General features: G+C 43.1%; 1 protein-coding gene across 7 annotated transcripts; it reads left to right on the forward strand.

The window, feature by feature from the left end:
* Nucleotides 1–30,735: 30,735 nt before the first annotated feature.
* Nucleotides 30,736–56,179, forward strand: LOC117553203. Of its 7 annotated transcripts, none has more exons than XM_034227026.1 (21): nt 30,736–31,765; nt 46,499–46,651; nt 47,271–48,752; nt 48,887–49,026; nt 49,463–49,667; nt 49,843–49,915; nt 51,636–51,826; nt 51,912–52,058; nt 52,165–52,812; nt 52,951–53,054; nt 53,130–53,249; nt 53,337–53,555; nt 53,644–53,709; nt 54,307–54,371; nt 54,476–54,536; nt 54,643–54,684; nt 54,767–54,811; nt 54,890–54,951; nt 55,114–55,177; nt 55,412–55,474; nt 55,722–56,179. In XM_034227026.1, exons 8-21 carry the CDS (start codon nt 51,932–51,934, stop codon nt 56,013–56,015), a joined length of 1,980 nt encoding a protein of 659 aa, XP_034082917.1. In that variant the 5' UTR covers nt 30,736–31,765; nt 46,499–46,651; nt 47,271–48,752; nt 48,887–49,026; nt 49,463–49,667; nt 49,843–49,915; nt 51,636–51,826; nt 51,912–51,931; the 3' UTR covers nt 56,016–56,179. The 7 variants fall into 7 exon arrangements, with proteins under 7 accessions (XP_034082917.1, XP_034082916.1, XP_034082919.1 ...); XM_034227025.1 differs by lacking the exon at nt 30,736–31,765 and adding an exon at nt 45,259–45,369; XM_034227028.1 differs by lacking the exons at nt 30,736–31,765; nt 51,912–52,058 and adding an exon at nt 45,259–45,369.
* The last annotated feature ends 15,910 nt before the right edge of the window (nt 56,180–72,089 follow it).

Genomic DNA, 72,089 nt, shown 5'->3' on the forward strand with positions numbered 1-72,089 from the left:
GCCTGAATGCGCGCGCAGGCCCACAGTATATAAAGGCGGCTACACCTGCCGCCCACTATCCTATACACTCTTCAGCGAGCGGACTAGGAAAAACAGGGCCCCCAGGTAGAGGGCTCTGCCTGTGCTTATATAACTAGGGTTACAATACGTAACCCCCTGTTATATTTCACACAGGCTCCGCCCACTGTACCCATAGAGTCCAGTAGAGGGCGGAGCCCCGATGTACACGCCCTGTCATCCAACAACATCGACCCACCACACCGTCCCTGACCGGCTTTTGGCTAACATCCATTGCATCCCCACTTCCTCCCATCCGGTTGTAACCGTAGAGAAGTTGGGGCCGCAATTTGGATAAGGCACACTCACACACGCTTACCTCGTGTAGAGTGTGCATGGAAAATATCTGTGCGGAGACTCCGTCTGGAGCCTACCACGCACCATGTTCCCCAGGTCCCTCAGGAGCATGGGAAAACATAAGTGCACCACGTCCCCCACACTCACACACGCTCCGTGTAGAGTGGGCATGGACAATAGTGAGGAAGGCTCTCCCAGCCTGCCTCCAGCCCTGTATGGGGCTGATTGCGCACCATGTCTCCCGAGTCCCTCAGGAGCATGGGAAAAACACAAGTGCTTTATGTCCAGGGGGGGGGGGGGGGTCAGACACCTGCTGACCCACAGCCACCCCCCCTCTCACCAGTCATGCGTTGCCTCGGCAAGCACAGACGACGAGATGGAGCCAGACATGTCCAGGAGATAACATTTTATGAAGGAGCCTGGCGTAGACCAAGACGCCGACGTGCATATATCTTCTAGAATGCGCACGGACCCCAGTGGGGAGGGCTCTCCCCGCCCGTCCATAGGCATGTGTAATGCACCCGCATAGCCATCCTGTTAGGCGCTTCTTGGAGAGAGCTTTTCTAGCCACACCATCCCCAAAGCACACAAACAGCTGTTCAGTGCGTCTAATGGTAGCCGTGCGCTTTACATAACATGCTAGCGCACGCACTGGGCAGAGGAGGTGCCATTTAGCCTCCCTGGCCTCAATATGGGGTGGAAGATTAAAGCCACATAACTGAATAGCCCTTGACCTGAACAAACTCCTTAGGCTCTTAGGAGTAAAGGAGGGGTTCGGTCTGAGTGTCGCCCCGCTACGGTCACCCCGGATCAAAAGGTGTGCACCGACAGAGCGGTCAGCTCGGACACTCTTTTGGCCGAAGTCAAGGCAAGTAGCAATGCTGTCTTCCATGACAGTGCTTTCAGGGAGGAGAGCTCCAGGGGCTCAAAGGGTTCTGTGACCGGAGCCTCGAGCACCAACGGCAGGTCCCACTGTGGGGCGGAGGCGTGCACTACTGGGCGCTGCCTCCTGACCCCCTGCAAAAACCGCGACATAAGCGGCTGACTGAAGGCTGACCTGCCTCCAAATCCCTCATGGCAGGACGAAATGGCTGCTGCATACACCTTAATTGTGGAATGAGCCAGCCCCCTGTCCACCAGTATCTGTAAGTAGGTAAGAATAGAGCCCAGCGTGCATGACAGAGGCTCTAGACTCCTTCCTTCACACCATCGCCGGAATCCCACCCACTTTGGCCTGTAACAGGCTGTGGTGGATTCTGCTCCTGCTGCTTGGATAGTCTGAATAACGTTGTCAGACAGCCCCACCTGTCTCAGCCTGTCCCTCTCAGGAGCCAAGCCTGGAGAGGTTGGCCCAGAGTGGGTAACGCCCCTATTGCCCCTGCTTCCTGAGACAGCGCTCCCCAGACCGGAGAAATAGCCCATCATCTGTGTTACCCCGCGTACCACGGCGCCAGGCGGCGATCTGGGGCCACTAGGATGACTGACAGCTGCTCCCGCCTCACCCTATCCAGAAGGGGGGGGGATAAGGTGCAGCGGTGGAAAGGCGTAAGGCAGATTCCTTGGCCATGGCTCGTGTGCAAATGCGTCCACCCCCAAGGGCGGATTGTCCCACCGGGCCAGGGAGAACCACAGGGCACAGTGGCTGTTGCGCCGATTGGCGAACAGGTCCACCTCTGCTCTCCCGAACTGAGTCCAGAACTGCTTCACCACCTCCGGGTGAAGCCTCCACTCGTCTGGCAGGGGTCCGCCTCTTGACATGCCTCGTTCTCCCGTCCCGGGATGTGCAGGGCCCTTAGAGACAACACAATCTGTGAAACCCACAACCACAGGTTCTCTGCCGTGGTCAACAAGGCTATTGAGCGGACTCCGCCTTGCCTGTTGATGTACGCCACTGTGGTGCGGTTGTCGCTCCTCACTAGCACATGTTTGCCCTGTATTAAGGGGTTGAAGTGCTGTAGGACCAGCATCACTGCTTGCAGCTCCAGGAGGTTGCTGTGCCGAGCCTCTGTCAGAGGCCAGCAACCACCTAAAGCTCTCTAGGCACGTCCCCCCCCATCCTGTCACTGAAGCGTCTGTAAAGACTGTGATATAGGAGGTCACTTGCCCCAGTGGAGCTCCCCTCCGCAGATTCTCTGGGGACCCCCAGAATCGGAGGTTGCTCTCTACTAAGGGGGGGATGATCACCAGACGTCGTTTGTGTCTTGAGATCTAAACGAAGGCCGGTAAGCCACCTCTGTATGCGACACGCATGCAGAAGTCCGAGTGGCACTACGGAGTGAGCAGCCGTCATGAGACCCAAAGTCTGCATGATGATCAAAGCTGTCACCGTCGCCCCCTGACACAGCCTGCAGACTGGCCACAGCAGGGATGCCTGTCTGCTTTCTGTCAGGGTGGCACATAGTCTGCCTGCATCGAGCATCACCCCCAGATATTCTACCTGCTGGTGAGGTATGGGGGAGCTCTTCTTCCAATTGACCGCAACTCTTTTTCAACCCAACTTGGTTAGGTGTAGGATCAATTGGGCTGTGAGAAACATTGCCCATTCCCTGGACCTGGCCATGACTATGAGGTCGCCCAGATAAAAGAACACCCTCATGTCATGGTCCCACAGCGGTTGCAGCACCGTAGCATGCGTGGGGATAGGGAGTAGCCGAACGTCAGTCTGTTGTACTCGTAGGCTACCCCCTGGAAGGCAAAACGCAAATACTTTCTGTGTTTTGGAGCAATTTCGCCATGAAAGTAAGCGTTCTTCAGGTCGATGGTTGTGAACCAATCGCCTGGCTGCACCAGTCCCAGTAACTGTTTCATAGTTAACATATGGAACTTCTTGCATGCAATGTGCTGGTGCAGGCATTTGAAGATCCAGAATGGGCCTGAATTCTCCTGTCTTCTTGGGAACCAGGAAGTACAGGGAATAGTGCCCCTTCTCTCTGACTTGAGAGTGCACATGCCAAGAGGAAACCTATCTCCTCCTGGGATAACAGAGTTGCCTCTCTCATGACTCTGAACGGAGGAGGGATGCTGCAAAACTGGAGTGAATAACCCAGTCTCAGTGTCCTGTCCGTCCGCCCTGTTAATACACCACTGATTTTCCATTCCCCATAACATTGTGTTAGGGGATGTGCAATCAACTGCGGAGCCGCAGCTATGAGGCTGTGGTACTCTCTGGTGGCCCACTCCGCCGTTAAACCCTCCATAAAAGGAAGTTTGACCCATGGGGGGCTGACACAGAAAGGGCCGTTTTTCTATAATGCCGTTTCCACTCAGAGAACAAAACGGCCGATTTTTCACTGAGGTCCCTGAACACACCACGGCACGCACAGTGAGAGCGCGCGCTCCGCCATAATGCTGTTTTCTCCCAGAGAGAAAGAGGCATTAATCTGAGCTTCTTTAATAATAATCCTTATATTTATTATAGCGCTTTATCAATGCTACTTTCAAAGTGCTTTTACAAATACACATTAAAGATCATACATTCATGTAATGGTCATCTACTGTGGACAATACCCACAGGAGCAAATTCGGGTGAAGTGTCTTGCCCAAGGACACAACGGCCTGACGCAGTGGGGCAGGAGTGGGTTTCGAACTGGAGTTCCCCAACGCCCCCTTGATCTGATGATCAACGCACAGACCACTGCGCCACCCTGATATTGTCCATGAACGCACCGCGGCCCGCCTCTCGGGTGGGGGGGGGGGGGGGGGGGTCGTCATAATGCCGTCTCTTTGAAACGGACATTATGGGGAATGTGGAGAGAGATGACTCTTACTCTGGGATAAATGCACTCATTTTTACTGAATGCATTTTACACACACATATCACTCTAGAACAGGGGTACTCAAATACAAATCTTAAAGGTCCAAAATAAATGTTTCAATAAGACAAAGGTCCGTTTATTACGGTCATTCAAACTTTTAAACAATTGCAACAAGATTCTTAACACGAGGTTGCAAAAACTAAAATAATCTGTATATGCAGCAGTTTTCATTGTTATTGTTTCTGTGCTTGACCCCTCAGAGTCGCAGTGTAAGAGCTGCACAGTTAGGAATAAAGGCAGCTGCACCCTCTTTCATTCAGCATTCACATTATTGCTTTATAAATGTCTTGCCCCCTTGTGTGTCCACTGAGGTTCGTCAGGCCCAACACATCTTCAACAAACTCCCCCTTTGCCTCATCATAAAAACTCACAAACACCAGCAACTGAGCATTGTCAGTGGTGTCAGTGGACTCACCCACAGCTAAGGAAATGCACTGTGCATTTTTTATTCCATCACAAAGCTGATGAATCAAATCACCAGCCAGTATTTATGTTCTTCTGGTTGCTGTGGAATCTGAGAGGGGATTTGCTTGATTTGACCTGTTATTTCCTCTTTTTGTTTGCCTTCAACATGGTCGCCATCACTTCAGTCATGCATTCTTTTATACTGCAGTTATTATCCAGTGGAAAGCCCTTACCTACTGGCCTAGTTAAATCAAAGTGGTTACTTTTTTTTGGCTGGGCAGTGTAGTTTTAAACACCGTCTTATTTGACTTTCTCAGGACTTAAAACAGTTTTTTGGGGGCAGACCCCCTCAAAGAAAACAATATATTTACACACGTAAGGTCATCATCTTAATAGTTTTGTATGCTCATCCGTGAGCAGAGCATCAAGTTGGCATGTCTATTACAGCTGAATGCGGCGATTACCATTTTGTTCAGCAAAACGCCTCACAAACGTATTAAGATCAACAGCTTTAGTGCGTTTTGATTCAATGCTGAGTACAGCCAAACTGACAGTCTCTTCTCTGTCATTGTAGACCGCAAATACCTCATTCCTTCAGTGCTTGGGTCCGAATGCTTCTCGTTTTGCGCCGTCCAGTTAAAAATGAAATCGCCGCCAAATCGTATGTCCACGCTCGCGCCAGGACCGGGGGAGGGGTTACATGACGTGCATCTTGTGCTGCATTCACTTGCACTCGGACATTAGAGACTTTCTCTCATAAATGTCCGATGAGCCACAACTTTTCTTTCAAAACAAAGCTGCCAACTGGGGTGGCAGCTGGGGTGGCAAGGCCTATTTTTAGGGTGTCAGTTGCCACCCCGGTAGGTGAAACTAGGCTACTAGCTACAGTACAGATGGAACTAGATGAGCTGTTAACTCTCGCTCTGAATTTTTTTTGTTTTTGTTTTAATTCTCGCTCTGACTTAGACAGGTTGAAAGAGACACACACATTTTTCCCACCCGCATTCCGCGAAGACCCGCCCTACTGTGCCTCTGATTCGCAGATTGTTTGGGGGGAAAAAACGCTGACTGGATGCTGAATGTGATTGGACCAAAGCGTTGACACACACAGGTGGAACACAGTGGAACAGTCAGACATGCAGAGCGCTGTTTGCAGTGGACATAGCGGAGAATTTTGACTCGTTGCAAATGCGTTGTGGCGATGTCTCACATATAATACAGAGAGATCATACATATGAAAAGTATAATTTGCTCAGAGTCCGGAGACAGTGGTGGTTCGGTCCGGATACGGACCGGAGTCCGTAGTTTGAGGATGCCTGCTCTAGAACTAGAGTTACATTACGTAACCCACATTTCTTCTGCGGAGGTCCCTGAACGCACCGCGGCCACTCTCACGGGGGCCGCGCCTCATAATGGGTGTCCAATTAACATCGTATGAAAACGGCCTTGCCGATCTCAACGAGACATTATTGGAAAATGTGGAATTGTGGAGAGAGATGACTCTTACTCTTGGATAAATGCCATAGTTTTTACTAAATGCATTTTTCACACACACACATCACTCTAGAACTAGGGTTACAATACGTAACCCACCGTTCATGCAACAGGGCCTCTTTTCGACTTCCTGTTGAAAGGAAACCTATCTCCTTCCAGGATGATAGATTTGACTCTCTATTGCCCCTGAATGGAGGAGGTACGCTGCAAAGCTTGAGTGAGTAACCCAGTCTCAGTGTCCTGCCCCTCTACTCTGTCAGTACACAGCTTTTGTGGGGCTTCCATTCCCCACCAAACTGTGTTCAGGGGACATGCCAGCAGCTGTGGAGCCAAAGCTAAGAAGCTGTAGTATTCTCTGGTGGCCTACTCCGCTGCCAAACCTTTCCATAAGAAGGGAGTTTTGGCATGGGGGCTGACACAGAAAAGGGCCGATTTTTCCTGAGGCTCTGTCCTAATGCCGTCGCTTTGAAACGGACATTATGGTGAAAAGTGGAAATGTGGAGAGAGATGACTCTTACTCTGGGATAAATGCAATCGTTTTCACTGAATGCGTTTCTCACACACACATCACTCTCTCTTGAACCCGCACAGTGTTTTGACAGCACTTCGGTTTATTCCACTCACGTGCACGCGCCCACCTGCTGGCTCCTATACTGGAGTTTACAGAGGGGGCGGGGAGTGTGGGACAGTGTTATTTCCTCTGGGGATGAGCCAGAAGCAGCCACGCTGCGACTACTCCTCACCCACGTAATCAAGGAGATCGATCCAAACAGCCCTTCCGTAAACACGGGGGCTCCCGGCCTGGGAGATCAACAACACGGTCCTTTTGGAAAGTGCCATGCGGCGTGATCCCTCACCGGGATATCACACGGCAGACAACGGCGGCGGCCACGACCAAGCTACAAATAATCGCTCCGATCTGGTGAGGTGGGGGCATCTCCAGCAATGAGCGAGATGCCCAACACACCTGTGTTTATTTGCAGTCGCCTTGTCACGCGGTAGCGTGGCAGAGCTGTTTTCAACTCCCTGCCCAGCCTGCTGCCCGCTGGGAGCAGCTGCGCTCCGCCGCCATGGTCATCACCTAGGGCGGTGGACCTCCATGGACCGGACCCGGAAGTGCCCGACAACGGCAAACGGAGCCATCCGCCCCGCTGAAATGGCGACGTGAATGGCACCGCCTCGGCCATATCCTGGTCCTCCAAACACTCTAAGCAGAGGTGGTGGAGACCGGCACCCGCGATCAAACCAGGGCAGGTGCATGGCCGAGCTTCCAGTAATGGTGAGTCCATTTTTTCTTCTAATCTTCTAATCTTCGTTTGTTTAACTCTTCGGTTGTCAGCTCGTCTGAAGAGAAAAAGGATAGTGGGCGGCGGGTGTAGCCGCCTTTATATACTGTGGGCCTGCGCGCGCATTCAGGTAGGCTCGACCCGATTGGCCGGCTACGTTTACGAAAACTCAGTAGGTGAAAGCACGCACAGCATGATAGAGAGTAGCACCCAAGCGGCAAACTGTGGGGTAGAGCCGGGAAGCCAATACGTTAGTGCCACACACTGCAGTTCATATATTGGCCGATAGGCGATGGCTGCAGAAAGGAGCAATTTCCATAGACCCCCATGTTAAAATGCCCAACTTTACAGCAGAAAAAAACATGTTTCTACCCCTGGCTCCATACATTTTTATTATGGATATAGTTAGATTCCACCTTCATGATTATGGATCTGTGAGTGAATTGTTTTCTAACGCGACCCTTTTATTTATAGTCTTAAAGTTTGTGCATAATTTAGGGCGTGGTCACATTGAGTGACGGCTCTGTCAAGTGCCTGCCTATGGAAGCAAACAAGAGACAGAAGTATTCGAATTGTATTAGACACCGAATTTATAGCATTGAAAATAATTACTTTGAAAATCATGTATCTGAATGTTTTTGCTCCGAATTTACCTATGTGAAATAAAAATGTAAAAATTCAAGTGAAAAAAATTCGAATGTTCAAATTCAGATCCCAAAAATTCGACGTCAAAAAATTCGATGTCAAAAAATTCGGTGTATAAAATTCGATGTCAAAAATTGCGATGCAGCATCATCCGGGCTACTCAGACAGGATAAGCAATCGAGCCCTAATGCAATCAAACTGACTTGGCCTATCAGAGCCCGGCTTTGTCAGTCATGTGATCACAACAACCCGGGAGAAAAATGACGGAGAACAGCGGGGCTCGCCGCTCGGGTAAGTAGTCAGTTTGTGCTCTTTATCTTACAAGCAGTGAGGGCTCGACAGCATTTGTATCTTACATTAGCTAGCTAAATCATTGAAGTAGCCTTGTGCCTTGCTGTTAGCAAGCTCCGTAGTTATCATTAATTGAAGTGAATCACAACGTTACCGTGTCCTTTTGTGTGTGTGTGTGTGGGGGGGGGGGGACGGTTTGCAAAGTAACGTAACGATCACTTCGGTTAGATAAGTCAAGTAGACCATGCTACACTATACGAAATACTCTCTTACAAAAGCCCTGCATTTAAACATGTTAATGTTACTTTAGTAAAAGTATGCTAGTATAATTAGCAACAAGTGTTGTTAGAGTATTTAAAGTAGACACAAGTTATTCTATTATATTATATCATTTGATTTATTGTTATTACCGATGCACGAGTTGACTTAACTGTTGTAGTTGGAGCTCATTTGAACAATGAGCTAACTAATTATTACTTTCATAATGGTGTAATGTGCCGACTATTTTCTACATTAATAGATGAAGGTCTGGTTTGTTCAAAGTCTCAAACTAGTAGGACCAGAGCCCGAGAGACTCTAGGGCTCTGAGTAGGACATGCTGTCATAATTACCCAGAGTCCGAAGTGACACCTTTACAATGTTAAAGCTGTTGGATAAATGTAGTGACGTAAAAACTAAAGTATTCAAGATAGTGTAGTGGAAAAGAGATAATGTTTTGTTTTTTTAAATGTTACCAAAACAAAATCTCTTGTTTTGGACTGACAGTAATGATTCAAGAAATAGTAGATAAATAAATACACACACATCAATGTGTTGTGGATGGAACACAACAAATGGTGCTCTTACCTGTGATGCCTCCTCCACACATTATAACCAGACTGTATCATTCAAACTATAAGTAACAGTTCTAGCTACTTGACTTCAGACAAACAATTCAAAAGACAAAATCAACACAATGTATTGAAAGACCAATCTTTATTTCTCTCCTTTTGTTTGTGTTATTAAACCCTGTCAATCTAAAAAACTGAGCAACTCAACAGTTAACTTTATATTTCTTATTGTCCAAAGCATCTATTACACTATTTGTTCCCCTCTCATATTCACAGGATGGATGATTAGAGACTTTGGGGGAGACCTCAGCTTTATGAACGTCCTGTCTGTTGCTTTGGCCAGAGAGGGCTGAGGGTCTTTCCCTGCGAGGAGTCCTCCTCGCAGGGAAAGACCCTGCAGACCTGATGGAGGAGGACTTACACCAGCTGCACCTACAGAACTTAGCCCATGCTGGGCATAGCTGTTACCACCTGCACAGGCCTAGCCTGTCAATTAACAGATTAACATTTAGTGTAACTTATGTATATTATTTCGTTTTTATTTATTTTAAAAATGGTGATGGTTCATGCTTGATAACTTTTAGTTCACATTTCAATCAATTGTATTTGCACTCCTTTTGTCCGTTATCCTTACTGAAAATGTTAAATTACACATTCACATCTGACTGAAGATTGGTACCATTTATTTATGACGTTCCAAACTCGGCGGCACAAGGCACAAGTGATGTGAAGCTCAAAGTGCAAATGCATTTGATCAGCTGACTTTTTTTTTGCCAAACTTTATAGGCCTGACAATCACACTGTCTCTGTGCAACGTAAAACACAAAACAACACAAATGAAGTTCCTGTTAGACTACAAAACTATTCAGTGTGCAGGTCTTTGTGTTACAATACAAGTGTCTTTTAGTGAATGTCCTGTACTGCTCTTAAATCTCATCACATCAGCTTTTCCTTTCCCTCTTGGATGTTCTTCTGGACCCTCAGAGAAAGAGAACATGGTGAAGCAGTCCTGTCTCTCAGGCATGTCCTTTCCTAACAGAAATATCAAAAAACATATTATTGCTGAGCAAGTGTGTTATTTAAGAAAGAGGTGTGTTTGTTTGTTCATAAATATAATGATTTTTTATTTGAATGTGTTTTTTAAATCCAACAGTGTACTACAAAGATAATCAGATTATGAATAAACCATTCTAAATTCATCAACATTGAAATAAATGTATTATTAAAATAATATGTAACTGTTATCAAAACTTAGTGCAACTGTGGAAGCTTGCTCTGTTCGGTTGTCTCACTGAAAGACAAAGGGTCGCAGCTCTCACTATGTGATGTTGCTTGGTAAAATGTAAATGTAACCTTTTGCTAAGAAAGTACACTCAACATCACTGATGTGTAGGTGATCTAGTATTCAGTCATGTTTAATGGCATGTCTATCAGTGTATTGGAGTCATTACTTTATGCATTCTTTGTAAAGCATGAAAAAGGTGTACCTTGGAATCCGTGCTGAAGTTCTCTGCTGCTAGGACTCCAGATCTGTCTCTCCTCCTCTGGTCCAGGTCTGTCTCTCCTCCTCTGGTCCAGGTCTGTCTCTCCTCCTCTGGTCCAGGTCTGTCTCTCCTCCTTTGGTCCAGGTCTGTCTCTCCTCCTCTGGTCCAGGTCTGTCTCTCCTCCTTTGGTCCAGATCTGTCTCTCCTCCTCTGGTCCAGGTCTGTCTCTCCTCCTCTGGTCCAGGTCTGTCTCTCCTCCTCTGGTCCAGGTCTGTCTCTCCTCCTCTGGTCCAGGTCTGTCTCTCCTCCTCTGGTCCAGGTCTGTCTCTCCTCCTCTGGTCCAGATCTGTCTCTCCTCCTCTGGTCCAGGTCTGTCTCTCCTCCTCTGGTCCAGATCTGTCTCTCCTCCTCTGGTCCAGCCTGTCTGGATCACCTTAAGGAGACTTTGAACAAACAGATGTAAAGTTACATGCGTGGCTTACAGACTTCTTTCCATGCAAACAACTTTTTATCTTCTTTTAAAAACAGGTCATAATCTTATTGTTATACTTAAGAAATGGCTGGATATCACAGTCCTTATACTGTATCAGTTTGATTGAGTATTATTGTGTAGGTCCTTTTTATTTTACTGTTACTTTGGATGAGGTTTTCATGAGTCAGTCAAATTAATTTGTTTTCATATGCCATATTCATATGCATCACACACGTAAGGGTAAGACACAAACCTATTGAACAAATGCAATGCAATGGATAAGCTTCATTTCCACTGAAGTCACAGATAACGTCATATATAATATTTAAACAAATCATTTCCTTGTCACTAAAGCATTGACTACGCTATTCATCGTCCTTAAATGCAGGAATTAAGTTACATGTTCTGTTCTACAGCCACGATGAGGCTGTTTCTCAAGTGTGAGGATAATACAATTAAAAGAGGCATTGGTAATAATATTAAAAACAACAATGTTTGGGTCGTTCGTCGGATAGGCGGTTAGCTGCAATACATAACTCCAGTTCAACAAACCATATTACAATATCTAAGGGAGCGTTATTATCTTGAAATGTGACGTTCATATTTTAAAGATACACATATTTCATTGTGAGGTTGATTTAATATACACTAAGCCTCTCTTCAACAATACGTTGACGTTAGCTAGTCTATTTTATGCTATAGTAGAGCATAGCGAATTTAAATGAACCTTAACAATGCATACAGTAACCTAAATAGCAAACTAACTATCTAACGTACAAAGATGACCTTATTTTAGCAACCTCGCACAGAAGCCTTTTGGTATACAGTAGCATCCCACTTAATATTTTACACTCTTGGATGCTACGCATAGCATCGTTAGCACAGATGGAGCTACGATTGCTCAAATGCTACCCCAACTCTAAACATTCATTAACGTTAGCTTAATAAAAACACCAGTAACATAACATAAAGTACGCAGGGTTGACTTACCGAAGAAACTGCATTCATGGACGGTCTGTTTCAACGGCAGATAAATCCTATATTTGCAGGACGAATAGTCCACCAGGAACCAACACAACAAACATGGCCGAGTTCAAGTAGTGTTCTCCTCATGAGCTGAGCCGCTGTAGCATCACGGAGCTAACGGAGAGGAGCTAGGAGAGAGGAGCTAGGAGCAGCAGCCCCGTTGTCATGAAGGGGGAATCTAACTATATACAGAATATGTTTTTGTAGATCCAGGCTAGAAACATGTTCATTTTCTGATGTTAAGTTGGACATTTTAACAAAGGGTCTACGGGAATTGCTCCCATCTGCATCCATCGCCTACAGTTTGCAGCATTGGGCTTCACCGCACTGTCCCGGGGTTTGCCGCTTGGCTCTGATAGGCCAGAAGTCGGTTTGATTGCATTAGGGCTCGATTGCTTATCCTGTCTGAGTAGCCCGGATGAGGCTGCATCGCAATTTTTGACGTCGAATTTTACACACCGAATTTTTTTACATCGAATTTTAAACACCGAAATATTTGACGTCGAATTTTTTTCACTTGAATTTTTGGGATCTGAATTTGAACATTCGAATTTTTTTAACTTGAATTTTTACATTTTTATTTCACATAGATAAATTCGGAGCAAAAAAAATTCAGATTCATGATTTTCAAAGTAATTATTTTCAATGCTATAAATTCGGTGTCTAATAAAATTCAAATACTTCTGTCTCTTGTTTGCTTCCATACCTGCCGCTGTTAGCTTCTTGTCTCTCTGCTAGCTGCTCCGTGAAGCTAGCTACAGGGACTCTGCCTGCTCAGCTCATCCAGGAAACACAACGTGTAGCCTGCCGTGGTTGTTTGTTCTTCATGCTTATATATCGGACTATTGTGACTCGCTCTGCGGTTGAAACAGACGGTGCATGAATGCGGTAAGTGAAATTCGAGTGCTTTATTTATGTGTTAATGATTTTAATCAGCTACGTAATGAATGGTAAGGCTTGGGTTAGCATGTAAGCTAGTGGTAGCTACATCGGTGCTAACGATTGTAATCGTAGCCTCCAAGTTAAAATCATAGACTGTATATATAAAGGTTAAAACGAAATAGACGTTAAGTGGGATAATACTGTTGAACAAACGGCTTCTGTTTGAGGTTGATAAAATAAGGTCATCCTTGTAACTTAGAGATATTTTATTATGTAGGTAGAACTGTATGCATCTAAGGTTAATTTAAATTGGCTATGCTCAAGTATATAGACAAGCTAATGTCGAAGTAGTGTATGTGAAATCAACCTCACAATAAGATGTGTGTATATTACAATTATTAATGTCATATTTCAAGATGATTACTTAGATATTACAATATGGTTGGTTGAGCTGGAGTTCATTATCGAGTTTACACGTTAACGTCACAGTCATCTGAAGAACGAACCCAAACCTTGTTGTTTTTATTAATTTCATTACCAAATGGGTATCAAATAAACAGTAAGCATTGGTAACACAATTTCCAAAGTTACAGTAAAATAAAAAGGACCCTGACTCAGATTTTCCTATTCTTATTCTCTGAAAACTTCGAGCAGCGGCTCCTGGACATTAACTTATCACTGGGACAGTTCATCTTCGTAAATAGACGGAGGGTTTCAGCCATATTTCAACATTTTTACGACCACGTCAGTCTTACAATAGCGTGGCCTAGCAACAGCTAAAGCCTGGTAGGCTACTGCATGCTATTTAGCTAGTTGGTAGCAAAATGCCTCCGTTCTCTACAGATGACTTCCAGAAACGTATACAGAAGATGGCTGTGTTGGAAATGAAAATGCAACGGTTGGAAGTTAACGTGGAAGTGAATGGACTATGTCGTGGGAATGACACGACTTTACCAGTGTTGCAAAATAATGGAGAAGGGTATGCTAACTCACAGCTAGTTAGCAGCTACAAGGATTCCAAGGAACAGGAGGGCTGAGTACCGGGTAATAAATCTACAAGTGGTAGTCCTCCCTGGAACTCTCTGGGTGCAAAGCCTAAGAGTAAATCATTTCCATGGGATTTGGGAGGACGGATAACAGGCAGAGCCCAGAGCTCCGAAATCTGTGATGCAACCGGCTGGCCTGCATTGTTATCACCCAGGAAGAGCGCCTCTTCAACCCCTATTCATACTAGGAAACAGCCGTGGACAGCTGCTAAAGGGAGAATTACAAACAATCCTCCTAAACCACCAAGTGTGCCAATCCAGAACAGATACGCTCCGCTGACCGAGAACCGGAGATCTGATTACCTGGATAACCTGTCCTCTTCACGCAGCAGGGTAAGGACCAATAGCTACTCTAAAAGTAAAAGGCTAGAGGGAAAGCTAACGACTGGGCCTGAAACTCTGATTGTGGGTGACTCTGCTGTAAGAGATGTAAAAGGTCTGTGTAATAAGAACAACACCAAAGTACTCTGTTTTCCCAAGGATGTGGTCTCTGACTTGGCTGAGAAGATCCTGCATATTGGGGCTGAACATCCGACTGTGAAGAATGTGGTACTGCACATTGGAACAAATGATGTTGTGAAACAACAGTCAGAAGTGCTGAAAGAAGACTTTAAATGTTTGTTGGAAACTGCCAGCTCTCTAAATGCAGAGGTGTTCATCAGTGGCCCTCTACCGCCAGTCAGAAGAGGAGTGGAGAGATTCAGCAGATTGTTTGCACTGAACACCTGGCTTTCAACGGCCTGTACTGACCATTCTGTTCATTTTATTGACCATTTTAACTTTTTCTGGGATCGCAGACATATTTTCAAGGCAAATGGAGTTTGCCTGAACAAGTCAGGAGTGAAATTGTTTATCTCTAACATATTCAACTGCCTGCGTCATCAATCTGTTCCCTCTGCCAAGGACAAGCGGCAAGAGGAATCAAAACAGGAGCAAGACACAACACATCACGCAGAAAACCCTGAAGAATTATCACTGCACCCGCCTGAGGAATGTTCTGATTATGGGAGACCTATGAGACAAATGGAGGAGTCTCCACTGCCCGTCACCCCCCCCCCCCCCCCCCCCCCTGTCAACGCCTTTGAGGATACTCCGTTCACCCTTTCACCCTCGCCCACCCTCCTGGAGATCGATGAACACACAAAGGAGATACAGAGGGTTGGCACCGATTCCTTCCTGGAGTTCAAAGACCAAACGAAGGCGATACGCAGGGCTGGCACCATGTCCTTTACCCCCGCTCCTCAACGACGCCCACCAAAATCACCGCGGAGACGCGTACCATCTCCCCCGTCCTCATCACCGCGCCTACGTCAACCACCTCCCCCCCCTGGCAGCATGTCCTCTACCCTCGCACCATCTCGCCCGTCTCCATCACCGTGCCTACGTCGACCACCTCCCCTCCCTTCGAGGGGGCATCTGCAGTCTCCGAAGCCTGATAAGGATGTGTGTGTACAAAACACAACAAACTCTTACTGATATGTGATGGGTCCAGGCTCAAGGGCGTATGGCACTCTCAACTCTTTACAGGACATGTCGGGGCCCTGCCTGCCAGTAGCTTTGCCGATATCTGTGTTGATAGGTAATAGATTAAGAGCGGTGAATCATAGAAACAGGAAGCGCTCAAACGTTTGTGTGAGTGTATCTAATTTAGCATTGATTCCATGTCAGCCACAGCTTTTTACAAAAAACACGACTGATAGTGTGTTTAACAAACTTAAACTAGCTTTATTAAATGTCAGGTCTTTGGCAGGAAAAACATTTGTAATCAATGATTTTATCACTGAGCACAATCTCGATTTTATGTTTTTAACAGAAACTTGGATTGAACAAAATAACAGTGCAGCTGTTCTTATCGAATCAACCCCTCCCAACTTTAGTTTTATGAGTCAGGAAAGAATGCATAAGAAAGGGGGTGGAGTTGCTATTCTGTTCAATGATTCCCTTCAATGCAGGAAGACATCGTATGGAAACTTTGATTCTTTTGAATATGTGGCCCTTCGGCTGAAATGCTCCTCTCGAGCTCTGTTCCTAAATATCTATAGACCACCCAAATACTGTGCAAGCTTTTTTGATGACTTTACTGAACTGCTGTCTATAGTGTGTATTGACTTTGACCGTCTAGTCATTGTTGGTGATTTTAACATCCATGTTGACAACCCCCAGGACAGAGGGGCTAAAGAACTATTTTGTGTTCTTGATAGCTATGGACTGACTCAGCATGTGACGGAGCCCACGCACAATAAGGGGCACACTCTGGACTTAATTATCTCAAAGGGTGTGAATATCTCTAAGGTTGTGGTGACTGATGTTGCACTCTCTGACCATTCCTGTGTTTTCTTTGAGAGCTCTATTTCTGTTCACAAAAATGTTCAAAAAGAGGTAACCACAAAGCGATATTTAACTGAAAATACTAGGGAAATGTTTACTCAGAATTTTTCTTCCACACTTGCCCCTGCCAACATCTCAGTAAATGAGCTAGTAGATCATTTTAATAAAAAAAAATTAAAAATGTTATAGATGCCATTGCTCCAACTAAGGTAAAGGAAGTGTCTGGCAAGAAAATATCTCCATGGAGAAAGGCCATGAGCGTGAAAACAGAAAAAAGAGAATGTCGAAAAGCTGAACGCAGGTGGCGAAAAACAAATCTCCAGGTTCACTTTGAAATCTATAAAGAGAGACTTGGCCTTTATAATCTGGAATTGAAAAACGCACGACAATCGTTCTTCTCTGACATCATTACCAAAAACAAAAACAACGCACGTGCCTTGTTTGCTACCGTCGACAGACTAACTACCCCCCCAGTGTCAGTAGCCTCTGAATTTCTATCCACCAAGGTGTGCAATGATTTTGCCTCCTTCTTCACTGACAAAATTCAGAAAATCAGACAAGCAGTCAGTGCCTCTGCATCAGGAACAGCAAATGTGTTGTCCCTATCTCCACTTAACATCAATTCAGACATCATGACACAATTCCATCAGATTAATGATAAAAACCTAGAGGACATTATTCAACTTCTGAAATCCTCCTCTTGCTGCCTTGATATTATTCCAACAGGATTTTTCAAAGATGTTTTGCCTTGCATGGCCTCAGATCTACTTCATATAGTAAACAAATCTCTTCACTCAGGTATTTTTCCACAGGCCCTGAAAACTGCAGTCATTAAACCGCTCTTAAAAAAGAATAATCTAGATGCTTCAGTAATGAACAATTACAGGCCCATATCAAACCTGCCATTTCTAGGTAAAATCATTGAAAAAGTTGTTTTTCAACAGTTGAGTAATTTCTTGCATTTAAATAACTGTTTTGATGTGTTCCAGTCAGGCTTTCGTCCAAACCACAGCACTGAGACTGCTCTTGTAAAGGTCTTTAATGACATCCACTTAAACACAGACAGTGGCAGAACTTCAGTGTTAGTATTATTAGATCTCAGTGCTGCATTTGACACTGTTGACCACAACATATTACTAGACCGTAGGGGTGTAACGGTACACGTACCCGTACCGAAATTATTCGGTACGGGCCCTTCGGTTCGGTACAGGTGTGTACCGAACGAATATAACGTTAAACGTAAAAAAATTGAGAACGTGAATAACTTTTTGGAAGTAATCTCAGGTGCTGCGTCGCAGCATTCAGAGTAATTTGCTCACATTGGGTTCAACGCGTCATAGAGCGAGCAAGTCATTTCATTGGATGAGAGGCATACTATGAGAGCTGGTCAGAGGGATGCGTTCAAATGTAGTCAGTAATTTGAGGAACTGTCAAAAAGTAATGGCGAACGCAGATAAAGTTGAGCTCGAAAATTCTCCAGCATCATTGAAGTCTCCGGTTTGGGAACATTTTGGTTTCGCAGTTACGTACAAGGATGAAGGACAAAGACAGGTGGACCGAACCAAAGCTGTTTGTCGGCATTGTTCAACTAAAATTGGTTACGCGGCTGGCAATACATCAAACTTGCACACTCTTGAAAAGGCATCACCCGAACGTGAATATCACCGGTAGCAAAAGAAAAAAGACTGAAGTGCAAACCCAACTCCCGCTAGCATTTAAGCCTCCACCACTCGCAGAAAGATCAGACCGAGCCAAAGCTATTACAAACACCAAATATCCTTATGTTGCCATGTTAGCAAAGCGCTACCTGGCTGCAGGGGCGGCGGGTGCTGTAGGCTTGGGAAGGCTAAGCTTTCCCAAATATTTGTGTCACTGCATCCTGGTAAAATAAAAATATAATGTATAATGTTTGTGTCTTTGACATTAGCGCTGCTAGCCACCTGTGCCCTGTGCTACGAAGCCAGTTCAACAGACCCTGGATATGTTTGAGTAATCTTAACTAACCCTAACAAACGAGATCTCGCTAAGCGGTCCTACAACGCTGGTTATCAACTCGGTAAATCAAGCCAGGGATTCTCTCTCCAGCTGAGAGCGCGTTCACGTTAAAGGGGCGGGGTTAGCAACATTTGACCAATCACAAACAGGGACAAGTGTACTGACAGCGCAGCGTCATACTTCATTAATGAAAAGTAAACTAATATTAGACAAATATGAACTTTAGACATCCATGATTTAAACATATAATCCAGGATACAAGCCACAGAGTTGCTGCAAGGTGAATACAGAACAACTCGTTAAAAAATAAATAAACTACAGAGTGTTTGAAAGCGTACAACAGTTTTATGATACTGCCCCATCTAAAACACGAGGGGATCTGACTTTAATTACATTTGAGTTGAGTGTTTCGTCAACTTAATGTGTTGCTTAAAATAATACATCTGCATACAGTCTGTGACACTGTAACTAAGTGTTGCACGGCCAGATACGGCTCAGCTGACTCAGATAAGGAGATATTGTGATATCGATGTGAGATAGATGATCTGATTGATGATGTGATATCAGTGTGATATGAATGATAAAGTGCGACACGTCGGCGTCTTCTCTGCATACGGCAGTTTAAACTGTATTTCCTTTATCCTGTAATATGACTTGATAGATTTAAACTCCGCACACTGAGCTCTGATCGGTCAGCAGGCGGTGCTTTCACTGAGTTGATCTCTTTTCTATAGACGCCGGAGGCGGGCAGCGTCAGGTAAAAAAAAAGTGATTTAGCCTTCCCAAACCTGAGTCTCACGCGCCGCCTATGCCTGGCTGTATCGGCTACCTCTGTCCCTAGCGAGAGGGTTTTCTCCACATCAGGAGACATTGTTAGTGCCAGCAGATCTGCCCTTTCGGCAAGCAATGTGGACAAGTTAATTTTTATTTAAAAAAACATGAAAATACAATGACAAGCAAGTCCTAATGTCAAACTGGCTGCTTAGGTGCTAGTACAGTAGGCTACAGTTCAAATACAGATTATTTCAGTTTATCGAAATGCTGCACCTTAATGTTCATTTTATTATATTTTGTATTTATTTGAGTGAATATTCACAGTTTAATAATAATTAAAAACCCAAAACTAATAGTTTATATTTTGTGAGTACTAGTACAGTAAAGTTCAAATACAGATTATTTCAGTTCATCGAAATGCTGCACCTTAATGTTTATTTTATTATATTTTGTATTTATTTGAGTGAATACATTATTCACAGTTTAATAATAATAATACAAATATATATATATATGTTTTGTTTTGTGAAAAAAAATGCTGCTGTACCGAAAACGTACCGAACCGAACCGTGACCAAAAAACCGAGGTACGTACCGAACCGAAATGTTTGTGAACCGTTACACCCCTACTAGACCGACTGGAAAACTGGGTGGGACTTTCGGAAACAGTTCTGAATTGGTTTGAATCCTACTTAAAGGACAGAAACAACTTTGTTTCTATAGGTAAATACACATCTGAGTTGACAAATATGACATGTGGGGTTCCTCAAGGCTCCATCTTGGGGCCTCTTCTCTTTAACATCTACATGCTACCACTGGCTCAGATAATGAAGAACAACAAAATAAGTTACCATAGCTATGCAGATGACACACAAATTTACGTAACAATTTCACCAGGAGACTATGCTCCAATTCAAACACTGAGTAAGTGCATTGAACAAATCAATGACTGGATGTGTCAGAACTTTCTCCAATTAAACAAAGATAAAACTGAGGCAATGGTTTTTGGAGTCAGAACGTATAAAAGTTAGCGCTGAGCTTCAGTCTGCAATGTTCAAAACAACAGATAAAGCCAGAAATCTAGGTGTAGTCATGGACTCTGACCTGAGTTTCAACAGTCACATTAAAACAGTTACTAAATCAGCCTACTATCACCTAAAGAATATATCTAGGATTAAAAGACTAATGTCACAGCAGGATTTGGAAAAACTTGTCCATGCTTTTATCTTCAGTAGACTCGACTACTGCAATGGTGTCTTCACAGGTCTCACTAAAAAATCTATTAGAAAGCTGCAGCTAATTCAGAACGCTGCTGCTCGAGTCCTCACTAACACTAAGAAAGTGGATCACATCACTCCAGTTCTGAAGTCTTTACACTGGCTTCCTGTGTGTCAAAGAATAGATTTAAAAATACTGCTGCTGGTTTATAAAGCACTGAATGGTTTAGGCCCAAAATACATTTCTGACCTCCTGCTAAATTATGAACCATCCAGATCTCTCAGGTCTTCAGGGACTGGTCAGCTTTCTGTCCCCAGAGTCAGAACTAAACATGGTAAAGCAGCGTTCAGTTATTATGCTCCAAATATCTGGAACAAACTCCCAGAAACCTGCAGGTCCGCTACAACTCTTACTACTTTTAAATCCAGGCTGAAGACTTTTCTTTTTGTCGCTGCCTTTAATTGAACTATTCATATCTTAGACTGCACTGTAACTTTTATCCATGTACTTTTTTTCTTTTAATGTTTAATTGACTGCACTGTAACTTTTATCCATGTATTTTTTCTTTTAATGTTTATTTTATTAGCTTTTCTTTTTAATGACTGATTTTAAATGCCATTTTCTTAATCTCTTTCATTTTTTGAAAAGCACTTTGAATTGCCTTGTGTTGAAAAGTGCTATATAAATAAACTTGCCTTGCCTTGCCTTGCCTTGACTCGGACTATACACAATCCAACATGTCCAACAGAAGAGAATCAGTTATATTGTTTGTACACATGGTACTTTACATATATATATTAGGGCCGGGACTTTAACGCGTTAATTAAGATTAATTAATTACACAAAAATTAACGCGTTAAAAAAATTAACGCATTTTAATCGCACTTATTTTTGCACCGCGGAACGTTTCTCACTGGATGAGTTTCAGGCGTACCGATTATACTGGAGCACCAACTAACGTTCATGACTTCAGACAACAACAAACTACAGTGAACAACAGTGGGAAATGTTGTTTTAAAAAACGGACGGATGGAAGCGTCGATAAGAGCACGGTTGTGTGCAAATTATGCAAAAAGGAATTCGCATATCACCGCAGCACATCAAGCCTCAAGTATCACCTCAATGCAAAACATATAGCAGCTAGGGTGGAAGCTAGTGTGGACGTTAGCCTCTTTTATCGCGTTCACACCAAAAAGAGCCGGTACTAAAATTAGTTCATGAGAACCTTTTTACCCCCACGAAAGTCCCTGCTAGAGAGCAGAGAGCTGCTAGGGAGCAGGGACTTTCGTACGGCTCTCTTGTGAGAAAAGAGCTATATTTCTGATTGGCTGGGCGGATTGCAAACCATGCCCCGTAAAACTCCCAAAAAGTTTTGTGAAGCCGCCATTTTATTATCCTCGCATTAGCATTATTAGCATTAGCCCAGCGCAGAAACGCAGAGAGACTAACTTATGGCAACACAAAATAAAACATGGGAGCGGTGGAGATGAGGAGGTGTCAGCGTTCTGGCGATTTACTCGGAAGGCTGCTGAGACTCCCAGCAGCTTCTACTGAAGCCAGTCCCCAACTCCGGGGACTTCCGGCCGGGGACTTGGGGCGGCAGTATACGACGTGAAGTGGTTTGCTGCCTGCCAGTAAACCCAAAGCAGAAGAAGAAGAAGTGACGTCAGCGGCTTCATTTGCCTAATCCTCCCCCAGGTTCAAAGAGTTCTCATGAACTAAGTTCTCATGAACCTTTGTGGGAAAAGTACTGCGGTGTGAATGCGCCTAATGGTATACTAAAATCCATGTGAAAAAAATTGCTTCTCACTGTTCTCAGGTCAAATATTTATATGTGATTAAAAATGCGATTAATTTCGATTAATTAATTACAAAGCCTCTAATTAATTAGATTAATTTTTTTAATCGAGTCCCGGCCCTAATATATAAATATAACTGTTTGTTTAAGGTGTCCAGGTGATGCAGACAGGCTGAGAGTGAGAGACAGAACTGGACTCCTCACAGCAGTGAACTTCAGCACAGGTACAAAGACTCTTTTTTCATACTGTACAAAGAATCAAGAAAAATATTGGTTTAAATTAATGAAGTATTGACTTTAATACACTGATATACATTCCATTAAACAATACTAAATACTAGATCACCTACACATCAGTTAAGTTGAGGGTTTTTTCCATGCAAAAAGTTACATTTAGATATTTAGCAATATGACTGTCAGCTTTCTAATTTAATGTATTGAAGGCAAAGATATTTAACACATAGTGAGAACTGCTAATATTTATCTCTCAATATTGTCTGTAAAAAACGTGGTAAAAGTTATTCTTTCAGTGAGACAACAGAGCAAGCTTCTACAGTTGCACTACGTTTTGATAACAGTTAAATATTATTTTGATAATAACATATATTTCAATGTTGATGAACTTCATACTGTTCATTCATAATCTAATTGTCTTTGTAGCTCATTGTTGAAATAAAAAAAAAACATTACAATTACAAAATAATTATATCTACAGCCCCTAAACACACAAACACACCGCTTTCATAAATAACACACTTGTTCTGCAATAATATGTTTTATGTTTCCTGTCATTTTTGTTAGGAAAGGACATGCCTGAAAGACACAACATTTTCTCCTTCTCTGAGGGTCAAGAAGAACATCCAAGAGGAACATTAAGAGCTGATGTTATGAGATTTTAAGACCAGTACAGGACATTCACTAAGAAACTACTTTTATTGTGAAAACAGTCAGCTGATCGAATGCAGCTATTTCCACATCTACACTCCATCCGCTGATTATTTCTATTTGCCTCACTTTATGAGCTTCACAACATGTACCTTGTTATGCAATGTCACAAATAAATGGGGCCAATCTTCAGTCAGATGTGAATGTGTAATCTAACATTTTCAGTAAGAATAATGGACAAAAGGAGTGCAAATACAATTGATTGAAATGTGAACCAAAAGTTAATCAAATGTTTTAAATAAAAAGCACATATGGACAGAAGGTGTAAACCTATTAAATGTATAAGTAAACACATTCAGTCAAATAAAGTGACAGACTAGGCCTGTGCAGTTGGTATCAGCTTTGCCCAGCATGGGCTCCTCCATCAGGCCTGGTCCTCCTCGCTGAGGAAAGACCCTCAGTCCTCTCCAAACCAACAGACAGGACGTCCATCACACGGAGGTTTCTCCCTGAAGTCTCTGCAGCTCTCTGGACTTCATGCTGTCTCAATCCGTCCATCACACGGAGGTTTCTCCCTGAAGTCTCTGCAGCTCTCTGGACACCACACTGTCTCAATCCGTTCATCACACGGAGGTTTCTCCATGAAGTCTCTGCAGCTCTTTGGACACCACGCTGTCTCAATCCGTCCACACTGAATATGAGAGGGGGAAAATGAAAATAATAAATGCTTTAGACAATAAGAAACATAAAGTTGACTGTTGAGTTGCTCAGTTTTTTTATATTGTCACAGGTTAAGAGGCACATTCAAATAAAGATTGGTCTTTAAATACATTTTGTCTTTTGAATTGTTTGTCTAAAGTCAAGGATCTAGAACTGGTACTTAGTTTTAATGATACAGTCTGGTTATTATGCTGTTTGGAGGAGGCCTCACAGGTAAGAGCGCTAACTAGCTACCATCACATGTACCTTAGCTTGACTTAAATGTATTAAACGTATAGTTAAGTGATATCAACATATAAATAACTAATGTCATGCAAACATATTAATATTTGCTTGATTCCAGTGTTGAATTTAGCACAATTGCATACAAACGTTAAGGGGTTTTAAGATTCTGAAGTATTATGCTAAAAACTCAATAACTTAGATTATTATTTATAGTTTTGCTGAATAGTTTCATGTCCGCTTACCTTAGAAACGTAAAATGCGACGGCAGCGTGCAGATGGGGAGCATGTTAGCTTAGCTTGGTAGCTTCAGCTAGCTCTGGTACTTCCAGCTCGGTGGCAGCAGGTCCCGCCTCGGCTCCGCCTCTTTGCCCTTATTTGGAGCAGGCTGGAGTAGGCGGGAGTTGAACTCTGACGTCACTGTTGAGCCGTTAGTGGCCGACTCCGCCTACTAAGGGCTTCACGGCAACTCTGCAGAATCCTATGGGTGACGTCACGGGCCCTACGTCCATTTATATATACAGCCTATGGTAGCACCCAGAGCCCTAGAGTGATAAGAGTTACGACACTCGTTGATGTCGCCGCCAGCCGGTCACGTGGTTTATGTATGCCGGGATAGTTCAAAACGCACTTCCGTTGCAATGCTTCTCTATGGCAAAAACAGCACAAACATGGTCAAAATAGTCATAGATTAAACCAACGCTGTTATTTTTTAAAGATTGCTTTCATATTTACATGATGTGGTCACACTTTGTATGGATTGGCACTATTTATAAGTTTCGTTATTTAACGATATTTTGAGGGGAAAGTGTGGTAGCACAAGCAGGCTATGTTGCTGTCACTGCCAGGGCAGTCACGTCCATAGTATAGTTGCGCTGTGCTGCGCTGTCATGTTCTTCTATGGGACAGACAGACAGCAGCGATTGCGTAATTGAATGGTAAATATATATATAAAAAAAACACACACACCCAAGTACTTTTTCAGCTGTAATTTCATTATTGCATACTTTTTATTGACAGTTTTGCATTTGGAGAGGACAAACGGAAAGCTTGGTAGCCTATTACTTAGATACGTTTTACATTTTTGGAGGGAAACGTTTGTGTTCATGTTAGCATGGGTAGCAGGATCATGTTAAGACTATGAATATCATTTTACCACAACAGTGGATGAACAATTGATATATGTATTTGAACAAGAACAACAGGAAGAAGAAAGTAAAAGGGACGAACAAATGTGTGAACAAGTATTAAGAACAGTGTATGGAAAAAGTGATGTGTGTTAGAACAAAACAAAGTAAAATGAATGAGAAGGAGAACAAAGAGGGTTAGGGTTCAACAGAAAAAGATTAATTCAGCCAAAAAACACAATTTTGATTAATCTAAAGCAGGGGTCACCAACCTTTTTTAGGATGAGGGCTACTTTCAAACAATAAAACAAGTCGGGGGCTACTTTTACTCCTCTTTTTTTTGTTTTTTGCAGTGTATATATTTAGCACATTTTAACATTATCATATGCTTACCTTTAACCTTTGTGTGCTGTTTGGGTCTTTGGGACCCGTTTTCAGTGTTTACTAAAAGAACATGTATGCAATTTAATTATTTTAACCTGCTTTATTTGGTGGTGGACCTCACCTCCTCTAGGGGCAGCCTTACATCCTCCAGGGGGGACCTCACCTCCTCTAGGGGGGTCCTCACATCCTCCAGGGGGGACCTCACCTCCTCTAGGGGGGTCTGGGGGCATGCACCCCCGGGAAGATTATTTTTTTAAATGTTGAAGTGAAATGCATCAATCTGGTGCACTTTGAGCACAACATGAATTTATGGATACAGCTCTCAACACTCAGATGAAAGGGAGCTGTATACTTTTCAAGAAACAAACATCTTTGGAATATGATCACAACCAATAATAAATCATTTAAACTTGTTTATTCTTATCTTGTGTTACCTAGTTAGCATTATTTATTTTTATTTATGCATATTTTACTAATCACTCCCCTTTTAAACTGTTTTTGTACTGTCCTGCTATTGTACACATTGGAATGATTTCTTACTTTATCTATATTAAATAGATAAAGGGGTGCACTCCCACACACAGGTTGTGTGCTCCTCCGTGGCGATGACGGCTTGCGTTAAAAAATAATAATAAACATATTTGTAATGTGGGGGGACACAAACGGGATTTCGAAAAGAGCAGGGGACATGTCCCCCCTGTCCCCAGTGGAGATTACGCCATGCGTGTGTGTGCGTCAAGTGCAATAAATAAATATGCAAGTTGCAACACACACAGTACAATTCTGCCCCTCATGTGGTGTATAGGCTGGCATGATGGGCTGTTCAATGGGGCTGATGTGTTGTGTAGATTCTGCCAGAAGGAACATCAGCGGGGAGGTGCCACATTGCTTTTCTTCCCGACTGCAACGCTGGTCCCGCAAATCAAGCAAGAACGTGATTGGTCGATATTCATTGTGGGGGTGGGGGGAGGAGGGGTGTTAGATAGATATAGAGTTGTAGTAAGTAGATAGAGTTCGCTATGATTTAGGTTTCGTTTATGCATGGGGGAGATTCTTTTAATTACATTTCCTTTTTTGTTTTGTGTATTTTATACATTTTGGATTTGCTTGGTGAGCTATTTTTAGAACGTGCCCGGCGGGCGCCTCATGTTGCCCCTGCGGGCGACTGAGTGCCCGCGGGCATCGTGTTGGCTACCCCTGATCTAAAGTGTAAAACAATCTTCAACACAGACCAAATTAGTGCCCTTGGACAACAAAATATATGGTGGGGCAAAGAAACGATCAATTAAATTGAGAGAGTGGGAGACTAAAAATGATTACTATGATAAATATTCAAACTATTTACAAAACTATTTACAGAAGCTCCTGTTGAACCATTTTACAAATATTTACAAACAACTATTTACAAAAAAGCAATACTATTTACAAAAAAGGGTTAAGGTAAGCAACTATTTACAAAAAAGCAATACTATTTACAAAAAAGCAATACAGAACTCTCGGGCACCCTAACCATTTTGAAAAAAACAAAAAGGTTCCTTTGTGAAAGGGACATCCTCTTCATCTGTTTCCTCTCTAGGGCTCTGGTAGCACCCATAGAGTCCAGTAGAGGGCGGAGCCTCTGTGAAATATAACCTCTTAATTCGGATTAAATTGAGCTGGATGAATTTTGCTGTCGCACTGGTGTTTATTGCGAGTTCATGTTTGTTTGTCTAATTGTTTGTACAGTATGGGGGGGTCTATATTGGTTTGTCTACCCGCCGTCTTGTGTAACAACTAATTATGAATCAGTCCATAGCCAGGGTAAAATGAACTAAACTTTAGTTATCTCACCAAAAGTAAATGACTTGAGAAAAACAAATAATATAAAGATGTAAAGCAAAATTCTGGTAGTATAAATGTGCTGCAAAATAAAAATAAATAGCAAAAGAGTGTTTTTTATGACCTGCATCTGAGTGTGCAAAGGAACATTTAAACAAGAAGCACACTGTTCAGGGTGTGCGCTGTAGGTGTAAGAAGAAAATAAGATGATATTGCTTTAAGAATACATTTTAAATTGTATTGCTGGTATGTTAAGATATCTTTGTGACCTTGTATAAACCCCATGCCCCGTCTTACACCCTGAGACCCTCAGAGGCATCATTGCTGGTCCTAAATACCTGCCTGAGGAGATCAGGGTTGCAAAAAAAAATCTGTCTGCTCAATTAGGTCAATGTTGTATTATTTGTTTCATTTATTCTTAATCTATGTATTGTATGGTAATAATGAATAAAAAAACGTAATGTATTGAACACATTCTGTTCTGTCCTTGATGTGTGTTTTTGGTGTATATCTGTCGTATATGTGTTTTCTAGGCTGTGTTTTGGCACCACCTTGTGGTGGTTGGTTGACACTGCTGCCCCAAGTGGTTTATTCGATTCCTGTTGCTAGGAGAACGAACTTGTTTGTTTCCGAGTGTGCTCCACGTGTAGCTTGGGTTGTTTCATGAACGGACGTCTGCTCACCACATGGGCTGTGCTTCGTATTTCCCGCTGGTTCACGCATCGTCTTTTCATCAAGTAAAGAGACTTCAGTAAAACTGACAACTGCGCTGGAGTTCTTTCTTTCAAACGGTTTAACTGGATGGATAGCTAGCTCAGTGCTAGTGAGACCCTCACAGTGAAAAGACGGCATTACAGCCAGCTCCGGGGACGGAGACAGGCTTTCTATGGAGTGACACCAAGAGCTAAGTGGCTAACTCAGTGCATATGTACAGCCTTCACGCCAGCTTATCTCTTCATCCACGTTATTAAATTCACAACCCAGCCATTATGGAAGAAAATGACAACATGGATCAAATAAGTGTAAACGCACACTCTGTGCACACACGTGCGTCACGCTCATCATCCAGCTCAAAGGCTAATTTAGCACTGGCTATGGTTATGGCAAGGGCTGAAGCAGCACAGGCTAGAACATCACACTCTAAAGTGGGAAATTGAGCTAAAAGTTGAGCAAGCACGCATTCAAGTTACTCTTGATGCATTAAAGCAGTGGTTCTCAAAGTGGGGGGCGCAGAGGCATGACAGGGGGGGGGGGGGGGGACGCGAGAGACCAGGAGGAAAAATGGTTATTAAAAAAAAAAAAAGATTTAAAAATCATGTTTTGAAAAAGTTTTGATTCGAAAATAATATGATACAGTACTATTACGTCTGGGTCTCTGTGTTTCATTAAAGCTCGGCTCTGTGTGTGTGTGTGTGTGTGTGTGTGTGTGTGTGTGTGTGTGTGTGTGTGTGTGTGTGTGTGTGTGTGTGTGTGTGTGTGTGTGTGTGTGTGTGTGTGTGTGTGTGTGTGGAACGAGACATTTTGTGTAAGCGAGCGAGAGAGAGATAGCGCACCGGTACCGGAGATCGTTGATGTTAGCTTCTGGTGCTAGCAAGCTACGCTAACGGATATAAGGAGTTTTTTTAACAACAAAGTGGAGGAGAGTCCTCTCCTGTCAGACTGAGAGGCTCAGTGAACTAAAGGACTCTCAGTGTTATCTCAGTGGGTCTCAAACATTTTGGTCACCATTAATGTAAACAATTATTTCCGAGGCACACGTTTATATGATCATTATAATTATAAAAAAATAAGAGAATACATTAAAAACAGGTATGAAATACCTGTTTTTAATAACTGTCATATAATACCAGATATGACAGTAAAAAAAGAATAACGTTTAAAAGGGGAGTGATTTGTAAAATATCCATAAAGAAAAAGTAAATCTGTTTACAGTTCTGTGTTGAGAGAGGTATCCATAGATCTCTTAATTTTGCTCTCAAAGTGCACCAGATTGATGCTTTTAACTTCAATATTTAAAAATCTTCTCGGGGGAGCTTGCCCCCGGACCCCCTATGTGAGGTCCACACACCACCTATAAAAATAGCACTTTACCCCTGCTTACACCTATATGCCGTGAGCTGATTATCGAGCCTTCATTGTAACAGTACACTGTGTGTGTGCATGGGGATTGTTGCAGTAGAAAATTCTACTGTGGCGCCCGGTACATTAATGGGAAACCCTAAATGTTTGAGCACCCCCACAGCACCCCCAAAATAAATCTTTGGCGCCGCCACTGAGCCTGACTATTTGTGTTGGGGGGGCCCGACTTTTTTTTTTCTCCAAAGGGGGGGCCTGACAGAAAAAGTTTGAGAACCACTGCATTAAAGGAAGAAAAAGAGAAAGATGCTGCCATAGCTGAAGTACATTTTTTGCAGGCTGGTTTACTAGAGCTTGATGTTGAAGAGGCCAGCAGAGGCTCTAATCCAGTGTCTCAACACTTTAAGTACCAGCGCACCGCTGCTTATGTGAAAGAGCAAACCAGCAGCATAGGTGGATCGCCTAGCAAAATTAGTGACATTGTTGCCCCCATAGGCCCACACCTAAATGAACCATCACAGCATAGTAAAGGAGAGGATGTTAAGCCTACACAGTCCTGCTCACTTAAAGGCCTTGCTCAAACACAAGCTGCTGTTTCTACCCAAACTACGCCTCACCACACACTAAAGGCTCCTCGACCTGGTACACCAGCATCGCCGTGGACTCTCAATAAGCAGTCTCCATTCTCTGCTTATCAGCCTAACCAAGGTACGCCCTATGAAGCCAGTTACCACAACCCTCAAACCACTAACGATCTGGCTAAATATCTTGCCCGCAGTAACATCAGGCCTCACAACATTCGACGATCAACCAATGAATTATTGAGCTTGGAAAACGTCCTTCCTAAGTGCTATTGCTGGTCTGGATCTGTCTGTTGGAGAATAACTCGACCTGCTCTGCAAATATCTGGGAAAAGAGTCATCAGATCAGGTGAGGAGAATCAAGGCCGTCAACATCACCCTGACGCTGGACTAATGATGGCCTGGGAGAGGCTTGAGGAAATATACGGCTCACTTGAGGTTATTGAAAAGGCTCTCTTTGACAAGCTGGAAAGCTTCCCCATACTGACCAACAAAGACCCAAAACGACTCAGAGAGTTAGCAGACCTGCTGTTAGAGCTTGAGGCTGCTAAGAAAGATGGCTCCCTCCCAGGTCTGTCATATTTGGATACTTCCAGAGGGGTTAAGCCCATCATCGAAAAACTCCCATACAACATCCAAGAAAAGTGGATATCTTATGGTTCAAGATACAAAGGTGATCATCATGCCAGTTTCCCAGCTTTCTGTCTTTGCAGACTTTGTTCGTACAGTGGTAAAAGCTCGTACTGATCCCAGCTTCAACCTCTCCACGACAGTTCCTATGGAGAAAAAGAGTACGTGGGAGAAATCCACGAAGATGCCTGTATCTGTTCACAAGACACAAGTGTCGTCTACTGACAGATATGAAAGCAGAGAGGATAAGAAGCTGACAGACCCAAACAACCATTGTCCTCTACATAAGAAACCACACCCTCTGAAGAAATGCAGAAGCTTTAGAGAAAAGAGGAGCGCAAACAGCTCTTAAAGGAACATTCCTTCTGCTTCCGGTGTTGCTCCTCTACTGGTCATCTCGCCAGAAACTGCACGGCTGAGGTGAAATGTATAGAATGTGGGAGCACGGGTCACGTGTCAGCACTACACCCAAGAGCAGCAGTCTGGAAACCTAAGCCCTCTCCTCCCTCTTCAGAGCACGTCGGGGAGGAAGACAAAGCAGACCATCAGGTCACATCAAGGTGCACACAAGTGTGTGGTGAAGGTGCCTTGTAAGTGTGTATCCAGCTGGTCGCTCGGAAGAGGCCAAGAAAATGTATGCAATACTGGACGAGCAGAGTAATTGTTCCCTGGCACGCTCTGAGTTCTTCAACATTTTCAAAATCACAGGGCCTTCCTTCCCTTACACACTGGAAACATGCTCTGGACTAACTCAGACAACAGGGAGAAGAGCTAGTGGGTTCATAGTGGAGTCAGCAGACAAAAAGCTAAGCTTTCCTTTGCCTACACTTTTAGAGTGCAACCAAGTTCCCAACAACCGCTCCGAAGTCCCTACGTCAAATGCAGCTCATCACTATGCTCACCTGAAGTGCATCGCCGACGAAATACCACCTCTCGATCCTAACGCTGACATACTCCTCTTGCTGGGCAGAGACATTCTTAGGGTCCACAAGGTCCGTGAGCAGATAAGTGGTCCAGACAATGCACCGTTCGCCCAAAGGCTGGACCTGGGATGGGTTGTCGTTGGTGACGTGTGTCTATAGCAGGTTCTCACAAACCACTAGAGGTGAACAGTTACAAGACGTCTATCTTGGAGAATGGTCGTACTAGCCATCTGCAGCCATGCAACAACCAAATCAAGGTAAGATACATCTTCAATCAAGCCCCTGACTACACACATCATCCAGCACCAGTGTTGGGCAAGTTACTTTGAAAAAGTAACTAGTAATAGTTACTGCTCTCAAAAAAGTAACTAGTACAAGTTACTTTACTTTAAAAATAATAACAATACAAATACAAGTGTTTGTGTTGTTCTGTGGCACAGTAAGAGAAAAGACAACTCCCATCATTGTAGCAATTATCATTATGAAATGTAGTGGAACAATAAAACACAAAAGATATGTTTAGACATTTTGACAGTCACTGCCGGTGGTTGAGATGGTGGGGTCTTTGGCGACTAGTTTTATAGCCCCATGCAGGAGCGGACTGGCCATTGGGAATACCGGGAGTTTTCCCGGTGGGCCGGTGCTGTGCGTGGGCCGGAGGGCCAAAAAAAAAAAGTGTACTGGCCCACATTTGTAAGTGTTCCACCCCACTGGGCTGGGCTGGGCCGTTTTGATAGGCTACCTATGTTCTATCTATCAGATAGTTTCACTTTCACGCATCAGGCCCGTAGCAGCTGTCACTGCGCAGTGAACGATCAGGAGTGAGTGACTGAGAGACCTAGCTGGCAGTTGCTTACAGATGGATAAACAAGCTCCAAAGCGTAAAGGCGTTTTTGTATAGTTTGTGTATACAGTATACAGTATTGTAGCGAGCCCTGGGTTTAACTCAGAGGTCGCGCGGCTGTGGAGAAGAACGTGTTGCCCACATTCTGTTACTGAGTTTAGGCTAGTTAGCTAGCAGGTTTATTGTGTTGGGTGCAGTCACTTTTGCCTCCACTTGCTGTTCAAATAAATGTTGAAAGAAAAAGTTAATCTGTAGACAGTTCTGTTTCATATGGGTGTTGAGAGATGTATCCATATATTTAGTCCCTAATTTAGCTCTCAAAGTGCACCAGATTGATGCTTTTAACTTCAACATTTAAAAAAAAATCTTCCCGGGGGAATATGCCCCCGGACCCCCCTAGAGGAGGTGAGGTCCACCACCTGCCCACACCCCCCTGTTAAATTGTCTCACCCACATTGAAGGTGCTTCCTACGCCCATGTTTTATTCCATGCATCAAGTCAGGCAAATTGGGTCAAAATGTTATTGCATCAATGATCTGTTAACATTAAAATCAATAAATATATGCTGTAACTATTTTGCTCTAGGCAACTCAAGGGCTGCTCAGGTAATGTGATTACTATATGAATAATGGTCCAAAATAACATTAAATGCATAGGGTTTTTTGTTAAGTAACATACTTTCGTCGCCGGCCGGCCGGCCGATACATGCCGTGCATTAAGTGGGCCTGTCTGTCAATTTTTAATGCACTAATAGAACATAAGCATAAATTAGCAGTGAAAACAAAAAACATAGGCACGGCGGCCTCAGAATGTGTGTAAAACTGACATCCACATAGGGAGGGGTATCGTTAAGGCTTTAACGGTACTACTACTTTTATCGATAGCGCTTATGCTTATGCTCCAGGTTCAGTATCAACCACATCATAAAGTACGCGGACGATACAACAGTGGTGGGACTCATCAGGGACAACAACGAACAGGCCTACAGGGAGGAGGTGAAACATCTGACAGACTGGTGTAACACCAACAACCTGATCCTGAATGTCGATAAAACAAAAGAGATCATTGTCGACTTCAGGAACAAAAAGCACTGTCACCCACCACTCCACATCAACGGCACAGCAGTGAAGACTACAGACAGTACCAAGTTCCTGGGGCTGCATATCACAAGCACAGCTCCCCCCTCCCATCCTCACCACGTTCTACAGAGGAACCATAGAGAGCGTGCTCACCAGCGGCATCTCCATCTGGTCGAGAGACTGCAACGCTAAAGACTGGAAGTCTCTGCAGAGAGTGGTTAGGACAGCAGAGAAGATCATCGGAGTTTCTCTCCCTCCCATCAGAGACACCGCTCAGAAACGCTGCCTGACAAAAGCCCAGAACATGTTGAAAGACCCCACTCATCCTCACCATGCTCTGTTCTCCCTGCTGCCCTCCAGCAAGAGGTTCCGCAGCATTAAGAGCAGAACAGCCAGATTCTGCAATAGCTTTTTCCCCCAAGCCATCAGACTGCTGAACAGCAAGTAGACCAGTAACATAAAGATTACATTACGCTGTGTAAAGAGCACATATTTGTTATATAGAATGTCTATTTTATTTATATGTATAGTAAGTCTTTATATTTTAAACGCACACTTTATCTTTAATTGTATCAGCACCACGTCACTATTATTTATTTATATGTACAATTTTAGCAAGTTTTTATATTGTCCTGTTCCTGTAAGCCAGTACAACGAAATTTCGTTTTAATAGTACACTCTGTGTCTCGTTGAAATGACAATAAAGTATTTCAATGTCTATGTCTTATCGATCCGGTCCTTTAACATTACTTTTATCTGTTCTTTTGGAGAAAAATACAAGGTAAACTAACTAAACAAATTGCTTTTTATTTCAATGAAATACATAATATTTCACATCAAAAGAAACAACAATGTTTTAACAAATCGTATTAAATAATGTGATGACAGAACTGTAAACAGAATAGCTGAAACTTTAAGAAAATAAATAACTCAGTTTCCTCTAATCATTAACCCATGTTTGTATAATGTAGTTAACTCCGTGTGTTGCTGCTAGCATACATAACACCTGACATGGAAACGTTACTCGTGGATGGGGCCAAGGGCGCCGGAAGCGGGGGGGCCAGGGGGCCATTGGCCCCCCCAATTTACGGCCCTGCCCCACATTTTCGCAGCAGCGGATGCTGCGGAACACTGTACAAATCCCCTCTACTCTAAAGTCGCATCTAAAAAGAACGCCATCTGATCTAGCTGTGTATATTTTGTTATTTTTGATTGTTATATTCAATCTCATTAGCTACAGGCATTTTTGAAGCTTGTAAAGGGAAGAACACAGCTCGCCTCTCACTCGCCACTCTGCTCTTCCACAGCGCCGCTTCCCCTCCCTCCGGCCTCCGCTGACATTATGAATGTAAGGCATATAGTAATCATAGATAACACCGCAGGGTCCGTTACAGTTTGTTTTCATCTGATTTCAAATAAACAAAGTCTTGGCTTTCAGAATGTTAATAATAATAATTATTATTATTTCAATTTATATAGTGCCTTTCACGAAACCCAAGGACGCTTTACAATGGGAAGTAACAAAACAAAATGTAATAATAATCATACAGATACACAGGCTGAAGAAAACAAAACAGGAACAGGTTGCTGAGTACTGTATATTAGTTGAGGCCAAAGGCCTGAGTGAACAGATGGTGTTTGAGGTGTTTTTTGAAGGTGTCCAGAGTGTCTGCATTCCTGATTGCAGAGGGGAGAGAATTCCAGAGGGTGGGGGCTGCGACACTGAAGGCTCTGTTGCCAAATGTTTTCAGCTTGGAGCGATGGATGGAGAGCAGCCCTTTGTCAGAGGACCGCAGGTGACGAGAGGGGGTGTAGGGCTGAAGGAGGTCAGAGATGTATGGAGGGGCTAGGGAGTGGAGAGATTTGTAAGTTAGCAGGAGGAGTTTGTACTGGATGCGTGACTTGACCGGGAGCCAGTGAAGGTGGATGAGGGTAGGGGTGATGTGTTGCCAGGGCTTAGTGTGGGTGAGGAGCCTGGCTGCAGAGTTCTGGACGTACTGGAGCCTGTCCAGGGCTTTGCTGGTGACCCCGAACAGAACTCCATTGCAGTAGTCCAGACGAGAGGAGATGAAGGTATGAATTAATGTTTCTGCAACGGGGTCGGGGAGAGAGGGCCGGAGTCTGGAGATGTTTCGTAGGTGAAAGAAAGCAGTTTTGACAGTAGACCTGATGTGGGAGTTGAAGGTGAGGCTAGAGTCCAGAGTGACACCCAGGCTGCGAACCTCAGGGGAAGGGTGGATGGAGCCGCCATCGATGGTGAGGAGCAGATCTCCAACCTTCCGGAGCAGTGTTTTTGGGGCCACAACCATGAGCTCTGTTTTGTTATTGTTGAGTTTAAGTAGATTTTTTGACATCCAGGCTTGGATGGAGGCAGTTGACAAGTGACAGTGGGGGTAGCTGGGATGATGGATTGGTACTGATGTAGAGTTGGGTGTCGTCGGCATAGGAGTGGAAGTTGAGACCATGTCGGCGGATGATTTCACCGAGGGGGAGCATGTGGATGTTGAATAGAAGGGGGCCGAGCACCGAACCTTGCGGCACACCTTGGTTGACAGGGGCTGGGGGAGAGCTGGATTTTCCGATGGTCACAAACTGTTGCCTGTTGGAGAGGTAGGAATGGAACCAGGAGAGGGCTGTACCAGAGAGGCCAAGGTAGACGGATAGGCGGTTGAGTATAGTGTGGGAGACTGTGTCGAATGCGGCGGAGATGTCCAGGAGGATAAGGATGCTGACGAGGCCTGAATCGGCGGCTATGAGGAGGTCATTGGTTATTTTAATAAGGGCCGTCTCTGTGCTGTGGTTGGATCTGAAGCCTGATTGGAAGGGTTCGTAGAGCTCATGGTCGGACATATGATGGTGGAGTTGGGCAGCAACTGCTCTTTCCATGATCTTGCTAAGAAAAGGAAGGTTGGAGATCGGCCGGAAGTTGCTGGGGTCCTCGGGGTCGAGACCAGGTTTTTTGACGATGGGGGTGACAGCTGCTATCTTAAACTTGTTTCGGCCAATTCAGATGATAAATACAGCTTTTAACAGCATAATTACAAGCGGAGAACGGAGTAACTTGACGTCACAGCAAGCATAACAACAGCCGGTGTTTCTCCTGAGAGTTTTCCCCGTGAAACAAACGCAAAATTACACCAACACACACACGTATACACACACACACGTATACACACACACACACACACACACACACACACACACACACACACACACACACACACACACACACACACACACACACACACACACACACACACACACACACACACACACACACACACACACACACACACACACACACACACACACGCGAGCTTCCCCCAGACCAGTAATCCAAACGAAAATATCTTCCCTCCGTACTATTGATCATTTGCTCCGCTAATAATCAATCAGATCGATCCAGAGAAGAGGAAACTTTAAAGGCCTTTTTCTCAAAATGATGACTCTGTAACAGTCATTATATAATGTGACATATTTTGCTTAATATAGTACAAAAACAATCCTGATATCATTAGAAAGCTAGGAATCTCCTCTTTCCAACAGTGTATACCAATCAAAATGTGTCTTCGGATCAATGCGACTGACTTCGATGGAGCAGCAGGTCACTTTGTATTAGGTAAAATACAGCAGGCAGACATAACAGGAAGAATATGTACATTTTAATCCAATCAAATAGGACATTGTCACACCATTCAAATGTATCCATGTACATTACATCCAATAACAAAGCTTAGATGTGTTTATTTGTTACGTTGTTTACATTATGTGTTACGTTGTTCAGTGTGTGTCAGCCGTTAACCTAGATAGATAAACTTGCAAACATGTCAGAAGAACCGGCGCATAAGAAAACAAAATACAGTCAAACTAAGCTGAAATTCAACAACTTGAATGCCACATCCCTGACATCCACAACTCCGGAGCCTGGTCCTTCAACCATAGAACCAGCGCAGCCAGATGAACCCCAGCAGCAGCTCTGCGGCCGCAGAAGCTGTCAAAACCGCCGCCGCCGGCATCGTTGAACCGAAACAGGCTGGTTCCGACTGCATGGAGGTTTGTTGTCGGGACATTGTGACGGGCAAATAAAAGCTTATTTGGGCAAAGAGAAAGGTACTTCAATGCAGAGAGTGGTTAATTATTTGCAAAACCACTAAACGAGCCTTCTGTGAAATATGCAGATGTGCTGCTGTCAAACGGCTTGTAACTTTCTCCAAATGTGGAGATGACAGCTTTTTAAATACCGAGTTAATAACTGGAACTTTTCACAGAGCTTACTTCAGTCAAACACTAGTCAACATTCAGCTTGTCAAACAAGAGCGTAGCAGGAAAAAATAAGTGATGGAATGAGCAACTGCGCTGTCATATGTGTGGGCTGCTCTGTATAGTTTAATTTACAGGAAAGGAGTGAGCAGAGGGTTGAGTTGTCCATTCTTGTTCTGTTTTCTCTGACTATCTTCCTCCTGAAGACCCTCTCAGACTTTCATTTGCTCGCGCTACTAAAGAGACAAGTTACCATGGAAACCAAACAATGGTGTAGCTGTATTGAAGTCCGAGTGGAAACAGTAACATTTGGTGCGTTATGTTAGAATGAAACAAATCAGATTTAGTCAGAAATCGGGAGAAATGCGGGATAAATATGACCCCGGGAGGAAAACGGGAGTCTCCCGCGAAAATCGGGAGGGTTGGCAAGTAGGCTATGTCACATACACACGCACTTTTTGCCCCCCCACACTTCTGAAATGAATCCGGCGCCGCTGGATGGGGCTACAGAGCTACTAGAAAGACAGTCGAACCCGGTGCATTCCTCCGTCTGAATGTGGAGCACTTTTGCTAAATGTTTAGACAAATTGCTCGTGTTACCGCCCTTACATGCTAAACTCTTATTGCACTTTTGGCAACGAGCATTGTCCACATCGAGACGGGTAAAGTTTAACCACACCTCGGAGCGCGTTCTCTCCGCCATCTCCTCCGTGTGTGTGTGTGTTGCTGCATGTAGCAGCTGCGTGTGTGTAAACTGCCCCGCCCCCTCGCACACAGACGGGGGAGAGAGATCTCTCGACTGGATTGGAAAGATCTAAAATACTAAAAATAATCAGACGCATTTTGCTGTCTTTTTGCATATTAGAAACGGAGTTGGCGACACTTAAACTGCAATGTAATGTTTGTGTAGAAATAATACATACGACATATATCGGGGGCCACAGGTTGTTTATCCTTGACAGTCACACACTGAGTGTTTTCATATTCAGCAAATGTGTACACGCTAAACTGCAGACCTCAAGAAGAAATAATACTTTCATTCACTCACGGCAAAAGTTACTTTACTTAGGCCTACTATAAAAACTCACGGTAAAAAAATGCACTCCCTATTCCATTGTCATGAAGGTGGAATCTAACTATATCCAGAATAAGTTTTATTGGATCCAGACTAGAAACATGTTTATTTCTGCTGTAAAGTTGGGCATTTTAACATGGGGGTCGATGGGAATTGCTCCTTTTTGCATCCATCCCCTGTCGGCCACTAGATGAACTGCAGTTTGTGGCACTTCCTTCTGGGCTTCCCGGCTCTGCGCTATGAAGCGCTGATTGGCTGTGGGTGGGCCAGACGTGCATGTGGGTGGGCCCACCCACAGCTACGCCACTGGCTACAACTACAACAAAATGAACATATTTTACCGTGATTAAATTGTAATACACGTTTCTAAATGATGCCGAAGTAACAACATACTGATACCGGTTAGTAAAAACCATGAATTAATGCTTGACAAGTCTGCAGACAGACGGCAGGCGAAAAACCTTTTTAAATGCTTTTTTTCTGAATTAAGATCGGATCGACCAGACTAAGCTAATGTTGTATATGCTCCGTCCACACTCATAACAACAGCCTACAGAGATATATAAACCAGCGACTGTATTCGCCATGTCTGTGGTTTGTTCTTGTTTAACTTTTGTCCAGTTTCTGAACAGATATGAGGAGCTGTGAGCTCTGAGTTCTTGGGAGTCGGGAGTGCTGATAATTTATTCCGGCAAATTACTCAGACCTACTAATTGACCTAACAGAAGTTATTGAGTCTATGTAAGTTTACTGCTTGGCTCAAATCCACCAACGTCAGCAAGATCTCACCTCTATTAACTTCTGAAGAACCAGGTTCAATTAACTGCTGTTTCAATTCAGACGACCTGCTAAATCTGTTGAAGCGATCCCGAAGGATTTTGATATCAGTAATGAGGTGTGGCCCTACCTAAGTGTGAGTGAGGCAGTGTGAAATCTTACCTTTGAAGCAGGAGAGGAGAGCGCAGATGTCTTTTAAGTTGTCCCAATCCAAAAGGTGGGATCAGTTTATTTGAAGAAAAATGGGTCCACATGTATACAGGGTTTCTACCTTCTCTCGTTACAACATGACAATCCTACAAAACATATCATGCTGTGATCATGTTCTAATTTGCAACTTTAATTCACAGTTTTACATTTATTACACTAAATTGTAACTTCAACTTCCCTATTCAGTTGTGACATTTAAAATCGTCCGACAGAATTTAGAGGCATCTCCTCATAAATGACCGGTGATAATAAAAAGCACATTCTTTCATTCAACAAATCAATTCATATACACCTCTAGTCCCGCATGAATTCGGAGGACCTTTCCTCACAGGTGGCAGGGTACTAAACTTTCAACACACATCAATTAATTCCGCTCATTCCGCATTCAACAATTCATTTCGTATACACCTCTAGTCCAGCATGAATTCAGAGGACCATCCTCATAGTGGCTGGGTTATAATCATTCAACACACAATTCATCAGCATTCAACAAATACATTTGCTCAGCATTCAACAAAGAAATTCGAGAGATATTTACCAAGTTTGAGAGAACCTTACCGAGGAAAAACCCAGCTCGCGGGAGAGAGCTTTACCAGGGAGAGAGCCACCAAGGGGAAAACCCCCCTCTCTCGAATTTGCTCCCTCTCAGCTAGTGTTTTTATGCTCAAAACAGGACAGAAAAACTTAAAGACACCTCCTCCGAGTCCATACCCATATTTGTGGAAACTGGGCATGGCCTCTGATGTGCAGGACTGAAAATATTATTCTCGGCAATGGCATAAACACCTTTTTGGGGCCTCAGTATTTCTCCCACAAGTCAGGAGCCCCTCCCTGTGCACAGCCAGCTGTGAGTGAAGACAGTAGGCTTGTTTGAGACAGCGAGACCTGCGCAGTTGCGATCAACGTCTTGCTAGTGCGTTGCATGATGGTTAGTCATTTTGTCCGACTTGTCCGACGTCTACATGAGACGTTGAAATCTCGCTGGACAAAGACGCCCGCAGCCTTGAGAGCGAGGCGCGGCGAGGCGGCGCAGTTCCTCTCCACGGGCTGCGGAAGCGAAATGCTTGATGGGAAACGACTCGCTGGTATCTCGAGCTGAGCACTCATTGGTGGGTTTTACCCCGTGCTGCTGATGAAACTCTCCAATTGGCTCGGCAAAAGTTTGTTGTTTTGTGTCAGTTTTACGTCGTCACATCCATTCCCATTTTTCATCATTGTTCCACAATGTTTATCATCATGACATTAATATCTATATATTTTATACTATACTTGCACTGCTTACCGTTTTCATACTTTATATCAGTGGCGAACCGTCAGGGCCTTCAAGGTATTCAGAGAATACCCTGGAACACTCAGATAAAACAAACAAAACATCGATTTAATTATATAAATAAAATGTAATAAAATGTATATGAAATGAATATGAAATGAATAAATGAGAATCGTATCCGTGTTGTTGATCTGTAATATTACAGTGTTACGTTGATTTGTTTGTCCTTCTCGGACCATGCTACGCATTTCAGTGGTTTTGTGTTAGAAAATAAAGCAACCAATCAGATCTTGTTCTGGGTCTCTGGGTAGAATATCCTTCAACAACATTTGGACTACCTATGTTGCAAATGTATTATCTTTTCAATTTACACACGGCATCTATTGCACGTCTGTCCGTCCTGGGAGAGGGATCCCTCCTCTGTTGCTCTCCCTGAGGTTTCTCCCATTTTTCCCTTTAAACTGTGGGTTTTCTTTGGAAGTTTTTCCTTGTACGATGTGAGGGTCTAAGGACAGAGGGTGTCGTATTGTCATACTGATATTTTGTACAAACTGTAAAGTCCACTGAGACAAATGTAACATTTGTGATATTGGGCTATATAAATAAACATTGATTGATTGATTGAACAAGGTATTCTACATCCTTGATAGAATGCCCTGGCCGTTGCACTGAATGAGAGCGTACGTTTGGACTGACAGTTTGATCAACCAATCATATATTGATTTGTAGCCAATGGGCGTATTCTTTCAGAGTTTCCCTCGGTTCCAGGGTATTCTAGAAGGCCCGCTTGTTAACTGGCTCGAGACAGAGGATTTAGAACGAATGCGACGAAGCAATTCATGCCGTTTTATTGTTTTTAACATTGAAATGACAAGTGCAACGTGAAGATGAAGTTGTTGCGGAATTGTTGTGAGTACCCTTTTCAAGACGACAATTCAGTGAAAAGACGGACATTATAATGCCGTGGGGGAGGGGCGGCGGGGGTGTGTGTGTCTACAGAAGGTCCAGTTGTGATAGACACGGTTCGCCACTGCTTTATATATCTTAGCAGAGATGTTCACAAGTCTTTTTTTGCAAGTCCAAGTCAAGTCTCAAGTCTTTGGTCACGAGTCCAAGTCAAGTCTCAAGTCTTTGTGGGGTGAGACTTGATCAAGTCTCAAGTCTTTGGTCACGAGTCCAAGTCAAGTCTCAAGTCTCTAAAAAATAAAAGTCTCATGTCTCTTCTGGTTGTAATAAGCCTTCTATTGTCTGCTGCTATCCAGTCTGTTAAGAATACTGCACAGCTATATCTAAGACATTCAAAGCATTTACTGTATTATTATCACTCCTATATCTATTAGCATACAGTATCAGTACTGATTAGTTGTTTGTTATATATGATCACTTTAAACAGGCTATTGCAATGCAATATGAGGAAAAACATCACACTTTAGCTAAATGCAAACAACTTATAAGCAAAACACTTCAGAATCAAAAATCAGTATCACAAATACTTTATTAATCCCCCGCAGGGAAACTGTGTTAAAAGTACTTCAAAGTAAACATTTGTTCTGTGCCATTTGCAACTAAAAAACTATTGCTGCAATATTATCTGAAATATACTGAACTGGTGATATTAAAACATGACCTGTTCCAAAAGAGATATCTACCATTAACACCATTTACCAGCCAAATGCTGGTAAATCATGCAAGTGGCTGGTACTGTATGTTGCACGCACCAGCCAAAAATAACAATGGCAATCTATTGAGTGGCTGGTAAAATGTCAACATTCACTAGGCTAGCCATTTGGCCAGTGGACCAAAATGTTCAAATTTGACCTCTGCAACCGTATTGTTTAATTACACTGGGTCTCTAATTACATCTTTTAAGTCTACTATAAATAAACATATTCCTCTATCCTCTCACTCAAACCCAGTGTAATGGTAACCTGATAAACCTGTAACATTAACGTTACGTGGTCAACAATAAACCTGTAACCTGCCTATAAACCGACAGATGTATTTATGTATGTAACTATGTATTTTTCTACGTTTAACGTTAGCCGTTACCGACCTTTTTTATGTCATGTCAAGAGTTGGATGTCAACGCAAACAAGTGTGACAAGCAAACATTCACTCATCTTTTCAAATATTCAGTTACAAAGCTAGTAGCAAGCTAAGTTAACATTACATAGCTGATGCTGAGCTAAACATGTTTGCTCAGTTAACCGTCCATATGCGTTAATGTGACTGACCTCTCCGGGTGAGTTTTCAAGTGCCTGATGAAATGTGACGTTGTTGCACCAGCATCCTTGATTTTAATATTGCAGACTTTGCAGTGTGCGCTCCTTTTGTTGGTGCCGCCGGCGTTTTGTTCGAAGTTTTTATAGTTGAACCTAATTACAAGCGGTACAGCTGCAGGTGTGCCGCCGGTCGCCATGGTGTTACCATGATGTTAATGTTAAAGGTGGGGTAGGTAAGTTTGAGAAACCGGCTCGAGATACACTTTTTGTTATATTCCATGGAATGCTCTTAACACCCCGATAGCCGGCCCGGCTAAAGTAACTGGATGGCCTACCTGCCTGTCAGCCTCCCATCGGGGCACAAACTTATCTCGTGCCCTCATTGGTCATGTGCGCGTTCGTGTGTGTTGGAGAAAGGGCTCTGTGAGGAAGTGGCAGATTTTCTCCGGTTGTGTATTTTCAAATTCTAGCGATCTCGAGCCGGTTTCTCAAACTTACCTACCCCACCTTTAATACGCCAAAAATAGAAAACACAATGATTGTTCACGAGTCCCAAAACACGAGTCCAAGTCGAGTCCGAAGTCTTTTGAGCAGGAGTCCAAGTCAAGTCTGAAGTCTCTGTGTGTGCGACTTAAGTGCGACTCGAGTCCGAGTCACAGACTCGAGTCCCCATCTCTGTATCTTAGCATATTCATACACACTGTGCATACTGCTCACAGGCTGATATCTAGTGTCCTACCACTACCCCTCACTGTTTATTCATCATTCAATTCATTCTATATTTTATTCTGTAGATTGTGTACATTACTTTTCACTTTACTGCTTGTTGCACCTGGTTAGAAGCTAAACTGCATTTCGTTGTCTCAGTACCTGTAATCTGTGCAATAACAATAAAGTTGAATCTAATCTTGAGCAGGAACAAATGTATTTACTTAGTACATATCTGACATTAACGATTAAACACATGTGTGCATTCTTTATAAATGCAAACCGAGTCAAGCCGACTCCGGAGGTGGCGGTATGCACCTTAAAGTTGTTTGCAATCCGCCAAAAAACCGAGCGAAGAAGAAGAAGAAGAAGAAGGCGAAGAAGAAGATGAAGAAGAAGAAGCCGACTCGGAGCTGTCCGACTTCAGGCGAGCTTTTTGACCTCCCCCGGCTGCGATCGGCTACTCTCGTCTACTTTCGAGGCGAGCCGCAACGCGTCTCAAACAAGCCTATTAGCATCATCCCAATACCACTCCTCGACTCCGCTCTTCCCCTCCTCCGAGAAGGTCCTCGCTGCGGAACGCGGAATGGGGCGGGGTCGGATAAAAGGCGGGGTTGGATGTCCGACCCCGCCTTTTATCCGACCCAGCCTTGTGAGTCCACATTACACATCAGTAGATTGCGGTAAGACGATAGACGATAGACGATAGAAGAACCATGTGCTCACCTAGTTGGTCTGTTTGTCCGCGTTATTACATTTGAAGACGATTATACATCATGGAAGGGAACGACCGAAGGTAATACATTATGTATTATGCAACCCAGTCAGGGTCGGCGTCATGGGGGGTCATTCGCGGGCCATGCCCCCCCAAATGAGTCACTGTGCCCCCCCAACGCAGGGTGGCAAGCCTTGTCACTTTGCCGATTTTTTCTTTTTTTTATCATATAGGCTAAGTGAAAACGTTTCCACTAAAGGTTTTTTGTGTGAAATACATCAGAAATAAATAATACAAATATAAAACACAGCCTGAGGTGTGCTCACTGCTGCTCTCTGATTGGTGTGTTGCTTGACCAATGACCCCCGACCTTTTTTTTGTTATCATTACGTGGCTGTGTGTTTAGATGAAAGCCCGGTGGCGATCTGTTAATCTGTTACACTGATTATACAGTAAAGCCATCGAAAAATAATATGATATACAGTACAGTACAAGTACATGGGTCTCTGTGTTTCATTCAAGCTCTGTGTGTGTGTGGCACGAGCGCATTTTGTGAGTGCGCGAGCGGTAACGTGGAATGTTGTGGTTAGCATCTGGTTAGCTAGCTATGCTAACGGATATAAAGGGCTGTTTCTACACCAAGGTGGAGGACAGTCCTCTCCTGTCAGACTGAGAGGATCTTATAACGTCAGCTCAGTGAGGTAAGGACTCTCTCAGTGTTTAGATAGTTCACTTTAGTGTAAGTTATCTCAGTGGGTCTCAAACGGTTTGGTCACCATTTATGTAAGTATTTGCGAGGAACACATGTATATGATCATTATAGTTATTAAAGAGAGAATAAATGAAAAACGGGTATGAAATACTATAGGACAGTAACACAAGAATACAGTTTAAAATGGGAGTGATTAGTGAAATATCCATAAAGAAAAAGTAAATCTGTGTACAGTTCTGTATGGTTGCTGAGAGATGTAGGCTATCCATAGATCTCTTCACTTTGCTCTCAAAGTGCACCAGATTGATGCATTTAACTTCAATATTTTAAAAATAATCTTCCCGGGGGAGCATGCCCCCAGACCCTCCTAGAGGAGGTTAGGTCCACCCCCACCTAAAACATGTTCACATGGATAGGATACTAAATACATTTGCACACTTTTTATATGATGGCCTATGTCCATATCAAATCAAATCAAGTTTTATTTATATAGCACATTTTTCAACGATTTTTGGTCGAGCCAAAGTGCTGTATATACAGTATAATACAAAAATAACCTACAGTAAAGACACTTTACAGCAAATACAACAGCACAGTTTGTGCAGAATATCAGTATGAGAAAACGACACCCTCTGTCGTTATATGTTTCTGTTTTGGTGGTCGTGCCACAACCGTGCATGTATGCACAAGTCATAGGTGCACTATACAATAGCACTACACCCCTGCAATGTGTGTGAAAGACAATAGACTTTACAGCATGTTTTTTTAAATTGAAGTTGGTGTTTGTGTGTTGGTTGTTGACGGCAGTGTGTGCCCCCCCTTGGTAAATGATTGCCCCCCCATTCAAGTTGTTCTAGAGCCGACCCTGAACCCAGTACACATTCGCTGCCTAGTTCCTACCTTGTAAATTGTCTGTATGGCCGTACCAATAAGTTAGCGCAGCATGCTTGGTCTTGAAATGTTCGTAAGAATCCATAGATGTAGAATATCTACATTGTTCATCTTGATGTGTTTTTAAATTCTTACAAACCAACTGAATCGATCTGCTTAAAGAAATAACAACATTTGATACATGTAGACTCTGATTTGAATGTATTCCATTTTGTGTTCTTCCTCAGACACCATACCATTCTTACTGAGGGAGAAGAACCTGTGCCCCTACAGTCTGCCGATTCACCTTTTTATCAGTGCCCATTCTGCTCTTATAAGACTGCAGAAAGGCATTCGGTGATTAACCACATAAAAAAATCATGCAACGGTGAAACATAAAGGTAAAAGCCAATGTTAGGGCATAACTTGAACAACAAACAAAATGCATGTGAACAGACAACATGCATATGTATATATAGGTACTTTATTTATCCCAAAGGAAACTGATGCACAAGCAAGGTAGAAAGATACATATTTAAAATACTAGTAAACGGTAAAAGTAAACAAGTAGAAAACTGAGGTATTACCTTTATACTGGTGTACAGCAGAAATAGCCATAAATATGCACTGTAAATATACTGCATCTATAAGCATATAAGCACTACATACATACATGTATTGCTACCAAAAAGAGCTGCAAACTATTGTTAACTGTCAGCCACTGTCAGCTGCAGTGCTATTTTGCTAGTAGATTGACAATTGTTGCACATCTTTTAATAATCTTAATCTTTTGGATAGTTTACACAAACATTTTCTTAATTCTTTATAGTTGATATACTGATTATCCTATTTTGTCAGTTGACCATCAGTTTATCTATCTGTTTACATCTGTGTATATCTGCTTTTATTTATGGCTACTGATTATTATGTTACTTTTAACTTATGTTAAGTATGATATAACATTAATATAGTTAAAGCATGTGTTTATATTACCCACTATTGTTTTTTAACTTCTTTCAGAGTTCACCATTGCTAGATGTGGTCTGAAGTGCCGCTCAACTACGCACTTTCACTGTTGCTATTGTCCAGCTACACTAATTAGAAGAGACCAAATCACCAAGCACCTCTCGAGTCACAGTGTGTTGGACAATACAATAACTGGAACCCTGCAAACTCTGGTGGCACCACAGACAATCAAGACACCGCAAGGTAACCTGCAGACTCCGTTGGCACCACCGACAGTCAAGACCCCGCAAGGTAACCTGCAGACTCCGGTGGCACCACCGAAAGTCAAGACACCGCAAGGTAACTTGCAGACTCCAGTGGCACCACCGACAGTCAAGACACCGCAAGGTAACTTGTAGACTCCAGTGGCCCCACCGAAAGTCAAAACTCCAGTGGCAGTCGAAACACTGCAAGCCAGGGAGGCAATTGCCCAGCCACCTCCTTTTGCACATGCAAAGAAGCACACAGATCTTCCTCTTGCTTGGCAACACAAAAAAAGAGACGTTGTTAAATGTGAGCAATGTAATTTGGAATTGAAGAAAACAAAATTGAGAACTCATATAAGAAGGAAACACACAGATCCTTTGGACAACATTTCTGAAGACCGTTATCTCAGGTCACAGTTTGTAGATGTTAAAAGAGGGATCTTTGCTGTGGAGAAGTCTTTCCACGGCCCAGCAACCCCAGTTCATGTCATCAAAAATACTTGGTCACAAACACAGAGGTCAGAGTGTGAGGTTGATCAGTGTAATTGAAATGCAGACTTTGCATTTAGAAGTGGTCTCCTCCCATTTGAATGTCACCACATTCGGTCCTTGTGCTTTTGTCCTCGTGCCAATGTACCAAATGTTGCTCTGACTGAAAAGGAACTGTGTGTAATGGTTCAAAACCATTGGTTTGGGGAAAATCGTAAAAAATAACTTTTAAAGAAACAAGAAGATGCTAAAGTGGAGGATGCACCCCTATCAGCTCTTCTAACTGTTGGTGGTCCCCAGACGAAGTTGCATATCTCTGTTTTTGAACCTTCAGTGTCATACTACAGCAGGCTTGGAAGGGTTGTTGTGGCATATGACACAAAGAAAAACACTTGGCATTGCCCTTGTACGATTTCCAAAAAGTCATGCATCCACAAGGCTATAGGCAAATGGCATCTTTTTGAGACAAGGAGGGACCTATTCAAAAGAGTTAAGAGTACAGAAGAGAACTCTTCACTGAATGAAGGCCAACTGAAGCACTCTGTCAGTGATTGGGTAATTTTCTTTGTCAGAGGTATTGAAAGGATTTTGAAATACATCACGTCTCACAAAAAAATACCACCTGAACTTCCCGTGACACTGGTTGCAAACTCCAGAAATGCAAAGGCTTCACTTGGATTTCCAAAGCATCTTGTTCCTGCTGAGGTCACTTGCAAGGAATGTGTTGAACAGAGTGTCCTCAGCGACCCCCAGTTGATCACCAGTAAAGCGAGGATTATAACATGCTCTGGCATAGTTGAAGGTCAGTGACATTGCATGGATGCTGTAGCCTACTTGATAACTAGCGATAGCAATTGTTGCTTTAAAGTGTATTGCTGAAACACAATTCACATAATGTATTTTTATATGACATGTATGCTACATTTGCACTTTCAGGCATATCGACATACAAAAAGACATGTCCCAGTTGCGGTATGGTCTACCGCTATCAGGAGTGGCAGGATGGAATCCACAATTTCGATAACCACATGATGCTCTCTCTACATTTGTGCCTTACTTTAAGAAATGCATTACAGGTTAGGCTTTTTGATTTCTATCAGTATACACAGTATCTACGTAATCAAAACAGGCAAATTTGTATCGGCAGAACAAAAGGTTATTTCTGCAACTAATGATTATTTTCATTGTTGATTAATCTGTCGATCATTTTCAACAGTTGTTTGGTCTATAAAATGTCAAAGAATTGTGAAAAATGTTGATCAGTGTTTCCCAAAGCTCAAGGTGATGTCCTCAAATGTCTTGTTTTGTCCACAACCCAAAGATATTCAGGTTACTGTCAGAGGACTAAAGAAAGCAGAAAATATTCACATTTAAGAAGCTGGAATCAGCTTCTTTTTTTTTAAGATGACTCCAATTAATTGATTATCAAAATAGTTGGCGATTAATTGAATAGTTGACTAATCGATCTATCGTTGCAGCTCTACTTAAAAATGTCTCTTCCTCTTTTCTCAGACCCACACTGCAGTTAGCCGTGTAATTGGGATTATTGAGGCAACTGAGGGAGAGTCCTTCCCTAACAAGGAGAAGGTGCTACAGGCGTATCTCTCCTTTGAAGCCCTCTCTGAACATGACTACACATATGCCTGTGTTTCCTGTGGGTATCACCCTGCAACAGTTGTCATGGATCTTCATAAGAAGGGCGTTTTCAGTATGCCTGGTAAAAAGCTTAACTGAGTTGAATTTTCTATACAATAGATATAAGTCAATCATAACTGAAATACATTGCAAGATCTCAAAGCTTTTTAAAAGTGTTGTAGCAGTGGTTTATCGTGTTTTGTTCAGTTTTGGTTTAACATTTTCAGTTTCATTCAACTGATTTTCTTCTCAATCAGTGAAATCCAAAATCCACCTCAGCAGTATGATGGTAGAGTCAATGTGAAATCCTAAACCGTGGTTTCTACCCCAGTAAGTTATCTGTATCATCAGTTTTAAAGCAAGGAAATGCTGTGAAATGGTATTTCAACACTAGATCACACAATCTAGGGCAGGGGTGGCCAACCCGCGGCTCTCGAGCCGCATGCGGCTCTTTGCCTAGTTTCATGCGGCTCTTCAGTTCATATCGAATTGTATATGTGTGAGTTTGGGGGAGAGCCACTGACTCCTGACTAGTGTTGTACGGTGTACCGATACTTGAAAGGTACCGCGATTCCCTGCCGTTAAAAACGTTACTATTCCTCCGTTTCATTAGTATCGGTACTTTAAGAATGACGGGGGAAAGTACTCCGGTGAGAAAGCGCCGTTTAATAAGAGCCGTGTATGATCAGCGCTCTGCTTCCATTCCCTGCACTGCAGCCGTGCCTGCAGTCCCGCCCCTCTCAAGCACGCTCTAAGTCCCTCCCCTCTCTCATGCACGCGCTAGCTGCCAGAGCATGTGAGAAAACGAGAAGCATGGCTGCAAGTGGGAGTGCAACTGCCGCTGCGCCTCGGCTTTTTGACAAAAAAGACGCCAGAAGCGACATTTGGAAGTATTTTAGCTATATCTCTGACAGTGAGGGCAAGCCTACGGACACCACAAGGCCCGTCTGTAAGAAATGTATTAATTTTATTTAATACGAATTATTGTCATTTATTTTATTTATTGTTCTCATTGTTTAAAAGTTTGTGTTATGGTTCTGGTGTGAAATAAAGCACGATAATTACATTTAAGACTGTTTCCCTTTTTTTAAGAAAAGTATCGAAAAAGAATCGGAATCGCAATTCTTGACTTGGTATCGAAAACAAAATGTTGGTATCGTGACAACACTAGCTAGCTATTCCTGACAGTTAAACCTGATATTTAGTAGGTCTGTTAAGTATTGAATGCTGATAATTCTGACGTAATTTGGCCAGTCAAAGTTGTTTGGGCTCGGATAAAATCGCTCCGTTACTTTCGTTTCGTCCCGTGTTACTTTCGTCCCGGCTCTCCCTACGTGTGTATGTGTGGTGTCAGGAGTCAGTATGAGAGGATGACAGCGTGTCTAATTTTGATGTGGCCCAAGAGCCAATCACAATAATACCTGTGATGCTGTGAACCAATCACCTTTGAGGGGGGGAAACCTATAGTTGATTAAACACTATCCAGTGTTTCCCCTACCATTGTCTTGGTGGGGCGCTGCACCCCGCCAACGGAGCCCCGCGCCCCCCCTGGAATTCAAGGTGTTTCAAAAATATATATAATTATTATTTTTTAATATATACATAGCACCAAATTGCAAATAATCTATAACTACTGTCACTTTTTACATTGAACATGTGCTCTTTTATTAAATAAACTAAACGCTTTCATTTTAAGTTGTGAGTTTATTGTTTTTGACCCTAAGAAACACTGATGCATTAATCAATACCAATATTGCTCCTCTCTCTGCTCCAGAGGATTTAAAAAATATATATCCCAATGCCACAAAAATGCATCAGTGACGTGGTTGAAATCTTGTCTCCAGAAAACAAAAAACTGAAACAAGCGGTATCAGTGACTGTGTGTTTGATGTGGCTCTTTGCAGTAAAATAGAAACAAATTGGCTCTCAACCTCTGACTGGTTGGCCACCCCTGATCTAGGGCAATTTGCTGATGCATCCTGGAAGTTATGATTCTATGGAAAAAAGTAAATTAGACTTTATATACTTAAATGTTTGACATATGTTTCAGGTGACGGCAAGAATCCATTCATTGTCCGTCCAAGTTATCAAAACTGGGCACCGTGGATTGGACAGCATACCAGACAGTCAGATATTGTGTTCAACACGGAGTATGCCAAGATCCATGTGCCAGATGTCTCCACTGATGCGGACGAGCGGGTGACAGAAGAGCGACTGGCTGATGAGGTGTTAAACCTAAAGGTAGATCCAGAACCTCTATCTACCTACCTGATACCATTTTAAATGTAATGCGAGTCAGATGCATCTACTTTTCATGTCACAATAGGTAGCAGAGGTTAGGGCTCTATGTACTGTAAGCAGTGTGGCCTCGACAGCAAGGGCTCTAAGATGGACCTTGTCCTTCGTCTTCGTGAGAAAATGGCCAGCAGGACGACATATAATAAAGTGTTTGAGAAAGTCTGGGGTGCCTCTGGTTAGTGATCCCATCAGCACATAATTATGTCTTATGCTAGCTTGTCTAAATCAAATTGCATGATTACCATTTTACCAAGTTTACTGAGGATTTTCTTTCTTTCTAGGTGGTTGGGCTGTAGTAATGTGCCCATGTGGAGTCGTGTATTCTGTAAAGTTTAATCTCAGAGCTGAGAGTCCCAAAGACTTCACCGACATGCTTCTGTCATGGAAACATTTTCCAAATGTTACAGTGTATGACTACGCAAGGGGGCTGGCCAGTCATGCCAACTGCCGACAACCACTGGATCCTCCCTTCCATCCACATGAGGGGAGGTTACTTCATCCCTCACCAAAGAACATCAAACTGGCTGCAGAGAGGAAGCTTAGGGTAGATTTGGCATGGCTTAAGCACAGGAAAGAGGAAGAGGACAAGGACTGCCATCCAATCACTGGATCGTCTGATCATTATGCTTTGCTTGATGTTTTCCATCAATGCAACAGCAAAGATGACAGGGATCTCCTTCGGAGAATTGAACTTGTTCCAGAGCTTGCTGGGCACATTAACAGCCTGTGTGCTGAGCAGTTATTCTCCGGGATGCGGAAAAACAATTATTTCCTTAATATGCTCACACCCTCTGCACACATCTTCCTACAGAGGGATATCTTGCACCTCTACAATGTGGACCGAAATAACAAAGTGAAAGAACAGTTCAAGACAATTGTGGGAAGCAATACTGCGTTTAGCCTTGATGTTAATGGAAGAATCACCTTGGGTAATCATGAAAAGCTTGCTCTGTGTGCATGTAATTGTGTATTCATCTAATATGGTCTATGTATTTGAAATTGATAGAGGATACACATAGTGCATGTGGTTATCTATGACAGTCTTGGTATTCTTTTCTCAAATGAAGGGCATCAAAGCAAAGAGACGACGACCCCACAACTGACTCTTCATACAGTAAAGGCCCACCAGTCCTGTTGGGGACAGAAGCTGACTCAAACACAGGAAAATATGGTGAATAGACTGTTTGAATCTAGAACACACCATGGAGATTTTAAAAATAATTTTCTAAATGTGTCTATCTGTCTGCTTTCACAGGTATTGGACAGCAGAGGAAGCCCAGATGAACGCCTTGCCTATTTAAACAACCAGATCCTTACACGCACTGACTTTTGGACTTTGGGACGACCACAGGATGTTGAAGGGATGGTAAGTATGGAAATAATGCATAGACAAAGTGTTGTTATTTTATCAGTACAAATGTAGGCAATGTTGCCATTTCCTCTTCTTTTACAGATCCTAAACAGCTGCCTCAAGGTCATAGAGAATCTGGCCAATCACCAGGTAGTGAAGTTGCATACCTTTTCCAATATAAATGTATCCCCTTCTGTTTATAATCTTTTCTGGACTGAAATAACAACTGTCTTACAGGGCATCAAAGTGTTCTTGGCAAACAGCTATGTCGTTCACACTTGGTTTATACCAAGTGTGCAGAATCCTGAACAGCATCTCCCGGTACTTATGCGTATTATCATTATTATATTTGCTGGAATCATATGAGAATCACTGAATGTAAACTATTCATTTTACCATCTCTCACAAGGATAAAGCAGACGATTTCCAGTGGATTCTGGTTCCTGTGTGGCGCCCAGGGCATTGGACAATATGTGTCAGTGATATGAATTTACTTATCTGTATTTCAAGCCGCTTGTATCCGAAAGTTTGGGGCTCTCTGCTGGAACTGCTACCCCCGCGACCCGACCACGGATAAGCGGGAGAAGATGGATGGATGGATGTATTTCAAGCTAAACACAAAATATTACTAATTTCATCAATAAAGTACAACATCTTCTTATACTGTTACTGTAATTTCAAAATTAAGATAAGTATTTCTGCTCAAATTTTGTAATTGTGTGTTCTATTTGCTGTGGTAACTATTTTGTAGATAATGAAGCCACAAGAAAGGGAGAGCTTTTTTTTAGATTCCCTAAATGGCACTGGCTTCCGTGATGAAAGCCAAATGGAAACATTGAGGTTTTTAAGCACAGAAATTATGTTCAGTTTTAATGTTCTGTTCTTATATTTGTATTATTTTTGTCTATGGCTCTGTGTTCAGTTTTACATTTAAAAGATGACCTCAAGCATAAATTGACATGTTATTGAACAAAAGATTGGACTGAAACTGAGCATAAGACATTTAAAATGGGAATGTTCTGTTCCCACCCATTTATAAGCTTTCTTTTCTGTTTGTTTCCTTAAAATCAAGCTCTTGGCCAACCTGTTCGGCATTATTCCACTGTTGGTGGTTCTGCAGTTCTGCAGTGTTCAAAAGTTGGTGGTTCCACCAGTTTGACAATATTCAACCAGTTATATGTTCCAGTTTTCAATGTTCTTGAATGTCCTTGTCCAAACAGCTGTGTGTTATCCCCCATTAGACAAGTTGCTCTGCTTGTGTCACCTGGACCCTGGAGAGAATTCTGTGCAAACGACATTCAAGTTAGTAATTATGATGCACATAATTGAGTTTGATTCCTGGATTCCTACACTGTGTGTGTGTATATGTGTATATAATGTATATAATCTCACCTTCTTCATGAAATAGGGCATACCAAGACAACGGGCCTGTGGGGTGTTTGTGCTCATGGTATGGCTCATCTGATGAATTTAGCAATCCTTTCTTTACAGTTTTGCAATTAGTGTGTAATGTTTGTTTTACTCTTGAACAGTATGCCCTCTACTTTGTGATGGAGTCAGCTTTTGATTTCAGTGAGGTAGGCCACAGAGATACACTTTTGATCAGTCCTTGTGGTGTTCCCTTTTCATTTTAATATGCATCTTTTTTTGCACAGTTGGACATGGAGCATTTAAGGAGATGGTGGTGCATGCTACTCATTGACAACTTCCCCGTGACGTAAGTATTCTTACCGTGACAAATGTTTTGCATGTGTCATCTTGAATCTTTTAATGTATTGTTTTTATGTCTTATGAGGGCAAAAAAAAATAAAAAATGGAATTAAACAATAAACCAGTTATGTTTGTTAACAATTCCCATATCACTTGTTGTCACTGATAGATTCGAAGGCAGAAGATCAACCAAAAGACGACTGGAGAGGGAAGACTGCGAAGACAGTCCCAGGGTAAGTAATCATGATGACCCACCCAAAAGAAGTAAAGTCTTAAAGGAAATGGCATTCTGCAGCGACTTTGGATGGGTATGTAGACTGTCATTTACTACTTAAAATCTCCATGGATGTGCTCCACAGCCATACAGCTTGTTGCTTCCACCTCTTATTCAAGGGGGCAATGTGTCATGATGCAAGTACAACTGTTTTACCATGCAGTAGTAATTCCTTTTATCTGGTGTCTTCCAGAAAAAGGACCCACTGGCAAAGACGGCTGCAGAAATTCTTGTCAGCTCTGAAGAGGAGGATGGAGTACGTGATATGCTATCTGTTATACCTTACATGAAATTCACAGCACTTCCTTCTGTTCTTCTGCAGCGACTGGTAGAAAATGGCTGAAAATATTTTGTACCACTGATTTAGATAGTGTTGCATGTGCAAGTTTGTGTGCGTCATAATTACACATTCAAAGTATCTTGTTGCAAATCAGCAGCAGCACTATAAGAATAGTAAATGTACAGTGTAGTAGCAATGCATAAACTATTTCTCTTCTTCCTAGGAGAAGCACCCCTTTATAAGTAGTGCTATGGCGGCATCTCAGTGGTGCTCTGCAAAGAATATGGGAGATAAAGTCATCCTGCCACAAATTCTTTCCATGGCCCCACTGGACAGAGAAGCAGCTCTCCTTAACCTTGGTGAAGCCAGCAACCTGCGGGACGAAGACAGCTGGGAAGACAGGATGGACCCATTTATGTTCAGGTTCAAATTTGAGTCGGACTATTTAATGTTTTTTGAGCAGTACATTGACAAAGAAAACCTTAAGGTTCATACCTGTTTTGAAGAGCGCGGTTGAATGTTTGCATCAGCAAAGCCTTTCACTGTTGTATAGATTTTTTTTTTGTATACTTGGTTTGGTTTTTATATTTACTGTATTTGCTTTTTCGGTTCTGTTATCTTAATGATTGTTCTGTTATATGATAAATGTTGTAAATAATAAATGCTTTTTCTATCATTCTATTAAATGCAATGTATCATTTGAAATATATGGACTAGATATGAGTATGCACAGAACTGACTAAATGAATAATCAATTAAAATAAATATTAAATAATATACTTAAATACACTAATATATCAATTAAAACAAATATTAAATAATTAACTTAAATACACTAATATAGAAAATATGACTTTTTATACCACATATTTAAATACATTCATGCATTTAATTAGTATGAAGTTTTTATATTTAGTTTTTAAATTATATTTAGTCGAGTGCAGATTTGTATTTGTACTTATTGTAGTTGTCCAGCAGATGATGCCGTTTGTGTCATTAGGATATCCATACACCCCGCCCATCGGACGTCCAGCCCCGCCCACATCCGACCCCGCCCCATTCCGCGTTCCGCAGCCAGGGTCTATAGCCCCATCCGCGTTTCCGCAGCCAGGGCAGGGCCTATAGGGACCTGCTGCCTCCGAACTGGAAGTAAACAGAGCTAGCTCAGGCTAAGAAGCTAAGCTAACATGAAATACATGCATACAAAGTTACTGCTAACAGTGTAGTTCACCTATATAAACGTTACATTCATAATCAAATGAGACAATCTGCAAGAGAATTAGCTATATTTTGTTATTCTTAATGCTTGTCATTCACACGTTGAGAAAAGACGGACTCCACCGCCCGGACCTAACGGAGCCGCAGTGGGCTAGCCCCCTGCGGCTCCGTTAGCTCCGGCGGCCACCACTGGGATAATTGGGTCCCCTATTACAGTGGCGAGCCGTGACTTTTATACCTAGGCCCTCTGACCCTCCCCTTCCCTCGAAAAAAAAGAAGAGATATTACGTCTCAACGTAGACTTCAGCGGAATATCAAAACAGTGGTCCGGGGTGCAAAACGCATCAATGACAGCGACCCTCTACCACACAAAACAACATCATTTATATAAACACCTATCATGACAGGGCACCCACAGCCAAGTATCAATTACAAATGAATTAAGACGGCACGGCGGCCCATATTGAAAATGACTTAGGCCTACCTTTGATGATAAATCACTGAAACACAAAGTCCATCCTCCTGTCCTTTTGGATGAAGCACTTGCGGGCAGTGGCGTAGCTGTGGGTGGGCCCGGGTGGGCCTGGGCCCACCCACATGCACGCAGTAGCGTGGCGTGGGGAAAAATGTAGGGGAAGCCCATTTTTTGGGTCGGGGGGCGGTCAATAACGTAACCAGATGAATGATTACAGCGCCCGGTATCATTTTACACACATTTGTATCACACAGATGCAGGACTTGCACACGCCTGTTATCTAACCGACAGGTCCGCACGCACTCTCCAGCTGAAACTCTCTTCTTATTAATTTAAGCATTTTACTTATTAATGTATGCAGACAATCACACAATCTATGTGATTTTTGGATTTACCGTGCCTCTCAATTGCCCGTGACAGGTTGGCAAGGTCGATGAATCCTGAAGTTGCCCAAGGATTGTTCAGGGAGCACGAATCCTTGTCAAAAAGAAGACATGGCCAGCCAAATAGACGCTGAAGTTTAGCGCTTCCAGTTAGCCACTCTGTGCGGACATAATTGTCCTCATTGAACGTCCGATTCTCTCCCTTTTTCCTCTGTGTACACACAGCTCGAGTGCGGGCATTGGCCTGTCATCTGATTTAATTTTCAGTTGCTGCTGTAGCGGAAGTTTAGTAAAGTTATGTTTGATTAAGTACGCCAAATCTCCACCCTCCATAATGCTTCATTTGCTTGATAATTTCTAACGGCGGTGATGACAGTTACAGTATTAAAACTGATGTTGATGTGATTTGATTGGATGGCAGTGTCCAATCAAATCGCCAGCCGCCAGCCGCCCCTGAAGGGAAGCTAGAGGCGGCTGGCTTCCCTTGGCATGGCCCTGACCAATCACAGGTTGGCAGGGGCATCACGTGGGCCTCATCTGATTGGTCAATCCCTCCATTTTTTTTCACCAAAGGAAGCCAGATTCGGCTGGCCTCCTCTCGCACAGAGAGTGCAATCTACTGTTTCACCATAACATCTAGAGGGGCGCTGTTTCACTCTTTGTAAAGTACTCAATGAGAATGGGGGAGAGACGGCCGGCAGCAACACACAGCAAAGGAGAATTATCGAAACAAAACAAAGTGTTTTTATTTATTTATTTAAATTATAACTACAATCCGAAAAAACAGGGGAAGCCTGGCTTCCCTTGGCCTCCGGGAGAAAACGCCACTGCATGCACGTCTGGCCCACCCACAGCCAATCAGCGCTTCATAGCGCAGAGCCGGGAAGCCCAGAAGGAAGTGCCACAAACTGCAGTTCATCTAGTGGCCGACAGGGGATGGATGCAAAAAGTATTGACTGTATTTTGTTTTCTTATGCGCCGGTTCTTCTGACATGTTTGCAAGTTTATCTATCTAGGTTAACGGCTGACACACACTGAACAACGTAACACATAACGTAAACAACGTAACAAATAAACACATCTAAGCTTTGTTATTGGTTGTAATGTACATGGATACATTTGAATGGTGTGACAATGTCCTATTTGATTGGATTAAAATGTACATATTCTTCCTGTTATGTCTGCCTGCTGTATTTTACCTAATGCAAAGTGACCTGCTGCTCCATCGAAGTCAGTCGCATTGATCCGAAGACATATTTTGAGTGGTATACACTGTTGGAAAGAGGAGATTCCTAGCTTTCTAATGATATCAGGATTGTTTTTGTACTATATTAAGCAAAATATGTCACATTATATAATGACTGTCACCGAGTCATCATTTTGAGAAAAAGGCCTTTAAAGTTTCCTCTTCTCTGGATCGATCTGATTGATTATTAGCGGAGCAAATTATCAATAGTACGGAGGGAAGATATTTTCGTTTGGATTACTGGTCTGGGGGAAGCTCGCGTGTGTGTGTGTGTGTGTGTGTGTGTGTGTGTGTGTGTGTGTGTGTGTGTGTGTGTGTGTGTGTGTGTGTGTGTGTGTGTGTTGGTGTATTTTTGCATTTGTTTCACGGGGAAAACTCTCAGGAGAAACACCGGCTGTTGTTATGCTTGCTGTGACGTCAAGTTACTCCGTTCTCCGCTTGTAATTATACCGTTAAAAGCTGTATTTATCATCTGAATTGGCCGAAACAAGTTTAAGATAGCAGCTGTCCCCCCCATCGTCAAAAAACCTGGTCTCGACCCCGAGGACCCCAGCAACTTCCGGCCGATCTCCAACCTTCCTTTTCTTAGCAAGATCATGGAAAGAGCAGTTGCTGCCCAACTCCACCATCATATGTCCGACCATGAGCTCTACGAACCCTTCCAATCAGGCTTCAGATCCAACCACAGCACAGAGACGGCCCTTATTAAAATAACCAATGACCTCCTCATAGCCGCCGATTCAGGCAACAGGCAACAGTTTGTGTCCATCGGAAAATCCAGCTATCCCCCAGCCCCTGTCAACCAAGGTGTGCCGCAAGGTTCGGTGCTCGGCCCCCTTCTATTCAACATCTACATGCTCCCCCTCGGTGAAATAATCCGCCGACATGGTCTCAACTTCCACTCCTATGGCGACGACACCCAACTCTACATCAGTACCAATCCATCATCCCAGCTACCCCCACTGTCACTTGTCAACTGCCTCCATCCAAGCCTGGATGTCAAAAAATCTACTTAAACTCAACAATAACAAAACAGAGCTCATGGTTGTGGCCCCAAAAACACTGCTCCGGAAGGTTGGAGATCTGCTCCTCACCATCGATGGCGGCTCCATCCACCCTTCCCCTGAGGTTCGCAGCCTGGGCGTCACTCTGGACTCTAGCCTCATCTTCAACTCCCACATCAGGTCTACTGTCAAAACTGCTTTCTTTCACCTACGAAACATCTCCAGACTCCGGCCCTCTCTCCCCGACCCCGTTGCAGAAACATTAATTCATACCTTCATCTCCTCTCGTCTGGACTACTGCAATGGAGTTCTGTTGGGGGTCACCAGCAAAGCCCTGGACAGGCTCCAGTACGTCCAGAACTCTGCAGCCAGGCTCCTCACCCACACTAAGCCCTGGCAACACATCACCCCTACCCTCATCCACCTTCACTGGCTCCCGGTCAAGTCACGCATCCAGTACAAACTCCTCCTGCTAACTTACAAATCTCTCCACTCCCTAGCCCTTCCATACATCTCTGACCTCCTTCAGCCCTACACCCCCCTCTCGTCACCTGCGGTCCTCTGACAAAGGGCTGCTCTCCATCCAGCGCTCCAAGCTGAAAACATTTGGCAACAGAGCCTTCAGTGTCGCAGCCCCCACCCTCTGGAATTCTCTCCCCTCTGCAATCAGGAATGCAGACACTCTGGACACCTTCAAAAAACACCTCAAACACCATCTGTTCACTCAGGCCTTTGGCCTCAACTAATATACAGTACTCAGCAACCTGTTCCTGTTTTGTTTTCTTCAGCCTGTGTATCTGTATGATTATTATTACATTTTGTTTGTTACTTCCCATTGTAAAGCGTCCTTGGGTTTCGTGAAAGGCGCTATATAAATTGAAATTATTATTATTATTAACATTCTGAAAGCCAAGACTTTGTTTATTTGAAATCAGATGAAAACAAACTGTAACGGACCCTGCGGTGTTATCTATGATTACTATATGCCTTACATTCATAATGTCAGCGGAGGGAGGGGAAGCGGCGCTGTGGAAGAGCAGAGTGGCGAGTGAGAGGCGAGCTGTGTTCTTCCCTTTACAAGCTTCAAAAATGCCTGTAGCTAATGAGATTGAATATAACAATCAAAAATAACAAAATATACACAGCTAGATCAGATGGCGTTCTTTTTAGATGCGACTTTAGAGTAGAGGGGATTTGTACAGTGTTCCGCAGCATCCGCTGCTGCGAAAATGTGGGGCAGGGCCATAAATTGGGGGGGCCAATGGCCCCCTGGCCCCCCCGCTTCCGGCGCCCTTGGCCCCATCCACGAGTAACGTTTCCACGTCAGGTGTTATGTATGCTAGCAGCAACACACGGAGTTAACTACATTATACAAACATGGGTTAATGATTAGAGGAAACTGAGTTATTTATTTTGTTAAAGTTTCAGCTATTCTGTTTACAGTTCTGTCATCACATTATTTAATACGATTTGTTAAAACATTGTTGTTTCTTTTGATGTGAAATATTATGTATTTCATTGAAATAAAAAGCAATTTGTTTAGTTAGTTTACCTTATTTTTTTCTCCAAAAGAACAGATAAAAGTAATGTTAAAGGACCGGATCGATAAGACATAGACATAGAAATACTTTATTGTCATTTCAACGAGACACAGAGTGTACTATTAAAACGAAATGTCGTTGTACTGGCTTACAGGAACAGGACAATATAAAAACTTGCTAAAATTGTACATATAAATAAATAATAGTGACGTGGTGCTGATACAATTAAAGATAAAGTGTGCGTTTAAAATATAAAGACTTACTATACATATAAATAAAATAGACATACTATATAACAAATATGTGCTCTTTACACAGCGTAATGTAATCTTTATGTTACTGGTCTACTTGCTGTTCAGCAGTCTGATGGCTTGGGGGAAAAAGCTATTGCAGAATCTGGCTGTTCTGCTCTTAATGCTGCGGAACCTCTTGCTGGAGGGCAGCAGGGAGAACAGAGCATGGTGAGGATGAGTGGGGTCTTTCAACATGTTCTGGGCTTTTGTCAGGCAGCGTTTCTGAGCGGTGTCTCTGATGGGAGGGAGAGAAACTCCGATGATCTTCTCTGCTGTCCTAACCACTCTCTGCAGAGACTTCCAGTCTTTAGCGTTGCAGTCTCTCGACCAGATGGAGATGCCGCTGGTGAGCACGCTCTCTATGGTTCCTCTGTAGAACGTGGTGAGGATGGGAGGGGGGAGCTGTGCAGGAAGTGTAGGCGCTGCTGTGCCTTCTTACATAGTGATGTAGTGTGAGTGGACCAGGTCAGACTGCTTGTGATATACAGCCCCAGGAACTTGGTACTGTCTGTAGTCTTCACTGCTGTGCCGTTGATGTGGAGTGGTGGGTGACAGTGCTTTTTGTTCCTGAAGTCGACAATGATCTCTTTTGTTTTATCGACATTCAGGATCAGGTTGTTGGTGTTACACCAGTCTGTCAGATGTTTCACCTCCTCCCTGTAGGCCTGTTCGTTGTTGTCCCTGATGAGTCCCACCACTGTTGTATCGTCCGCGTACTTTATGATGTGGTTGATACTGAACCTGGAGCATAAGCATAAGCGCTATCGATAAAAGTAGTAGTACCGTTAAAGCCTTAACGATACCCATCCCTATGTGGATGTCAGTTTTACACACATTCTGAGGCCGCCGTGCCTATGTTTTTTGTTTTCGCTGCTAATTTATGCTTATGTTCTATTAGTGCATTAAAAAATCATTAAAATCATTAATGAAGTTTCAGCTCAGACCCCACGCTTAATATGTCTCCCCCTGGCCCACCTACATTTCTCCAGGCCCACCCACACAATAATTCCTGGCTACGCCACTGGTTGTAGCCCCCGAGCCAGTGCGTCTTGTTTGAATGATGCGAGTACACAGCTGGCAGCCGCGGTGAAACTTGAGAGTACACAGCTGGCAGCCGCGGTGAAACTTGAGCGTTTAGAACGATGCGATAAGACCGATTAGAGCGAAGCGAATATTCGCATTGCGTCCGGTGTGAATCCATCCATCCATCCATCTTCTCCCGCTTATCCGTGGTCGGGTCGCGGGGGTAGCAGTTCCAGCAGAGAGCCCCAAACTTTCTTTTCTTTTTCCATTCCGGTGTGAATGCAGAGCTGTATTTTATCTCTGTGTTTTCTTGTTTTTTTTCTACCTCCATAAACAGGAGGCATTATACAACCTTTAAACGTGTTTACGGTCTGCACTGACTGAAGGTCATTTTCTCCAGGTTGAGATAAGGACACACCGGACTCAATTAGCCTCTACATAAATCATCATGAAAAATCTAATCAGATAAATGTGAGATTTGAAACTGTAGGGAGACAGTTTAAAATGTGTTATTAACGGCCCGTACACACAGCAGCTTTTGGCGATTTGTCCACCGCTTCCAGCGCGTCTCCGCCCATTGACTTTGAATGGGGATGACGTCACTTTCCCTCGCTTGTCGCCGAACTGCATTGTGGGGGGGCGAGGCGAAGATTTCCAGGATTTCCAGGATGTTCAGGATTCCAAAGTTGAACAATGTTCAATTTTTGAGGCTGAGCTGGAAGCGACAGCCAATCAGATCCGTTTATGCAAATCTGACAGTTCAAGCGCTAGCCAATCAAACTGCGTGTAAGCAGGGAGAGCCAGACCACAGTTCATTTCCTCATATTCCAAACGAGAAATTACGGTAGCAAATCACCCGGTTCTTTACGACCAGACTATTTACCGGGATACAAACCGGAGGAACCAGGCATGGAGGGAGGTGCCAGAGACAGTGGGTGAAAACTGGTAGGTTTTCGCCTGTTTGGGGAGTTTATATATATATATATATATATATATATATATATATATATATATATATATATATATTGCTCGCATAAAATCCCCGTTTTTTTTTGCTTTGTATGTCGGGGGCGGGAGATTCATGTGATTGGTTGTTGATCGTGTTGCTCGCAAAAAATCCCCAAGCTGTCAGACACGCCCAGCTCCAAGATTTTCAAGATTTGTTCAAAGCTGCTGTGTGGACGGGCCGTTAAGTTAATACTGAAGAATATGGTGATATCATCTTTTCGTTCACAGCAACGACAACGTCATTGGAGGCAGTCGCAATTTCTACAGGCTCGCACTACCTGTTAGCATCTGGCATCTGTTAGCATCTAGCTCTCCTGCTTACAAACTTTTAGCCATCCCTGCTTATACAAGTAGTAGTTTTAGTTGTCTGCGATCTGCAGAGGCCTACCTGTGAGTACGGCTGTACTGGGGTGTTTTTCGTCCGGAGACGTCGCGAAGAGACGGAGCGGCTCCACCTGTTGCTGCATGCGATCTGCGATTTACGGAGGCCTGCTCGTCACGAAGAGACGGAGCGGCTCCACCTGTTGCTGCCTGCGATCTGCGATCTACGGAGGCCTGCTCCCACCTGTAGAGTACGGCTGTACTGGAGAGGTTTTTAACCCGGAGACGTCGCGGAGAGACGGAGCAGCTCTACCTGTTGCTGCCTGCGATCTGCGATCTACGATCTACGGAGGCCTGCTCGTTGCAAAGAGACGGAGCGGCTCCACCTGTTTGCTGCCTGCGATCTACGGAGGCCTGCTCCCACCTGCACGGCTGCACTGGAGAGGTTTTTACCCCGGAGTCGTCGCGGAGAGACGGAGTGGATCCACGCTTCGGGCTTGGTCTGCTTCCACCGGGCGTGTGCTGCTGTACGGAGTAGGATTTTAACACGGCTGGGGCCTGCTTTCCACCTGTCCTGGTTCTGCTGTCGCAGAGGCCTGCTTTCACCCCGGGGATACCACGCTGCTGCTTTCGCCTGTCCTTTGCTGCTGTGCTGATTTTGCTCCAGGAACATCGCGGATACTGTGTGCTGGTCTGGGAAAATGGCCCATATCGGGATTCTGCTGTGCCTGTTAACTATTTTGGACTATGAGAAGATCTCTAGTCATTCTGAGGAGTCTACTGGATTCAGGTCTGTTCTGCCACCCGCAGTGGGCATCCCCTGCAAAGGTTCGGATGTGTTACACAAACAATTACTGGTTGCCTTGTCACAGTCAATCTGCTCGACAAAATATGTTTGTCTTTTTTGTTTTCCTGCGATGATGGTTCTTCAGGACTGCTTCTTAAGCTCTAATCACACTCTCGCAGACTTTCCAGTGATTCTAAAGTAGATGACAATGTATGTGTGTCGCTTAAGAGGAAAAGATGCCTGTTTTTTTGTTTTGTTATTACTGTCAGGAAATGTACAACCTAACCCTGGTCCGCCCAGTAGTAGTAGTCAGATCGCTACTCCTGCTGATTTTAAAGCTAGGTCTGGGTTGGGTTTCATCCACTTGAATGTGCGCAGTCTGTTAGGTAAACTAGATGTTGTCCGTATCTGGGCGAGCTCGACTGACGCTGACGTAATTGTTTTATCAGAAACATGGCTAAACAAATCTATTTTGGCCTCTGACATTGCCTTAAATGGTTTTAATGTGTATCGTACCGACCGGCCTAATAAAGGTGGTGGAGTTGCCATTTATGTTAAGAATATATTCAGTGTAACCGCTGTAGTTTCCAAATCTATCAGTAAGCAATTTGAATTTTTAGCCTTAAATATAGAAGTGGCAAAGGGTCAACAGGTCATGGTCGTGGGCTGTTACAGACCCCCCTCAGCTGTCAAAGACTCCTTGTCTTCGCTAGCAAATCTTTATCGCAACTAGACTACAAGGAAATTGTGCTACTTGGAGATTTTAACTGGGACTGGTTAACTGCAGTATCAGAGGATTTAAAAAACCTTTGTATCTCTTTCAATGTTACTCAGATTGTTGACAGTCCTACTCGCCCTAATATTAAGTCCCCAAATAAATCCTCCCTAATTGATCTCATTTTAACTAATGTTCCCTATAAATACTCAGCTGTGGGAGTATTTGCGAATGATCTGAGTGACCACTGTGTTGTAGCCACAATCAGGGACACTAATGTCCAAAAGGTTAAACCTCGTATTATCATCAACAGAGACATAAAACATTTTGTGGAGCAGGGTTTTGTACATGATCTGTTTGGGTTTGATTGGGGAAAAATCGATTTGTGTGCTGATGTTGAGACTGCATGGTCTTATTTTTTATCTTGGTTTTATGGAAATTATAGATAGACATGCACCCCTGCGTAAATTTAGAGTGAAGGGACGAGACAATCCTTGGTTTTCTGCTGAATTATCTATTCTCCTACATGAGAGAAACAAGACCTGGGCAAAGGCTAGGAATTCAGGCTCAGAGGTAGAATGGCTGCGTTTTAGGCAGCTAAGAAGAAATAGCTTCACTTCACATGTCAAAAGTGCTAAATCTAAGTATTATCTGTCAGTTGCCACAAAGAACCTGAACAACCCTAGAAAATTCTGGAAAGCCATCAAATCGATATCCACCGGTGATATCCGTAATGAGCTACCTCCGTGCCTTACCACAGTATCTGGCACTATATCGGATAGGGCTACCATACTAAATTGTTTTAATGAGCATTTTGTGTCCTGTGGTTCTCTGTTTCATTCTGTTTCTAATTCTGCTTCTGTGAACACCACAGTCGGTGACTCAGAACAATGTGGTCTGGAAAACCCTTTTAGTTTTACTCCTTTTACTGTTGATGTTGTTCGTGAAGTCTTAACCAAGCTAGATCCTAAAAAGCCGGCTGGTCCGGACAACGTAGAACCTTTCTTTTTAAAGATAGCTGCAGATTGTATTGCTCCACCTCTTATTACTCTTTTTAACCTCTCTCTCAGCACGAACAAAATCCCAAAAGTATGGAAGTCAGCGTATGTCCTGCCACTACTAAAAGGAGGGGAGGCCACCTTATTAAACAATTATAGACCCATCTCTAAATTGTCAGTTCTGGCCAAGGTTCTTGAACGCCTAGTGAGTGAACAGGTAAAGGTGTTTTTATGTAACAATGACATCCTGTCTAAACATCAGTCAGGCTTCAGAAAGCAACATAGCACCATCACTGCCACAATGAAAGTGGTAAATGATATTACGAGTATTTTAGATAATAAGCAGAGTTGTGCAGCTCTATTTGTTGACCTATCCAAAGCTTTTGATACTGTCGATCATCGCATTTTGAAGCAAAGGCTGGTCAGTATAGGCATGTCCAGCCATGCAGTAGGGTGGTTTGTAAACTACCTCTCTGAAAGGTCCCAATGTGTTCAGTTTGATGGGCTGTCTTCTGAGTGGTTAAACATCACTAATGGTGTACCACAAGGTTCAGTTATAGGTCCGCTATTATTCTCTATCTATATTAATAGTTTAGGTGAAAATGTCGAAGGAGCAACCTTACATTTTTATGCGGACGATACCGTTATGTACTGTGCAGTAGGGCTGTGCGATTATGGCAAAAATCATAATCACGATTATTTGGGTCAATAATTGATATCACGATTATTTTGACGATTATTCATTGACCATTTATTGAACTTTAAAACAAATAATATTTTACCAATAAACAAGATCAACAAAATATGTTGGAGCGCACTTCCAAAACCATACTAAACATATATTAATATGATAAATAAAAATAAATTAGACCAAAATAAATTAAATCAAACATGTTGCAGTGCACTGTCACAACCTACTGAAAACTCCTTAACATATAGCCAACATTTTGGTAAAACATATTCAACATATTCCACTCAGTTACACGTTGAAGGCTGGCCCACCGTCATGGTCCAGAAGTAACAGGAAATAAATGTTGAACTACAATTTAAGACCAAATTAAAATGTTTAGGCCACCATGGCAAATGCTGGTAGGGCTGCTCGTGTCAACTCTTAAAGATTTTTTGCAATAAACACCAGCCTGTTGACAACGTCTGGTTTCAGAGATGAGCGCAGGCAGGTGACAATATTGCCACCTGTACTGAAGACCCTCTCTGAAGAGGAACTTGTGGCAGTGCTGCCACATATGACACAGGAAAAAAAGAAAAGACTCTGAACCCTTTCTTTGCCATTATATAAAAATAGTGTTGCTACAAAAGTATAAATGAGGCTTACTAATAAGACAACTCAGATCTGAAGCTACTCAGGAATCTGCTGCAACAGTGCAATAAAAAAGACAACATTAATAGAATCAAACCCTTTTTTTGTTGCATTTTAGTAGAGTATAAAAAGAAATGCCTTTTTAAAATAGCAACACTAGTTTCTTAACCTGAATTGATCATAGACTATAATCAATTTAAACAGAACAGATCTTAATGTTTGCATTCTTATACCATGTTGTACAATAATTATAATGAATAAGTTCAAACAAACTCAAATTTACAGCTGATTAATAACGGTATCTAACTTGAGTTTGTATTATATCAAAAACCTGTTGAAATGCTTCTGTTATTGTTACTGTCCCCAGGAATGCTTCTTTCACAACTTCGCCATCTTTGAAAGACTTCATGTGTTTCGCAAGAACGTGACTGACACGATAAGATGCTCTGGTAGCAGCCTTGCTCTTGTTGTTGGGCCTGGTGAAAATGGACTGCTGTGCATTTAGCTGTCCTTTCAGGCCCCTCCCCTTTTGGGCAGAATTAGGAGGGAATTCCGTCTCGTAGCGTTTGTGCACTCTTTTGAAATTCCGCTCCTAAATTACCCTTCTTCGATAAAGCCACGCTCGCATTGCAGATGAGACAGATGGACTTTGAATTGGAATAGATACAGAAATAATCATCCTCCCACTCAGAGTGAAAATTATATATTTTGGGCTTTTTTGCTTCTGCCATAATTGCGGTCTTGTATGTGTGCGGACTGTCACTGCACTGCCCACTGCCCAGCCACGCCGGCCAATCACAAAGTTTTGATGCGTTCAAGTGCATTATTCTGGCACAGGAAGATTATGTTACAGGACATTAACGATAAAACAGAATATTGTTGTTCTATTTTTAGACACATCTCGCGATCGACTAGGAATCTCCCCGCGACCCTTCTTTTTAACGAGTTGCTGCTCTTGTTCTGACATCTTCGCTCGCGATGAACACATGTCACTCCCACGTGGCCGAGTGGGCTTTTAGGGAGGGGCGAAAGCACACCCAGCAAAATAATCGTATTTTGTCAATTATGCTGTTTTCATAATCGTCACAAGCCATAATCGTAATCGCGATTAAAATACGATTAATTGCACAGCCCTACTGTGCAGGTCCCTCCATTAAGGAGGCTGTTGTTAAATTACAGGCTGTTTTTAACATAATTCAGGCTCAGCTCTCTGAGCTTAAGCTTCTTTTAAATGTAGAGAAAACCAAGGTAATGCACTTTTCGAAAGCTAAAGCCAAAAATACACCAGAGACTGCTTTGGATATTGTAACTACGCAAGGAATACAACTTGAAGTGGTTACCTGTTACAAATACTTGGGTATCTGGCTTGATGACTGTCTCACTTTTAAACTTCATGTCAATAACCTGCTTAAAAAGCTGAGGGTTAGGCTAGGTTTCTTTTACAGAAATAAGTCCTGTTTCTTGCTTGAGGCCAAGAAAGGCTAGTCACTGTGACCTTTTTACCTCTGCTGGACTATGGTGATTTGATGTATATGAATGCACCTGCCAATTACCTGAGCAAGTTAGATGCTGCGTATCACAGTGCACTGAGAGTTTTGACAAATTGTAAAGCACTTACGCATCACTGTACCCTGTATACCAAGGCGGTTATGCCATCACTTACTGTACGGAGGCTCAGTCACTGGTATTTTTTCATTTACAAAGCCATGTTGGATAAACTACCATCTTATATCTGCTCCCTGATCTCTGTGCGAATTGAAAGTACTTATTGCCTGAGATCGCATGCTGTGATTTTATTAAATGTGCCAAGTGCTAGGACTGTCTTAGGGAAGAAAGCTTTTAGATGTGCAGCTCCACTAACATGGAACAGTCTGCAAAAAGAATGGAAAATTACCAAGCTAGTACCACTACATGTTTTTAACGCTCGGTTGGATGCTACAAAATCAGATGCTGTTGGTACCTGTACATGTGGTTAAATATGTAAATTGTAATCCCTGTACATTTTGCTGTATGATGTCCTTTTGTTATTCTGTTGTTTATGTTTTTATGTCTTCTTGTGGAACCTACTGCTGCAGGTCTCCCTTGAAAAAGAGATCATTGATCTCAATGGGATTTTACCTGGATAAATAAAGGTTTTGAATTGAATTGAATTGATAGCAATAGGAGTGGAGTATACAAGGATTCAGTGGCGACCATAGACTGTATGGACGTAGGGTCCGTGACGTCACCCATAGGATTCTGCAGAGTTGCCGATACGCCCTTAGTAGGCAGAGTCGGCCACTAACGTCTCGACAGTGACGTCAGAGTTCAACTCCCGCCTACTCCAGCCTGATCCATATAAGGGCAAAGAGGCGGAGCCGAGGCGGGACCTGCTGCCACCGAGCTGGAAGTTCCAGAGCTAGCTCAGGCTTTATACAAAAATACAAAAGTTATATGTTAAGTGTGTAGGGTTACAGACTGCTTAACAAGCAAAAGATAGAACTTAAATTAGTGATGCAAAGCTGAAAAAAACGTGACAGTCAAAAAGCATAGGTGTTTTAATGCCATATTCACTTAATAACGCATGAAAAACTTTTACAAATATTTCTATATAGGCCTAGTATGTGTTGGTAAATGTCATCTACGTTGCACATTTCCTGCTGAAATACATGCATACCAAGTTACTGCGTGGCACTTTGGTTTTGAAAAAACAGTGTAGTTCCACTATATAAACATTACATTCATAATCAAACGAGACAATCTGCAAGAGAATTTGCTATTTTTTGTTATTCTTAATGCTTGTCATTCACATGTTAATAAAATAAAATAAGTAGGCTACCGATACATAGCAGAACAATTGTGGCGATGTTCAGCTTAATAAGCCTTGTTCAACATAATTTATTTAGCTATACTACAGCGGGCTGCAGGCAAACCAAGTCCACGTTTCGCTGCATTCCTTGATCTCCAGTTATTACGCCGGACTCCGCCGCCGGAACGCTGGCCGGAGCTAACGGAGCCGCAGCGTGCGGCCGGAGCTAGCCCCCTGCGGCTCCGTTAGCTCTGGCACCAGACTCCGGCAGCCACCACTGGGATAATTGGGTCCCTTTTAACATTTGCTCCTGTTTCGCATTATGGGCGTCATAGCCATAGACTATAAAAGTCTTACCCAAGGCTGAATCATAAACTAAACTGTATATATATATATATATATCAAGTACAGTAACTACAACTAGCTAGTAACTAGTAACTAACGTTGTAGCCTAGCAGAGTGGACAAGTTGCTGTTAGCTGACAGTGAGGCACGTACCTGTCCATCAAAGTGACCACGCCCTAATTTATGCAACAACTTTAAGACCTAATATAAATAAAAGGGTCGCGTTATAAAACAACCCCCACCTAGTGTCAGCAGAAAGTAATGCAAATAATGATTCCCAAAATATGCAAAAAAGATACATGTTAAAATATATTTTAAGATCATGTTTAGTCATCTGATTTGTCTGTACATTGCTGTTTTAGTCTGCGTTCTTCTAATTAGTGTCTACAGTGTGCCTATTGAGCCGTGTTGAGCGATGTGGGGCAAGAAGGTTTTCTGCTATATCCGAAGAAACGTTAGAGAAACAAATGACGTATGTTAGATACAGAGTAGGGAGGGACTTCGCCAGCCGGCCGAAAGATGATTGGAGGATCATGTTGCAAAGAGACTCTGGCCCTGTCTCAGGTCGACTATTTTCATTTCCTCGCTCCTCGGTCTCACCGGAAGTTGATTTGTCTGCGCCATCTTGAGTAGCGTCCCATGGCTCTTATTTCTGCCGGAGGAGCGAGGAGCGATAATGGAGGAGCGATAACCGAGGAACCACCAGACCATCCTCCGATGAAATCCTCAGTTACTCGCCCCGCCCCCTTACTGTGTATCGCTCACTGATTGGACGATGCAGTGCATGCACTGATCTCATGCTTCTTGACATGAGAGCAGTTTCCCAGCGGAGTGAAGAAAATAAATGAAACTCACGGGACTCACTCCTCAGTTTATACCGTGTTTTGTTTCAATGAATGTTAAACTAACTGGGTTTTGATAGATAACATATCTCTTTTTCTTCTCTCAATTATTTTATTTCTATTGTGCACTCTAATCAATATTAATCAAACTATTGTTCGTTTATACATTTTAAGAATGGCGTTTATCTTTTTTGAGAATGAGTTCTTATTTGATTTAATGTATTTGGGTCTACAACAGATGATACAAATGTTTGTGTCAGTAAATGTGCACTAACAGAGGCGGGGGT

Source organism: Gymnodraco acuticeps, unplaced genomic scaffold (assembly GCF_902827175.1).
Source record: "Gymnodraco acuticeps unplaced genomic scaffold, fGymAcu1.1, whole genome shotgun sequence".
In the NCBI taxonomy this organism is placed as follows: domain Eukaryota; kingdom Metazoa; phylum Chordata; class Actinopteri; order Perciformes; family Bathydraconidae; genus Gymnodraco; species Gymnodraco acuticeps.

Excerpts from the sequence above, each read along its gene's own strand:
- LOC117553203 (XM_034227026.1), top strand. The coding sequence starts at position 51,932 with ATGTACTGTAAGCAGTGTGGCCTCGACAGCAAGGGCTCTAAGATGGAC. Across the intron at positions 54,685-54,766 it reads GTGGGGTGTTTGTGCTCATG|TATGCCCTCTACTTTGTGAT; the intron begins GTATGGCTCATC and ends ACTCTTGAACAG. Across the intron at positions 55,178-55,411 it reads ACTGCGAAGACAGTCCCAGG|AAAAAGGACCCACTGGCAAA; the intron begins GTAAGTAATCAT and ends GGTGTCTTCCAG.